This window comes from Bidens hawaiensis, unplaced genomic scaffold, assembly GCF_021521415.1.
Source record: "Bidens hawaiensis isolate Kalapana, Puna unplaced genomic scaffold, B.hawaiensis_p1.1 tig00001206_1, whole genome shotgun sequence".
NCBI lineage: Eukaryota > Viridiplantae > Streptophyta > Magnoliopsida > Asterales > Asteraceae > Bidens > Bidens hawaiensis.
This window is the reverse complement of record NW_027491069.1, coordinates 743898-815986: the sequence shown is the minus strand read 5'-3', so window position 1 is coordinate 815986 and position 72089 is coordinate 743898. Positions and strand designations below refer to the sequence as shown.

At 36.8% G+C, this 72089-nt stretch overlaps 5 protein-coding genes and 3 pseudogenes across 8 annotated transcripts in view; 3 read left to right on the top strand and 5 right to left on the bottom strand.

Moving 5' to 3' along the window:
- Positions 1-3749: 3749 nt before the first annotated feature.
- On the top strand, positions 3750-6293 carry LOC143564421 (WAT1-related protein At5g40230-like; annotated as a pseudogene). The gene is made up of 7 exons (XR_013140868.1): positions 3750-3956; positions 4040-4105; positions 5111-5224; positions 5353-5557; positions 5626-5784; positions 5868-6019; positions 6093-6293. The product of XR_013140868.1 is annotated as a WAT1-related protein At5g40230-like (transcript).
- Positions 6294-12350: 6057 nt separating this feature from the next.
- LOC143565526 (putative pentatricopeptide repeat-containing protein At5g65820 pseudogene) lies at positions 12351-14437 on the top strand (annotated as a pseudogene). Of its 2 annotated transcripts, none has more exons than XR_013141085.1 (2): positions 12351-14189; positions 14298-14437. The product of XR_013141085.1 is annotated as a putative pentatricopeptide repeat-containing protein At5g65820 pseudogene, transcript variant X1 (transcript). The 2 variants fall into 2 exon arrangements; XR_013141086.1 differs by having other exon boundaries at positions 14289-14436.
- Positions 14438-15534: 1097 nt separating this feature from the next.
- On the bottom strand, positions 15535-16232 carry LOC143563740 (adenylosuccinate synthetase, chloroplastic pseudogene; annotated as a pseudogene).
- A 7156-nt stretch (positions 16233-23388) lies between these two features.
- Positions 23389-23984, top strand: LOC143564411 (nicotinamidase 2-like). Its single transcript, XM_077051698.1, has one exon. It carries the CDS (start codon positions 23392-23394, stop codon positions 23968-23970), a length of 579 nt encoding a protein of 192 aa, XP_076907813.1. The 5' UTR covers positions 23389-23391; the 3' UTR covers positions 23971-23984.
- Positions 23985-43721: 19737 nt separating this feature from the next.
- LOC143564400 (protein GIGAS CELL1-like) lies at positions 43722-44897 on the bottom strand. The gene is made up of 2 exons (XM_077051691.1): positions 44481-44897; positions 43722-44204 (listed from the first exon to the last, which is right to left on the bottom strand). The coding sequence occupies exons 1-2, from the start codon at positions 44889-44891 to the stop codon at positions 43869-43871; spliced, it is 747 nt and encodes a 248-aa protein (XP_076907806.1). The 5' UTR covers positions 44892-44897; the 3' UTR covers positions 43722-43868.
- Positions 44898-59529: 14632 nt separating this feature from the next.
- Positions 59530-61276, bottom strand: LOC143564391 (protein cornichon homolog 1-like). Its single transcript, XM_077051686.1, has 4 exons — positions 61193-61276; positions 60076-60254; positions 59864-59986; positions 59530-59726 (listed from the first exon to the last, which is right to left on the bottom strand). Exons 1-4 carry the CDS (start codon positions 61265-61267, stop codon positions 59654-59656), a joined length of 450 nt encoding a protein of 149 aa, XP_076907801.1. The 5' UTR covers positions 61268-61276; the 3' UTR covers positions 59530-59653.
- A 4038-nt stretch (positions 61277-65314) lies between these two features.
- On the bottom strand, positions 65315-68764 carry LOC143563734 (uncharacterized). Its single transcript, XM_077051214.1, has 3 exons — positions 68761-68764; positions 66457-67685; positions 65315-66379 (listed from the first exon to the last, which is right to left on the bottom strand). The coding sequence occupies exons 1-3, from the start codon at positions 68762-68764 to the stop codon at positions 65315-65317; spliced, it is 2298 nt and encodes a 765-aa protein (XP_076907329.1).
- A 2260-nt stretch (positions 68765-71024) lies between these two features.
- LOC143565516 (FT-interacting protein 3-like) overlaps positions 71025-72089 on the bottom strand; it is a 3318-nt gene continuing 2253 nt past the window's right edge. Inside the window, exon 2 of the mRNA XM_077052474.1 lies at positions 71025-72089. This exon is cut by the window's right edge and continues 1471 nt beyond it. Coding sequence (XP_076908589.1) covers positions 71197-72089 — 893 coding nt within the window. The 3' untranslated portion in view covers positions 71025-71196.

The following is a 72089-nucleotide window of genomic DNA, read 5'->3' as shown; positions in this document are numbered from 1 at the left end:
GCATAACCGTTAGCAACAGGTTTTCGTCGAAAACTGAAAACGACCGGCCAGAAGTTAATGAAAAAAAATCAACCGTGAAATCAAGCCATTAACCAGCTTGAACGGTTTTACGGTTTTAAATCAAATAACGAACACCCATAAACTTATTACATGATTACCAAGGTATGTGTTTCCCGCTGCATCGCGCAGGCACCCGCCTAGTATTAATCAATTTATGGATTATTATCTAGTTTCCTATTTTGATACATGTTAGGAAGATAATTATCCTGGAATTGATTAGTTAGATTCCTGGTTATGGTATAGCGTGTTAAGTTAGCTATAAATATAGCATTGAGGGTATGAGACAATTTATGTCACGTTTTTTAGTCAGATTTCTTGATCAATAAAGTTTGGGTGTTAGCCAAAAACTGTTTCTTTGTTCATTTTTATAATGCACCTCTGATTACCAGAATTGGTATCATAGCGGTTAAGCTCTTTCCCGGTGATCATCGTCAGGGGCGGCCCTACAGTAATATCGAGTGAAGTTAGGGCTTGAGGCCTCCGACAAAAATAAGGCCCCGTTTAAAAAGTTTAATATTTATATATTTGTAGAAAATCATATTTAAACTATATAAATGAAATTGAAACAAAACTATATGTTGGCCTGGTGGTTATTGTATGAGGCCTCTAAGTTTGTAATGCTCTCAACCCAGGTTCGATACCCTATTATGGCATATTTCTTATTCTAGCTGCTTTCTCTTTTTATTTTTTATTCATCTAGTTGCTAAATTTTTCCCAATCTCCATTTGACTTTTTTCCACGGAAAATATAAAATGAAAGTTTGGGTGATTTAAATACAAATAAAATATTCTTTTTATTTGTATTATATAAATGGTTTATTTGATTTTAATAATTCCTGATATATGGTATCGGCCGATAATAATTCCAAGTCAGTTTATTTTTACTGGCGGTCCCAAACTAAAAAAATTAATAATAATCCCAAATGGTCCCTCCTTAAAAGGGGCTTAACGGCGCTATATTTTTTTTTTCTAATTTCAAACTAATGTTTTAGGGTTTTCGTACGGAGGGAGAATACAAATCTATTGATGTAAAGCTTAGTTCGAAACAGTGCTTCTAGACGACGAAGCAATGCTTTAATTCGAGTGTTTGAGCTTCCAATGAACAAAAATCAAGTCGTTTGGATCACCGTTTCGAGCTAAGTTTTACATCAATCGACTCGTATCCTCCTTCCAATCAAAAGCCCTAAAAGATTGGTTTGAAATTTGGAATATATATATATATATATATAGCGTTGTTAAGTCCTTTTTAGTGGGGGGTATTGGGGGCTGTCAATGCTAGCTTTTATAAATTTGGGACCACCGATGCTGATAAACTGACTTGAAATTATTATCGATCTATACCATTTAATATGGATTATTAAAATCCAATAAACCTATATAAAACTTCTTTTCTAAAACAAAATTTGAAAATTTTGTAGTTTCATATACGAACCACCACAATCACTCGATATACAAATCAAGCTTATAAATTCTGTAATTTCATCTCTCTAACTTTTGATAAAGGCCCTGATTTTTCCTACGCTTTAGGCCTCCAAAATGGTTGGGCCGCCACTTACCATCGTTCTAAAGCGCGTTTGATCAAAGTCGTGATTGACACAAAGTAATCGATGACCGGCGAATAGGCGATCTTTGCGTTAAATCAGAATTACATTCTGCAAAAAGAAGATTGGAGTTGGTTTAAAAGGAATTCTTATACTTGGACCCACCCTACGACGTTTCTATTTGCAAGTGTGATTGTTGGTTCCTTGGTGGCAAAAAAAAAAAAAAAAAAGGTCAAAGTTCATTCATTTTTGGTTTATTGGATTTTAATACTTCCCGGTATTGGCCGATAATAATCCCTATTTATTTTATCACCAATGGCAATCTCAAATTTAGAAAAGTTGGCCCCAATAGTCTCCCGTTAAAAAGGACTTCACAACGTTATACTTTTTTCCAAATTTAAAACTAATGTTTTAGGGCTTTTGATCGGAAGAAGGATACGAGTTGATTGATTTATAACTTCGTTCGAAACAGTGCTCCAAAACGATGAAACGATGCTTTCAATTCGGTTGTTTGAACTTACAATTAACACAAATCAAGACGTTTGGATCACTGTTTCGAACTAAGTTTTACATTAATCGACTCGTATCCTCCTTCCAATCAAAAGCCCTAAAACATTTGTTTGTAATTCGGAAAAAATTATAACGGCGTTAAGTTCTTTTTAACGAGGGATCATTAGTGGCCAACTTTTTTAATTTGGAACGCTGGTGGCGATAAAATGAATAGCGATTATTATCGTCCAATACCATTCAATAGGGATTGCTAAACTCCAATAAACCTTCCTTTTTTTTTCTTTTCAGAAGACGATACGAAACAAAAGGAAAGAAATAAAGACATTGGCTTAATTCTTTTTGTTTATGGTTCAACTAAGTTTTGATAAGATTGTTATAGCGGTTAGAGTTTGAAGAAGAACGATGGACGATAAGGAAGCAGTGAAGACAAGCAGTGAGTGTAGGAACGGGAACCCGAATGCGTTCCAAAGTCCCATGCTTACCTTTACCAATTACATGGTATGGGCTATTCGAATGAAGGCACTCTTGAACGTGCATAAGATCATTGTGTCTTTTTGTTTATCATTGTATTTTGTGTTTATTTTCGTCATTGATTGTGTCTTATTTCCTTGATATTGTGTCTTTTTTTCCTAATATTGTGTTATATTACTCAACATTGTGTTATATTTTGTACGGCATTGTGTTGTATTTTGCGATTTATTATGTCTTTTTTTAGTTACAATTGTGTCTTTTGTTCATTTTCGTCATTGTGTCTTTTGTCTCTGCATTGTGTCTTTTCGACCTTTTTTTTTAACGAGAATTAGGGATGAGCTCGGTACCGGTACCGAAATGTTCCGTACCGGTACCGGTATTTAAGGTAAAATTCGCGAAATACCGGTACTATACCGTACCGTACCGGTCCGAAAACTCAAAACCTTGGTACTGATTCGGTACCGACGGTACCAAATCGATACCGATTTCGGTACCGGTATCAATCGGTACCATACCGATTTTTACTCATCCCTAACGAGAATGACGAGGGAAACATTTTTGTTTTTTTTAATTTTTTCGTTTTTTATTTATATTTTGAGTTATTATTTTTTTATTAGTTGTTTAGAATTTTTTGAGGGGTTTTTTATGTGTCACAAATAATTATCACATTTTTTATTTTTATCTCCATATGTATTTTAACCTTTCCTTTACAGATGGTTGCTTACATTGAAAGGGTATATCTGGGAACTTAAGTTAAAAAAGCATGTCAAGAGATTATATTTGGAAATCATAAAAGGTTGCATCGTAGTAAAAGAAAAACGAAAGTGACTTAAAAATTCATGACCAAAATATAAACTGTGACAAATTGTGACCTAAAGATTAAAAAAAATAATAATAAATAAATAAATAATCAAGTATTCTTTATAAAATATAAATATTAAAATAATAAAAAATTTAAAAATAAAACATGGAAACTAGTGGACACCTGATAAGCATAAATATCAAACACAAATTCATGAAATAAGTGAAGAACATGGAGTGGCAAATCACTAGCAAAAAATATGACAGGCAAAAATATCCATCGGACCCACACTGAAAGTGAGTTGAACCCGGGTGGTCGTCGTCATGGGCTTTACATTACATGAGTTCAAACAAAGGTAATCCATCCATGGGTTCTACTACAGGCAGGGTCTGCTATAGAGATGTACTGCCGTTTACAGCAATGGTGATTGTGGAGAGTACAAACAACTGTAGGCGGTAACACATTGTTCAAGTCAGTCACTTCTCAAGGCATCAATAGCACCTTTGTTTTCACAGCTTACGTCTTCATCGTCGCTTTCTTCTTCATCATTCCTTGTGCATTCATCGTCCGCAGGCAACTTCTTCTTCTTCTTTTTTTTTTTGTTAACCTAATTGCTTTGCTTCATTATTCCCCTAAACTGCTTTTAATTGTTGCAGGAGACCAAACATCCCTGCGTTGAAGCTACCGGTTGTCGTCAACCTCTTCCTTCTTAGTTTCATCGGGTAATTTACCTTAAACTTAATAATAATAATAATAATAATAATAATAATAATAATAATATCTCTAGAATTTATCTTGATTGCTTTTGATTTCACTAGAAGAAATCCTAAGTGCGTGTTCGTTTCACATAATGAATGGAATTTGAATTGGAATTTGCATAGGATTTGGAATTTGAAGGAATTGGATTTGGGATCTTAACATTCCAATAAGAATTGGAATTTGAAGGAATTGAAATCCAATTCCATTCTTGGTGTGTTCGTTTGACCAATTAATTGGAATCGAGTTTTTTTTTTTTATAACGAGGATAACAGCAGAAACATTATGGTTTTTTTTTTAGATTTTTTTGTTTCTTATTTATATTTTGTGTTATTATTTTTTCTTGAATTTTTTTAGGGGTTTTCTATTAAGATCAAAAACCCCTAAAAATTCAAAAATAATAATAATAAAAAATTCATAACTCAAAATATAAATCGAAAACAAAAAAAATAAAAAAACCAAAATATTTTATTCGTTGTTCTCGTTAAAAAAAAGATTCCGATGAATTCACTTGAAATCCTCCACATTTTGGAAAGATTTAGAATCCCTTTATTTAAAGGAATTTGAAGGAATTGAATTCCAATTCCAATTCCTTGACAACCGAATGCATCAAAAGAAAATTAAGATTCTAATTCCAACAAAACGAACACGCCATTTCATGGGATTTTAATTCCAATTAATTTGAATTCCCACGAATTCTGTGAAATGAACGCGCCCTAAGTATTTTAACCATTACTATACTAGTAACAACAAATACATTTGCACTCATGCCTATAACTAAAAGCGTATATAAGTTAATTGATAAATAATAAACGAGCCGAGCTCGAGCTTTACAAACATAGCTTGAAATAGGCCGGGCTCGAGCTCTCGTAAGTCAAAACGAGCCGAACTCAAGCCTAGTTGAGCTCGGGCTTTGCTCTTTACACCCCTATCAATCATTGATGTAATGATTAACATGCTGTTAATACCAGGTACCTTTCTCAAATATCTGGATATGTTGGTATCAAATACAGTTCTCCAACACTTTCCTCTGTTATGAGCAATCTGGCACCTGCTTTCACCTTCATACTTGCATTCATCTTCAGGTACCTTGTAACAAATTTCCACTTTAGTCCATTGAATTCTTCGTAAAACAAGAAATCTGACATCATGTTAATGTCTTCGACTTCGGGTCCAATATCAAGTATTTTTGTATTTGTTATTGTTTTATTAGGATGGAAAGATTGAATTTTAGAAGCTACACTACTCAAGCAAAGGTTGTGGGAACAGTAGTGTCGATATCGGGTGCACTTGTGGCGACCCTGTATGATGGAACGTCAGCCACATTATCATCAGATTCATCAAGCTTGTATTGGATTATTGGTGGGATTTTGCTTGCAAGTCAGAACTTTCTGCTTTCATTTGTTTTGGTTTCCCAGGTACCAAAATTTGCATATTATCCGGTTCATATTTGACAAAAAATTGAGTGCTTTCAGTGACATTGCAGGCACAAATCATGATCCAGTATCCAGTGGAACTAATGGTTGTTTTTGTGTGTGGGTTAAGCGGGTTAATTATAGCTGCATTTGCAGGGTTAATTATGGTTAGGGATTTAGATGCTTGGAAACTAAAACCTGATATGATGCTAGCCTCTATAATTTACATGGTAAGAAACTTGAGAGTTTAACAAAATTTGCATGAATACATGATTACATGTAGCGTTAAGAGTTTTAAAATATCCTTAAACAGGGCATCTCTACTGGATTTCTTAACTGTTTGATTCAAATATGGGCTTTGCGGTTGAAAGGGCCAGTCTATGTAGCCATGTTCAAGCCATTTTCAATAGTGATTGCAGTTGTGATGGGTGTCATATTTCTTGGTGATTCTCTCCATCTTGGAAGGTGTTTCCTCTTACTTGAATTTGACATTATAAATTGATATCATTTGTATGTAACTAAGTATATAACTTGTTAGTGACAATGTTCATTAGTGTTATTGGGGAACCATAATATCTTTGGGATTCTATGCTGTTTTATGGGGAAAAGCAAAAGAAGACGGGAGTGTTCGGTCCATGGAAACGTCATCCACCCGAACAGAAACCAGCCCTCTGTTGCATGCCCATGCTATTGAAGATGGCGGGCCGCAGATTTGACTTCGACAACTAAAGAGAGATTCTACCCACCAAAAGAAGTTAAGTTGGGTTGTAGAGTTGTACTTGAACTGATATAATATGTAAAAGAAATTAGATATTAACACTTTTATAAGGTTGACTATTGCTACACTTTTATAAGGGGACTATTGTATTTACCATAGCTCTCAAACGTTACATTCAAAATGTTACTTCTATAGAGGCAAAAAGAAATAGGTGTTTGTTCACACTGAAGTACTAAAGGAGCATATGTGTATTGCATTGGCTGAGCTTTGAACATGCTTGTGACAATTCGCAATGATGAATTAATTTGTGCTCACGAGGACACTTTATGGTTCACAAAGTGCATGAGATTTTTGTCACACTTGTCTAATTGTCTCACACAATGACAAAACACGTATATAATGCAGCTATATTATATATAAAGATATGTGTGTATGCATACATACATCAGAGGAATGTTCAATACATAATTAATTTTTTATGGAGGGACATAGTGAATGGAATGTAATCACATTTTGTAGGAGGGAGAGGAAACATTGGTTAAAAAATCGTCCCAAAATTAAAACAATATATATAATTATCAACATATGGTTCTCGAGCTGTTATGAGTTAACTAACCCTAATAATGGGAGTTGTCAACTCGCTCACCATGGTTGGTGATTATAGATTGAATGATGAATATAAGACCATTGGTTATTCAGAAGTTTAGAATATCATATATACTATTGATTGATCAACTGCAACATGGTTAACGACACCATCATCTTCAAAGAACGCCAATATTGAAATTCTCAAATTCAAATTCATATTACCAAACTATAAAATCAACAAATCAAACCACCCTTTAAAATTCATACTATCAAACAAACAAAAATAAACAACCATCCATACCCAAAATAACGTTGTATCAAATCAAGCACATGTTAATCGATCTGCAGCTAAGGCACTACATCTTAAAGCAACTTCGCCTAAAATGCAGACCAATGCTATTACATAAAACGCTTATAGATACAAGAAATATCATAAGCAACTGCTTCATATCTAAACCAAAATAAAACTGAACCTTTAAAGAACAAAGGTCAACTTCTAGGAGCCCAATCATGATGAATCATACAATGCCCGCTGGATCAACCGTCTTTATTTTGCTCGACGAGAATGAAGCCTTCTGCTAGTCTGCCCTGAATCTAAGAAAGATTCAATCAATTACCCCACTGAAAAAACCTAACACGACTAGTATTTGATGTGAATTATAATTTCAAATAAAGATATGATCATACCCTAACCACATGAGTTATGTCTTGAAGAGGAATGCATGAATACCGAGGAAGGTTACTGGAAAGTACTACGGCGTGTTTGGGCTCCGGGTTGGGCTAATCATCATGATCAGTAAATGATGAATGTTGAACCAGCTACTTACTTACCCATCAAAATTTTTATTTTTCTCTCCCATTCAGCAGCCTTTTTGTCTTTTCTTCATCGTCTCCCAATCTTCTTCTTCTTCTTCTTCCGGCAGAAGAAGCAGTCGTCAGAGGAAGAGGAGGAATACTGTTATCTTCATGGTCATCATCGCACCAAATCCTTATTATTTCTGGCATCTTAATCTTAATCTTCTGAATGAATAAATCACTATGTCTTTTATAATACTCGGCAAATCAAATCTTTTATAGCCGTTTATAAAATCTTTTCTTTTCTCAGAACACACTTTCCAAATTTCTATTAACAAAAAATTAGAGTTTAGTATGGTTTTAGTCCTTAAGATTTGCTCATATTCCCACTTTTAGTCCAAAAGTTTATTTATTTATTTATTTTTTTCAGTACAATTAGTCTCATTTTCATATCACTTGGGTGTTTGGGATTGCTTATTTTCATCAACTTATAACTTACTAACTTTATGAAAAGTAATAAGGTGTTTGGGATTGCTTATATTGTGAGAGGAAAAGTTTTATAAGTTAAACCTTTGTAACTTATTAACTTAATGAAAAATTATAATGAGGTAAAATAAGAAATTCCAAACACCCAGTCCAACTCAATAACTTCGTTAAATAGTATTAGATACAACCAATCATTCTAAATTATAAATAAAAATAATATATATAAATTAAAAATAGAAACCACTACTTCTCTTTTCACAACTTTTAAAATTTTATTCAATTTATTACGAGTATGCTAAAGATAATTGCACATTTGGTAATTTCAAAATGTCGGATTCGGAAGCCTTTGGACTCGTCAGGTCGTTGTTGGCATGCTGTCTCTTTGTAGCTCGCTCGTTTGTATGCCTCCAAGGGGACTAGTGGTTTTTTTAAGGTTAAACAAATTTGGGGAAACAAGAAATTGACGATTTGGTAAGTTGGGTATGAACATAGGGGCGTGTTTAAATGGTTAACTTTTGAACTTATCATATGAGTAATTATTCTTCTTATACTCATGTTAAAAATGAATAAAAATAAAAATAAAAATATAAAAAGAGAGGGAGTGTTTCAAAACTAAAAATTCTACCCGTCTATAAATATAGCATTCAAACATTTTAAAGACTTCCCTTATAAAAAGAGAACATTCGACATTATAACGCTTTTATCACTTAATAATCATTACTAAATACATCAAATTAAAGACTATGAAGTTGTTATTAATAATTTTTTTTATTAGTATTAATATTTAAGTATTATTGATATATTTTTTTAATATATATATAATAATGTATTGATACTGATAATAATAAATATTATAATAATAATAATAATAATAATAATAATAAATATTATTATTATGATCAAGATAACGAACACATAAAGAAAGAAGCAAGAGAAATGGTACATGTAGGCTAACCCTGAAAAAAATTGTTTCAAATCTTCTATAAACACTTTATCTAAAAAAAAGTAAAAAAAATGTGAGTTAATTAATGGAACACTCAAATTTATGTAAAGTTTACAAATAACAGCAAGAAATACACTTGTAAGTTTGGTGAATTATATAAACTTTTTTTAACAACTTTTCTTGTGTTTTAAGCAATCGTACTCTTTTAAATTAAAAAGCCCTATTGCCTCACTTCGGCCAGACTATATTGTCTTAACCGAGTCCATGATGGCTTCAGAGTTTGGCTTGGGCGTTCCGGAAATCATACTGGCGGTTGCCACGTGACAGTTTTTTGGCGCTACAAGAGCAGAACTATCTGACGTAACACACAGAGGGACAAAAACCGAGTGGGCTCATGATTCAAACTAGGGATGAGCAAAAATCGGTATGGTACCGATTGGTACCGGTACCGGTACCGAATCAGTACCAAGGTTTTGAGTTTTCGGGACCGGTACCGGTATTTCCCGAATTTTACCTTAAATACCGGTACCGAACCGAACATTTCGGTACCGGTACCGGTACCAAAAATTTAAAATTTTCGGGATCGGGATTTTCGGTACCGGTACTTGTATGGTACCGAGCTCATCCCTAATTTAAACTGACAACCTCGCAAGACCTAGTTCAAATCCATTGTTTCCATAATTCATCAAAAGTGATTCAAATGAGAATTAAACTTGAATCTCTACTAAAGAACCCAAGCTTCATACCACTGTACTATAATTGAATTGTATAAACTAACTAAACAATCCAAATTATTTCAATTTTCTATAAAAAAAATTGCTTCCCAAACTATGTCTTTGTAAGATGCAAAAATTTGGCTTACATAGTTTTAAAGTAAACAAAGACCCTATTATAATTTCAAAAGTAAAAAAACTCAACTCAATACTCGTAAACCCCTTCATGAATGGAACACTTACACATTTTAAACACTTCCCTCTTGAAAAGTAAGCATTTAATATTACACGTAACGTGATCATGATTGTAGTTTGTTTTCATTAGGAAAAGATTTGCTATTTAAAATAGGAGTTGGTGCGCAACTTGTTGTCTGCTTACCTGACTTTCTATTATAATTTGATTCTTTTGTCAACTAAATTTGTGTAATACATATGTTCTAACTTCGTAATAATGAAGTAAAGGTAACATTCATAAAATACTCATTACTATTTGACAATTTCCACTGTCACGGAGACAAAAATAGCTGAGATCTCTAGAGTCTTGAAAGGACAATTTCTTGTGATCTTTACCATCTTAAAAATAACGCAATTGGTTATTTCCGCATATATGTGTGTGTGTGGTTAAAACTAGGCGTTACATGAAGACCGGGGAATGAAGGGGAATTCGGTAACATCCACTCAAAAATAAAACGAGTATGTTGTCATAAGTAAAAACAAAAAGTGTTGTAAACTTGTAATTAGACCTTGACGTTTTTAGGTCCTCTTGAAGAGTTCCATGGGTAGCCTTAACATATTTGTGTTATCTAAGGGGGTGTTTGTTTTCTCACAAAAGATCTTTCTGACCTCTTTTGTCTGCGCCTTGCAGAGCGCAAACATTGCCCTCTGCAGACTGTTTGTTTTTTCGAAGACGTTTCACTATAAAACGTTTGCTTGCCCTCTTCTTGGTGCAGACTTGGACTTTTCACTTCTCACTTCTTCTAACATCTTCTCAACAATCAACATATCCAACATATCAGTATTATCTCTCACCTCTACTCATATTTTCTCTTCAAACCCTAACATCTCCCACCTCCACTCTTCTTTTCTCTTCCGGATTTGATTTTTTTTCATCTTTTTTTTCAAGTGTTTTTTTCATTAGTGTGTAGTTTTCATATTTGTAATTTTCAGATTTGATGATTTTTTAAACTTACATCCAACCTTATTACTAGTTTAGGTATAATGATTAGTTTAATATTTACCATTCTTGTAATTGTTTAATTATTATTAATTTTTGTTGAAGAAAGTTTGTAGGAAAGTTAGGTATAATGAATCGGTTTATTTAAATTTCTATTTATTATAGCAGCCTGCGAACGTTAAAAAACAAACAGTCTTCTTCTTGCATATACCAGATGTTTGGTCCACCTCTTCTTCCACAGATGTGGTCCGCAGACGGCAGACATTTTACCTTTTAAAAAACAAACAGTACCTAAGGTTCAATGACCTATCTGACGCTAATTTGTTATAACATGTAAGGTATAGGTGACACTTGACCATGTATCATCATCTTCAACCACCGATTCAATGGGTCTCTCACCATTGTTTAAGAGTATCTATCGAACCGTTAACCGAACCGAAAACCAAATTAATCTGACCATTCATATTTTCATATAGTTCTAGTTTCTTAATCCTATGTTTGATTTCGATTATTAACTGAAATAAACCGAACCAGAAACCGACAACCTAACCAAATAAATCAAACCGACTACCATCCATTAGCAAACACACAATATCAGCAGGGGTTTAGACTATAAGGTGTTGATACCACTTTACTTCTCACTTTACAGTGCCATGTCAGCGCCACATCACACTTACTTCACTCTACTCTCTTTCACAATATCAAGGAAATGATTACCGATTCATCACTTCTCTCCATTTTCAATAAAATAATAATTATTATATAACTAAAATTAATTTAATATAATTCAAACTAATTTTAATTTTTAACGTTATTAATATAACAAAAATATATACATATATTTGTTACATTACATTTAATATATAAACAATTAAAATTACGTAAAATGTTAAATAAAAAAATAATATTAATAATTAAAATAATAAAAAAATAAAACATAATATTAATACATATAAAATAATATGACACCAAACTTTCCTTTTTTCCCATCTTCCCTCATCAAGTTCCTCTTTATTTCTCTGCATATTCCCTTTTTACCCATCTTCCCTCATCATCATCATCATCATCATCATCATCATCTTTTACCTCTTTTTATTTCGCTGGCCACGTGTGCTGTTGGACGGCATATCGGTGTCCACTCCGTATAGGTATTCATCATCTGAGAAGAAAATGAGGAGAATCTTTGCAGGTGGTTGTAAGATTCCCATCCCCAGATTCCAATCCAATCCGAATCACTGTTCCTTCTCATCATCATCATCATCATCATCATCATCAGGTTAGTGTTGTTCATCATCTGTAAATACCCTTCACTAATTTCTAAATTCAATGGATATATTACAAGATTATTCGTTAGGGTTCCTAATTTGGGTATTTTTTTTTGAAGCAAGAACTGTGGACAATGCATCTATGATCAAGGATACACGATGGTCCGGGCTCATTCACCTCGACACCGAGCCCGAAAACACATCCAATGACCACCCGTATGATGAGTTTTCAGGTGATGTTGAAAAAATTTATAGAATTTTAAGGAAGTTTCACTCTAGGGTTCCAAAACTAGAGCTTGCTTTACAAGAATCCGGTGTCGTGGTCCGGTCGGGGTTAACCGAACGCGTGTTGAACCGTTGCGGTGATGCGGGCAGTTTAGGATATAGGTTCTTTGCTTGGGCATGTAAACAGCCTGGTTATAGTCATAATCATGATGTATATAAAGCGATGATTAAAAGTTTAGGGAAAATGAGGCAGTTCGGTGCGGTGTGGGCTCTTATTGAAGAAATGAGGAGAGAGAACCCGCGGCTTATAACCCCACAAGTGTTTGTTGTGTTGATCAGAAGATTTGCTTCTGCGAGGATGGTGGCAAAAGCAATCCAGGTGCTCGATGAAATGCCTAAGTACGGGTGCGAGCCTGATGAGTATGTGTTTGGTTGCTTATTAGACGCGTTATGTAAAAACGGGAGTGTTAAAGAAGCTGCTTTGCTTTTTGAAGACATGAGGGTTCGGTTTCCACCAACGATTAAACATTTCACCTCGTTGTTATACGGTTGGTGCAAAGAAGGTAAACTAATGGAGGCTAAATTTGTATTGGTACAAATGAAAAACGCCGGTTTTGACCCTGATATTGTTGTTTACAACAATTTGCTTAACGGGTATGCGCAAGCCGGGAAGATGGTGGATGCTTTTGATCTTTTACAAGAAATGAGAAAAAAAGGTTGTGATCCAAATGCCACTTCTTTCACTATTTTGATTCAAGGACTTTGTGGTCAAGATAAAATGGAAACCGCATTGCAGGTTTTGTATGACATGGAGAAACAGGGGTGTGAGGCTGATGTTGTTACTTACACCACGCTAATAAGCGGGTTTTGTAAACGAGGCAAAACGCAAAAGAGTTATGAGCTTTTGGACCACATGATACAAAAAGGGCATACTCCAAATCAAACAACGTATTTGCATATTTTAAACTCTCACGAAAAGAAAGACGAGTTAGAAGAATGCTTAGAACTCGTGAATGAGATGCAAAAAGCCGGTTGTTGTCCCGATCTTAACATTTACAATGTTTTAATCCGGTTAGCGTTTAAGTTAGGAGAGGTTAAAGAAGGGGTTCGAGTATGGAACCAGATGGAAGCGAGTGGGCTTAGCCCGGGGCTTGATAATTTTGTGAATATGATTCACGGGCTTATCGATCAAGAATGTCTTGTTGAGGCTTGTGAGTATTTTAAAGAAATGGTTGAAAGAGGTCTTTTTTCAACCCCACAATATGGGCTTTTGAAAGATTTGTTGAATTCTTTAATAAGAGGTGATAAATTTGAATTAAGTAAAGATGTATGGAGTTGTATTGTTAATAAGGGCTGTGAGGTTAATGTTTACGCATGGACAATTTGGATTCATGCACTTTTTGCAAAAGGGCATGTGAAGGAGGCGTGTGGTTACTGTTTGGATATGATGGATGCGGGTGTAATGCCACAACCGGATACTTTTGCTAAGCTTATGAAGGGTTTGAGGAAACTGTATAACAGGCAGATTGCTGCTGAGATTACAGAGAAGGTGAGACAGATGGCTGCTGAGAGGAATATAACTTTTAAAATGTATAAAAGGCGCGGTGAGAGGGATTTGAAAGAGAAAGTTAAGGCAAAAAGTGATGGTAGGAAACGAAGGGCGCGTAGATGTCAATGGGGCAGTTCTAAAGCTGGTTCGATTTGATGTTAGCTTGAGCATTGTAACAGGTCCGGTACACTTCGCTTTGATGATATAATTTTAATATAAAATTTCATTTATATACGCTCTTCGTATTGTTTCTTGTTATATTTCTTCGTGGATGATAGTGATTGCAGTTATCATGGTTAAATATTGAAAACACCAAACCGACCCATATACCTATTTCTAAGGACTAAGCAATTTGGCTTTGAGTTCATCAGTCATCCATCACTTCATTCCGGTTCATCAGTTCCAGGTTTCGAGTTCGAGTTCACCATATAATTTGTGTTTGTTTCTACTGTGCATATAATTTCTGTTTGTTGCTGCTACGGTTCATAATGCATAAATATTACATGTTAACATCATCATCGAATGCATGTTAAGTTGTTAGCAATTGGTTGGTTTGTGTTTGTTTATACTTTCTAAGGTTCATAATGCATGTTAACAGTAAGTTAATAATTTGTGACTTTATGTGTATTTTTGTACATATAATTCGTGCATAAATTTGTGATTTTGCACAGATGATGCATGTTAGTCTGTTGAACACTTGAATAATAGATTAATTTCTGATTTTGTGTGTCTGAATTAATTGTGTATGTATAAACAGTAGATGAGTAGGCGTGTATATTTTTAAACTTGATTGTTTGTTATAAAAAACAGGTGAGTGCATGATATCTAGTCTGGTTAATTTTTTCTTTTGCTCGTGGACAGATGCCTTGAGTGCCCAACGCAACTCGATCTTGTTGTAGATGGAAACATCAAGTAGCATGACCCCGGAAGTTAATATTAACGATGAAAAGATCAAGGAACCGTTCATTAATGTCAATGAGGAAACTGTTGAAAAAGTTGAAAAGGCGTCAAGGAGCCGGTGATTTATATAGAGTTGTCACCTGAAAACAAAACATGCAACGACTGCTTGAATGCTTTGAATGAATTTGTAGAAGATTGGGGCTAAATAGGGACGTGCAACTACTCTTTAAATGAAGATTTCTCACACAATTTGTTGGATTAATCTTTGTTTGAATGCATTTGTTTTTTAACGTGTTAATCGGTTAGGTCTTGACAACTTGGATGAGATTATTGATTTTTATCTTTATATTGTAAGGTGTCTTTTACTCTTTTAATTCTTCTAGATCCAAAGTTGGACGATACTTGATTTAAACGTTTTGACACATTGACCCAGTTAGAGATAAGATCTAAGTCAATCAACCCATGTTTATTTTATATTTTGTGTTGCATCATTCTTCAAAACTTAGTAGCAGAGTGAATGAATCTCTAGTGTCTTGTGTTCATACTCCATGTTTTATTTCTTGCTTTAAAACACGTTAAAATTAAATACTCCATTTGAGATTGCCATCAACCAAATGACAAACTTCAAGCAATCATAATTCTAAGAACAACAAAATCAATATCTAGCATAGTTGCTTGACCGCCTTCAACTAGAATTTTCTTCTTTTGTGATATAGATTCATTCATGTAATGCACTGTGTCACAAATGAAAGGTTCTAATCTCTCCGCAAATCTTTTATACACTTCAACTTCTTTGTTAAGCATATCACGAGTATAGTTAAAACCCTTGAATCTTGAAGCTGCGTCTGATAACAGATCAAGCTTATCAGGGAAGGTATCCATATGCCTTAAATAACCTACTCGGATACCGTTCCTGATAACCTTGCTAGAGTAACATGGCCCAATTCCTCTCTTGGTGGTTCCAATGAATGACTTTGCCAGCTCAGGCTCAGCTTCTCTCAGCCCGTCTATTTCTTGATGGTAATTGAATAATAAGTGAGCTCGATCTGATACTAGAATTCTCCCCTTACAGTTAACACCATTGGATTCAAGGCCATCGATTTCGTTAAACAGTCCAGGAAGATGAACCACTACTCCATTTCCAATAACACACATGGTGTCCTCATTAAGTATCCCTGAAGGTACAAGATGAAGAGCAAACTTCTTGCCTTCTGAGTTATAGATAGTGTGTCCTCCACCCTAATTTATATTATCATATAGAACTAGTTAGTGATTTGTTGAAACTGTATAAGCAAACCTACGGCTGTAAACGAACCACTCATTTTTTGGTTTTTCTCTCCCTATGTTTATGTTTACACTCTGACCACATTAAGATAATGCATCTTCTACTAGTAACATACCAATTTAACAATGTCGTTGATATGCTTAAATGGGTGGACATGTACAATTTGACATTATTTATCAGCCGGTTATAACTTGTTTCCTTACCAAATACAAGAAATTATTACTATGACTGAGAAATCAACTTTTTATGATATGACTTATTAACACGATATGACTTGACACGATAGTGTTTAGGGCAATTTGGGGGGGGGGGGGGGCACGAATAAGTCAACACATTGACGACACGATTATAAACGTGTCTAAGAAGATTCAACCTATTTACAATATGCATAAAACGTTTAAGTTATTGTGTTAATTATATTAATAGGCCAACCCAACTTATCTATGAACCATTTATCCAAGATTATTAAATAATAAAATATATCATAAGTAAGTATTACATGTATTTATGTATAACTTTTATTTTTCTGCATGTTAATTATGTCTTATAATTTCTCAACCCTTTTTAACGAATTTTGATAAATGTGTCATATAATCTACTTACTAAACATGTTCGTGTTAATATTTTAGAAAATAACTTGTTTGGTTAAAATGTATCATGTTTGGGTTACTACTCGTGTTAAACATGTCATTTCAAACACGGCTCAATTAAAAGAAAATGACATGTTTTGTCAGCTTTACTTGTTAATGTAAGTTGCTTGAAAAGAACAAAACTGGATGATTTCCGGAACATGTTCATGAGAGTGAAAAGAATAAAGTGTGAGAATGAAAAGAATAAAGTGTTACGGGGTAGCGTAGGTATTGAAGACAACTTTTAGGTTGATAGCTTTAGACCCTCCAATTAGCATAATTTCCACACATAAGTTCAAAAATTTTGAAATTTCTTGCGTAATATATTTCTTCCATTTGTTAGCTTTCATATGAATCATGTGTTGGTAGTTCAGCTTAGGATAAAGCGGCTAACATGAATCATATATCATTTGAAAGTTGTGGTGGATAAATTCGATTCAAAATGATATCAACTTGGAAAGCTAAATCTTTTATTTTTCGATGGTGTTCTACTGTTCTTACTCTCGTTATATCGGTTTATCTAGTCTTTCTTTATATTTTTTTTATTTCTTTCTATTTAAAGCTCTGATTCATGTCATTGATTCTTTAGATTCCAAAAAGGTTCTTATGGGCCGGTTGTGATCAAACATAAAAGCCCATTGCATAGGATGGGAGAGAAATAGAGGTGCGCAAAAAACCCGAACCCGGACCTGAAAAAAAACTCGGAACCGGTTTTTTATAAACCCGGGTTTTTTATATATGAACCCGACCCTATCCGTAGGGTACAGATAGGGTATAACTTTCAATGCTGAAACCCGAACCTGAACCTGTACCCGATATAAACCCGATAATACCCGAAACTCGGTTCTAGTTATACCCGAAATCCGAAACCTGGTTCTAGTTATACCCGAAACCCAGGTTTTTTGCTTACCCGAACCGGGTTTTTTGCATACCCGAACTGGATTTTTTTGCATACCTGATATTAGTGTTTGTGCACATGTGTCTGTGTGACACTTGACAATGGTTGTGTGGCTACCCACAGATCTATAGCCATTCTTCAACGGATCTTCTTTGAAGCACATATTTGATATAAATATTTTGTTTAGAGCAACGCCTTTTGATATATCAAACAACAATTTAAAACACATAAAATATGGTTTTTATATCATTGTTTAGTTATTTACATATGTTTGAATTATGTTTGAATGAACTTTGAAGTTTGTATGCAAAAAAATGAAGTTAAAATAAAAAAACAAAGTAGGCCCGTTAACAGAAGAATGCTGCAGAAAATTGGTTTTTTTAATACCCAGAAATAGGGTATTCAAATACCCGGAAAATGGGTTTTTCAATACCCAAAAATAAGGTATTCAAATACCCGGGTATTGAAAACCCCGGTTCAATACCCGACTCGGACCCAGTAATAGGGTATGGTTTTTCATGCCAATACCCGGACCCGAACCCGACCCGGTTATTACTAATACCCGATTTTCCAATACCCGATCATACCCGTACGTACCCGGTTCCATATCCGAACCCGGTTTTTTTTAATACCCGATTTGTGCACCTCTAGAGAGAATAATGGCACAAAAATCAATAGAGATGCAAAACAAAACAGGTTTAGAACCGGTTTACTGCAAACTGGCTCGAGGTAGTTTGAAAAAAAACCTGTTTCAACCAAACCCGATCCCAAACCGTTCTAGCCTGCCGGTTCTATCACTGCTTCCCCTTCTGAAATCTGAACTATCAAACCGGTTTGAGAAAAACCAGTTTAATCCTTTTGAAACCGGTTTTAAAATGGTTAAACTAGTTCCAAACAGTTCGACCTTTCATGCTCCTAAACCAGTTTCTAAATCGAATTGGTTTGAGGCAAAACGGTTTTGACCATGGTTTGATCAAACCGGTACCAGCTTTGTACACCTCTAGTTTGGAATCGGTTATCTACGAGTGGCTAACTTAGCTTTAGTTGCTACATGGTGGTGAAAGGCAAAGACAGAGACAAATAGTCTTTGGTACAAGATCAAATCTGCTTTACATTTTAATAATTCTAGATTCCTTTTTTTTTTGTTCTCTTAAAGCCTCTTTAATGGGCACTTCGAAAAATATTTGCTTGATTGATAAGAACCTAATCACTCGGAACATTACCTTGGATGAATTGTTCATATTGAAAGTTGTTAAATGTTTGGAGGCTCTCTTTTGGTGTTTATAATCGGGCTATTGGTAAGCCCCTTTGTCGTGTATTCTCATCCCTCTTCTCGGTTGATTGTAACAAAAAATGCATGGTGAATGTGCTGGCGCCTTGGATTTTTTCCTACTTGGTTTTGTGAATGGGAATAGGAACGACTTTTGGATACCGAGATGCCCTTGTGGGGCAATCATTTAAAAGCTCTAAATAAGGTGGAGTAACCTCAGGCAAGCAAGGAAACGACAAATGGTTATTTTTTCTCTACCTCATAGGCTTCCTACGACATAATCACTTGGAAAGAGAGAAAGAGAGGAGTTATTTGCTTTTCTCTTTTATGGATTTTCTTTATCGAGTGTTTGAATCAACAGATCCTGTTAATTAGACGTGGATTAGCTCGAGGCATTTGGCTTTGGTATTCTCTTTGTGTAAAACTCCTTTATTCTTTGGACATTTGACTTTGCTTTCAATTCTTACTAGTCTTCGAGTCTACAACAAATCATGACCGGAATTTCTTTGATCGCCTTTTGAAGCATTTAGCGGGCGAGAAATAATCTAGTTTTTAACAATATATTTGCTCAGGAAGATAATATCAATCGAGAGACAAGTCTTGAGTCTCTTATGGATAAAAATAAAGCCAAATTGGAATATTTAAATTTGGTGTGTCGGTGTCAATTTGATTTCCTTCAAATTGTAATTTGCTTTTGTTTACGTTCCTACTTCCTAGCTCCTTGCTAGGGCCTAGTTATTAATACTATTCCTCTTCCGTTAAAAAAATGAAGATAAAATTATAATTTTTGTCCTTTTGAATATCCAAAATTATGGATCGGGTTCTTTCTGGAAATGACTTTCACTCTTTATCCTTTACATGCACTTTTGTCTTAGTTTTAGTCCTTTACACTAACGGTCATCCAAAAACTCAATTAAATCTTGGCTTGTGCCAAGCATATAAGGGCATAAAGGTAAATTCCACTTCTTAAATAAAATACTCTTAATTTTTAAAAACCAAATAAATTAAAGTTCAAATATCACGTTCACCAACAAAAACAGTCATCGCCACCAGACCTCAAATGTCCTAATTACAATGCTGATATTTGTAACGTAGTTAAGGTGCTAGATCCGAGTGGAAAATCAATTATTCTTTAATGGTAGTGGTGGTTGCAGTTGGTGGTAGACGAGGGTGAAAGACGCGGTGGTAGAGTTGATCTTGTAGATGGGTTTGGGGGGGGGGGGGGGTATGGAGCCAATAAATTAGGGTTTCAATTTGGGGATGATTGAGGGGTTTTGTTTTTTTTACATAAATAGCACCTATAATATTTGGGTATGAACCAAATCTTTAATTATGTTACACAAATAGGTTTTCAAGGGTAAAATGACTAAAATACCCTCATGTGCAATGCACATGAGGAGACTTAACAGAATAACTTAACACCCGTTAACGTAAAGGACTAAAACCGCGACAAAAATGTATATAAAGGATAAAGAGTGAAACTAATTTTCGAAAAGGACCCAGTTCATAATTTTGAATATTTAAAAGGATAAAAAATATAATTTTCTCAAAAACAAAAAACAAAAAAAAAATGACATGCTGCTATTCTAGTTCTAGTTATATTATGTTGCATGCTAGGGCCTTGAGAATTTGGTTGTGAAATTCTTTTATATCTTATAGAATTTAGGGTTATGCGAAATTGTTTAGAACTTCACAAAATTAATGTGATGCTGTTTTGTGGTGTACTTAGTAGTTTTGTTATGCAAAATTATATTGTAGCAAATGAGATGCTTACCTTAAAAATTTGTTTCTTAAAGACTAAACAAAACATCTCAGTCGAGGGATTTATGTAAGGGTTCATCTTTTGCCCTAGTGAAACATGAATAAGTTAGAAATCTTTTGAGTTTTTTGAAATGCTCACTGATTCCTGATTGTAGTTGATATCCATGGAGGTATAATCAAGGTAAGGAGTTTGGACCAATTTTGGCGATGTGGATGATAATGATATGTTCAATTGGGTAGACTTGTACAATTTGATAACACATATTAGATGGTATAACTTTTTTGCTTACCGAATACAAGAGCTAGTAATGACCGACAATTTATGACATGATTCATTAACATGACATGGCTCAACATAAAATTAAACAAGTTCGTTTTTTTGGGGTAAATGAGAGGGTTGTGGATAGGTCAACACGCTAATGAAATGATTGTAAACATGTTCAACCCATTCAGAATATGCATAACACATTTAATTTAGTGTTAATTAGGTTAATATGTTATTCAGACACGTCTATGATTCATTATCAAAAAGACATAGTTGTATAGTTCTACAAATAATAAAATATATTATAATTAAATATTGATTGTAATTTTTTTAACTTTTATTTTTAGCATGTTAGTTGTGTCTTATTATTTCTCAACCTTGTTTAGTGAGTCATGTTAAACATGCCAGTTTTATTATTTTAGAAAACAACATGTTTAGTTTAATGTATCGAGTTTGGGTTACTAGTTTTGTTAAACATGTTGTCTCAAAAACGACCCGTTTAATAATAAATGACATATTTTTTCAGCACTACTTGTTAGCGTAGCTTGTTTCTTTTCATTAAATAAAATTTATCAATATTAATATATTTTGTGGTTTTCTAGAATCTTATGATGCTAAGTGATATAGTTTTGGTGATAATTATAACCTTTTGAAGTGTAAACATTTTACTTATAGAATACTGATTTGAATTAGACGTTCCAAATACGTCTCACATAACATTATCACTTCAATTTTGGCTGTATGGTAGTCGCCCAAAATAATCCTATGCACATAGGAAAGATGACACTTAAGAAATAATGGCTTTAAAGATTGGTGGAAATTTGAAATTTTAAACCATGTAAGTTTTCATAGAGTACTCATAGTGCTTGTTGCAAGCATGGTGCCAACATCCATGATTCTTCTTTCCACATTTTGCTTTGTCACCGACTGTTAATTCTTACTTCAATTGTTTAATTCTGAATCTGTATTTGTACGTAGCATATAAAACATAATCAAAAGTAACGAGAGAGAAACATATGTTGTATAAAATTGTGCACATTTAAAGAATACGTGTAATATCTTTTATCTTTTAGTTAAAAAACATTTTAGTGTCATTGCATATGTAGCATGCGCATTAGAGAAAAATGTAGGCAATGTGAGACTCGATCATGCTTGTTCTCTCGGATGATCGGACAAATGCGTTTTAGATTTGTATAAGATTTTATTGTGCCTAAATGGCCGTATTTGTTCCAACCCAAATTTATAGTTTATGTATTAGACAATTAGGTGCTGTTTGTTTTTTAAGAGGTAAAATGTTTGTAGTCTGCGGACCATATCTGCAGGCATCTGCAGCAGAAGAGGTGGACCAAACCTCTGCAGTCTGCAACAAGAAGACTGTTTGTTTTTTAACGTCTGTAAACTGCTATAATAAATGAAAAATTAAATAAATCGATTTTTTAAACTTTATTCAACAACAAACTAGTAATAATTGTACAATTTTAACAATAATCAAACAACAAACATTCATAAAACTTCTACAAACTTTAATCAACAACCTAGTAATAATTGTACAATTTTAACAAAAAATCAAACAGTACATTCATAAATCTAAATCTTCTACAAACTTTATTCAACAACAAACTAGTAATAATAGAACAATTACAATAATGGTGAATAGACTATCAAATCTTAAAGAGATAAGCATGCCAAGGTAAATGGTGGTGGAGGTGGCAGCTAGGGCTGGAGGTGGCGGAGCAGGGTGCGGCGGCGGTGATGCGGGGAGAAAGGAAGGCAGCAGCGGTCGGCTGGGGTAGGTGGAGGAGCAGTGACGGTCGGCTGGGTTAGGTGGTGGAGCAGCAGCGGCGATCGACTAGGGAGGAGCAGCGGCGGCGACAAATATTGCGATGCCCGAGGTGGAGGTTGCGGTGGTGCGGCACGGTAGTGGAGGTCGCGGTGGTGAAGGGGAGGAGATGAAGGGGAGGAGAAAGTAGAACGAAATGGGGCAAGAGTTTAAAATAAGATAGAAGATGCAGAAGATCTGAAAAGAGGAAGGTTCATGTCTTCTAGGATAAGAGGGTGTGAAGATGTTTTTTAATGAAATGTCTTTCGAAAAACAACAGTTTGCAAGACTAAAGGTCTGCGCGTGATCTGCACGGCGTAGACATAAGAGGCCAGAAAGATCTTCATACAAAAAACAAACAAGACCTTAATGGAACGTTTAACAAACAAAACCTTATTAAATTGACAAACGCACATAGAGGCGCCCACCTCCTCTCTATTAAATTGATCCGAATTCCTGGGTCTTCTACACACCTCCTAATTACCTCTATTAATATAACTCCAACTTAATATCTGGTAATCAACATTTTCATTTTCAACCCGTACACCAAATCAATGGCTTCTTCCTACAAAAAGTACCAAATCAGACACCGAAACCCTAACCCTAAAACATCCGTCTTACTAGTCATCGACGTGCAAAACCACTTCTCCACAATCGCCAAACCAATCCTTCAACCCCTCACCTCCACGATCCACACCTGCCGCCGCGCATCAATCCCCGTCATCTTCACGCGCCACCGCCACAAGTCCCCTGCCGACTACGGCATGCTCGGCGAGTGGTGGCACAACGACCTCATCCTCGACGGCACGCCGGAGTCGGAGCTGATGCCGGAGCTGCCACGGCGGGAGGATGACGTGGTGGTGGAGAAGAACACGTACAGCGGGTTTAGGGGCACGGGATTGGAGGAACGGTTGAAGGCTATGGGTGTGGAGGAGGTGATTGTGACGGGGGTGATGACGAATCTGTGCTGTGAGACGACGGCGAGAGAGGCGTTTGTGAGAGGGTTTAGGGTGTTTTTCTCGACGGATGCGACGGCGACGGCGGATGAGGAGTTGCAGCAGGCGACGGTGAAGAATTTGGCGTATGGGTTTGCGTATTTGGTTGATTGTCAGAGTCTTCAACAGTGCTTGTAAATTGTTAATACTATTTTTAGAAATAATAATAATGAATTAATGGTAATAGCTTTGTTGTTATGAAATAGTAAGCTAAATGAATAGTGAATAATTCACAATGTTAAAACTTGAAATGTGACTTACATAATTTGGCACTTACATTTACAACTCGATGCAACTCGATGTGGGGTAATTTCTTGTATAATAATAGCAAAATCCAGCATAAGTAGGGTGCAAACTAGTCGAGTCGTTGGCGAGCTTACTTGAGATCAGCTCGTGAAAAAGCTCAATCGAGCCGGGCCTAAACAAGCTTGAGCCTAAAAGTAAACTCGTTTTTTTAATCTTTTCACCACAACATCACATATTTTCAGCGGAGGCATCGGTGGCCGCGCCGGATATTGTTGTGAACATCGGAGTTGGTGGTGCTCTAGATAGGGTGTAGAGAGAGAAAGCGTGGTTAGAGGGAAGAAGATGACTAAGGGGGTGTTTGTTTACAACTTAATAGAACCATACCGATGTAAGCATCTGGATTGCTCAGATGTAAGAGCGTTTGGCACCTTCAAAAATACATCTTAATGAAACTTTGAAGTCGTGATTCATTCAGATAAAATAGAAGTCAGAATGAGAAAGAGGGCCAAAATAACCACTAATGCAACTCTCCTTTCTCATTTTGTATCCTTCCTAACACTTAACCTAACAAATCGTTGCTATGGTCCTCCCTCCCAATCGTCGGTGCTGCTTCCCAATCAACAAGCCTTTCTCATCTGCGATCCCTCCCAACCCTCAACTAGGTAATTTTTTCTCCAATAGCAATGGATGTGAATTTTATTTCTGAAAAATGATGAACCGTTTGGTTCGTTCTTTGTTCTATCATCTGCTAAGGTGTTTGTGTGTTTACATTTTATAACATGGACTAAATATATTGATGGTATTGGCCATATTTGTTAGATATTAGGGCTTCAATGGTGAAATAAAGTTGGATTGTTTGAAAACACATATTGCAAGTTGTCGATAATGAGTTCTGGATGTTAAATGCATATATGTTTTATTGCATATATGTTTTTCTAGGCCTCTTGATAATTTGGGGTTTTTGGAAATTGGCTGATTTAGAGTTGGTTCCTTGCATATTGATAGTGATTACCCTCATTTGGTATGCAATAAGTGTATTACATGTTCCTAACATTTTCTATTTGTTAAATATGAGGTTTAACCATTATAGGGGGCTGCATTTTGAGGGTTTGGGTCGAAGCGGGAAGAACCTTAAAAATGATTTTCGCAGCTTTGTATTCAGATTTTGATCCGATTTTGAAAAATCATATAAAAGTAACCGTATATCCGATTGAGGTGTTTAATATATTTTCAGAAAGCTTGTTGAGTCTATTTTTACAATTTTGATCATATGAATCAACTTGGGCAGTAGGGTGGGTTAAATTCATATCGAACTGCTGTGCAGAAAGTTATAAAGTTGAACTGATTTTTTTCCTATCTTTCAAAAATCATATAAAATTAACTGTAGATCCAATTGATTCGTATTATATATTTTTGGAAAGCTTGTTGAGTCTGCTTTTACTGTTTTTGATCATATGAATCAAACTTGGGTAGTAGGGTGGATCAAAAACATCTCGAACAGCAGCTGTGCAGAAAGTTTTCAAAGTAATAGATTTCAGAATGGTTTAAATACCAAATTGAGTTAAAACTGAGTATAGTGGTTTTAAATGAATAATTGAATCTATTGAAATGTGTTTGAAGAGTTTAAAGAGAATTTAGGGATAAACACAAAAATCTATGCAAATTCTTTTAAGCGGGTTAACAGGTAAAACGAAGTGGTAAGTTGGGAATTAACCAAAAATGCCGTTGAAATGTTAGCATAGGCTCATGCTTGATGTTGATATGTTTCAAGTCAAAACAACCCCACATGTGATGAAATTAGATTGCATGCCAATGTGGTGTTATTTAACATATTATGAGTTTGACTTCAGGAGGTCAATGGTTCGGTGGAGCATTTCAAGTTCTAGTAAATTCTACGGACGAAGGTAAGTGATTCTTACACTTTATCCAGAATGCAAAGTTATTATTGACTTTTGAATACATTGTAAGTAATACGTTAGATATAGTAGTCAATGCTAAAATGATTAGTCGTTAGAATGTGATTCAAGATGTTGATAGGTGGGTGTGGGTGTTTATGAAGTTTTGACATGTTCGTGGTAAACCAAATGTGTGACACTCCGTAAATTAAGTGTTTTTTTCCATATAAGTACTAAACATTATTTCTATACGTTAATTCCCTTTAGAGTAAATTTGGTTAAGTTAATCGCAATGAGTTTAGCATAGGCTCACACATGCACGATACGTTGCATCTAAGTAATTTTTTCGAACTTTCGTATTTATTCGAAGAATACAAATGTTGGTGATAAACTATTATTACGGACAAAACATATTTAATACACGTTTAAAGTTTGAATTATATGTTATACAGTTATATTTTATAATTATTTTATTTACAAAACATCAACGACGAATACAAAATAATTCTTCGAGCAATGGAAATAACACACATAATTAACATAAGCCCAAACACACATAACCTGGTCATGGCTTCAAATCCAAACCGAAACGCCTTTCAACTTCTCCGTAAGCCCGAACACACATAACCCGTTACTGCTTTCCAAACTCAAACATGGTATAGGAAGCTTCTGAGAAGGTGTACAAGTCTAAAGTTGAAGAACAAGGCTTCAGATCTCCTTTTCTTCATCATATTCATAATCTGGTGCTAAGTGAGCTAAAACCCATTTCCAATCTATCTTTTATATATTTATATATACACATAATTTATATATACAAAGTATGTTTATGCTAAATTTTCACCTAAACAATAATCTTCACACTTAACATGTTAAAGAAAACTTGTTAAACTTGAACCTTGTTTAATAGATTTGAAAGGCTTAAAAGATATGGGTTAAAAACATGTTTAAAGGGAATTATATACAAGAAAACACAAGGATCGTGTTAACAGATATCATAAACATGTTTAAATATGAGTTTTAATGTTATATGTTACAAAAGTTGATTAAAGTGTCTAAAAATTTAGGGTCATGCTTTTAAGAAATCACCTAGCGTAGCTAAACATAAATAGTTTTAAAAGATGGACTTTTGTGCACCAACATATGATATTGTTGATTATACAAATTATATATTTTGAAAGACATATACGTGTATTTTAAGCATGAAAGTAATATTTTTTACGAGTTAAACGACACAAAATAATATATAAATCTGGTTTGGAGTTTTCGAACGAAAATATAAACATATTATGTTTTACTATAAATATTAATCTTAATTTAAAAAAATATATAATTTAGAAAAAAAATATATGAATTATTTATCACTCGACCAAATAAATCGGTTATATTTATACGAAATTGACGCTAATAAAAATTCTATTCTTAATACTTCTATAAGTAAATAAATATTGAGTTATACATTTGTGTATTGATAAGACCATTCACTATTTCTTGAAGCTCGATCTCTCCCCCGGATGAACCATATAGCCCTGTGAATTGTGTGAAAGTAGGATACTCCAAATTCGGGAGTCAAAAAGTTTTATAAAACGTTCTTGGTGGAAAAAAATAAACTTATCACCAACGAGTCATCCAAAAATTAAACGAAATGTTTTGGTTGGGGAAAGCAATCGGGCAAACATGATAAACGAAACGTTCGGTTGGAGAAAGCAACCATCGCAAGCCTAACGAACGAAACACCCGGTTGGGGAAACCAACCGACACAAATATAATAAACGAAACGTTTGGTTGGTGAAAGCGACTTACACAAACATGATAAATGAAACGGCTAGTTGGGTGAAAGGAGCTAGCATAAACTGACTTGTGAGTCGCTAACGGTATCTAACTCACCTTACACGTTTAGGACGTGTGAAGGCAGCGGACCTCAGGTCTAAACTGAACTGCTAGCAGACGACCACTGAGCTCACAAGGTGAGTTTCACGACCCCGTTTTTACTGTTTTATTAATCCGGGGGGGGGGGGGGGATACATTACTGCTTTTATGTACGATATTAGAAACAAAACACTCAATCCTTATGCGAATATGAGTTGAACTATGTAGTGCTATAAGCCCCTTACTTGCATACTATAACCATTAGCTAACGGAGTTAGTCACAGGAATATACGAATAGTACTATTCGCATTGACAATCCCCCTACTGTTAGGTTAGTCATGCTAACTTCCAATATTGCATCGAACCAGAAGTGTGTATATTCCATATGTGATATTTGAACAAGGCAAAAGGATATAAGTCGTGGTTTGGTTATAGGCTCAGGGTTCGTCATATTAATTCGTAGATTTAGCTAGTCTCGGAGGATCATCGTATTTGTTTCAACATATTAACATATATGAAAGTCCTGTGGAACGGATATTTCAACGTGATATCAAATGAATCCTTTGTTAGGCAGAATCTAACAAACAACTGATTCTAGAACAATCAAATAACACAATAAACATGATGGATCTTGCTTCAAAACACACGCATATATTATGTCAGGTGCTTAAGCCCTTTAACAAAACTAACACGGTGATACTCTACTCCGCTAGTAACTACTATGATCGACCAACAAACGAACAACCCTAACATCAACTACATACTCCATATATATAGTAATACCAACCTAAGCCAAAATACATACAAAGCCCACCGAAATCCCTTGATTTCGGTTTACATAATATAGCCCAAAACATAAAGCATAAACCATAAATTATAGCCCAACATTCTCCCCCTTGGTTTATTGCTTCATTCGTGCTCAAGTATGTCAACATCAGCTTCCTTATACGCGCCTGCCCATAAACCTGTACGGATAATCGATCCCACCATCTTAGTATACTCCTTAGCGACTGGCTTGTAAAGTGGTGATGAAATCTGAAAGCCACTAAGTATCTTGATGTCCCTCTCACCAAACTTCAATAAATCCCCTGGATCGACAAGACAGTATTGACTCTTGACTGGTCTGATGATCACCGTAGCTGTTTCGTCATCATACGTCCAAAACTTCATTCCATCAAGAGTTCCCTCAGGAAATCTCTTGGTGATCGGAATTGACGTTACTTTATCAGTTGGCGACCACATCACATTCATCATCATCTTGTTGGTGTGAGGATCACGAACACCTTTTGCTTTCTTGAGAAATGATTCTGCAGTTGGCATGTCAGGAAACCCACGCTCCACTTGAGTGCTCAAATAACTCTAGAAATTTTTGGCCTTTGGATTATCGTTCGGGTTGTGGAAAGGAGCATTAATCAAATCAGTCAAATCAACCTTCGTCCACGACCCGAAACTCTTCATTTTCTTGTAGTACTCAGTGCCACTCGACTTCCGTTTGACCCACCACATCTCCTTGTCCACATCATATCCCTATAAGACAACCCCAGAACGATCACCATACTTATCAAAGAAACTCTTTTGTAGTTCCACAACAAACTTCTCGGGGTGATCAGCGGATACAACATTCTGATTTGAATTTCTTCTTATCAACATCTTCCTCATCAACCGTTCCTTTTTCTCATCTGACTTTGGTGGAGCAGCCATATATTTTTCCATTGACACAGAAGTATCAATGTTTGAAGCAGGGCTCATGTCGTGATCTCTGTCATCACCACTTCTAAATTCGTCTCCAAACTTCTGAATAAGCTTTTGTTGGAGGTCTAAGTATATTGCAGTAAGGCCATCCATATTAGCTTGAAGCTCTTGAATCTTTGAATCTTTGTCTACATTGCTATCTTCAAGCTCTTTAATACGAACATCCTTCACAGCTGAATCTTGTTCAAGCTCAAAGACTCGGCGTTGCAATGCCTAAATATCAACAGGTTCAGCTTCTAGAGCAATACCCTTGCCCTTGTCTTGTAAAAATTTGTCTTGCATGGCCAGAATATGAGCTATCTTGTCAGCTGCACTTGAACTTTCTTGATCAATCGGGTCAGACGATCCCGATGGTTCAGTGGTGGACTGAATATATGTCTCAAAATCAAACTCTTGTGTAATATCTTCAAAGATCTGTTATGGCATGATTGATACATTTAGTAGCACATCCCTTACTTGTGCTATTTACTACTTATTTATAATATATAAGTATCATGAAACAAATGTAGTTGTGACTAATTTGGCAAATATAACAATTAGTTTGGTAAAATGCTAAGTTGTTACTCGTGGTACATGGTTGCGGGTTATATATTTTGGATATTTAAAAGTGTCGGTTCTACTTGAAATGTAGTTTCAACATTCCGACACATTTGTCTGCATCCTATAAAAGGTTTCAAGTCAAACGGGTTTAGATAAGAAGTCAAAACAGGTTGTAAAACTGAATTACGGTTGATGTCCAAACCATACCAGCCCACGCGCAGGTCTCGTTTCGAGACCTTCATCGTTTTATTTTTGTATGAATCTTTTCCAGAAGTTAGTTAATATCATATTAGTTAATATCATAATGGAATTTATGTAATTTCTATAGATTTTTCTAAAATTGTTTGATTTGGTTTTGTGAATTGTTTATTAATAAAATGAGGATTTTTAGTAACCAGGTCAGCCTGTTTGCGGGTGCTGTTTTGGGGTCTTAATCATATTACCCTGACATGATTTTTGGTAGGAAGTTAGTTACCATCATAAACTATTTTATGGTTTGTAGAATTTTCTAAAGTGTTGTGGTATGGTTTTATGCGTGTTTCGTTAATAAAATTGAGACTTTCAACAATGTGTTTAGTAATGATGTAACCGGTTAAAGTGTATACATTACTAACCAAATGATAACGGGTCAAGTGGGTGGATGGGATATATGTAGTTTTAGAAATTGTGTTATGTTTAATAAAGAAGGTATATACAAGCTTATGAGATGAAGGTAACAAAAGTTGACGATAAAGCAATCAATGATCTTGACCTGCTTATTTGGGTTTGGTTTATTGTATAGTAATGAACTTCATGTTGAGATATTATTTTATGTTGTTAATGAAGTCAACAAATCATATACACGGTATGATTTGTCCCTCATATGACCCGCATGATCTTTTTTTACCCCTACCATATAGCCTGTATGACTTTTAAAGCGATTTGCTTGTATGACTTTTAAAGCGATTTGCTTGATCACTCATGGCAACAAAAATTGGTGTGTTGGTTTTATGCTTTTGTTTAAAACACCTTTTTTATTTTGGTTTTGTGTCAACTGAACCGAGGAAAAATCCAATCTACGTAATTTACAAGAAATTAATAAATTGTGTAACCCAAAAAATTTAAGTCCAAATATGTAATAACCAATTAGTCATTAGTCGACAAAAGAAGATTAGGCCAAAATTTTCAAGTCCAAATTCATTATTTTAGGCCATTTCGTTTTCCAGCCTAAAAATTTCAAGCCCAATTGGTAAAACCCTACGAGCCATATACTCAACACACTCATTATTTACTCCCACACCTTGCGGCATACACTCATTAATCATTGCTTATGCCAAAAATAAACCCAATCGATTCCATAAATCACAAGCAAACAACCACTATAACGCTGTTGAAAAACAAAATACGTACGCTTTCTGTTCTTCATTGGATTAACATTATAACAAATTATTACGTTACCATCATTGCAAATAAATTTCCCATGCTTGTTTCACCTGCAGGAAACGATGTACGCATTCAGGACTTACATGTCAAGATACTTCTTTTGTGCACCATGGCATGCATACAAACAAAGACTATCGCAAAGTGGAAGGCGGTTTGCAAAGAGTGGCGTCAACTGCTGTCTACAACTCTCTTCAAGTCCGTTAGTTGAGACCAACCAAAAGTTGTTGTTACGCGTTAATGATTGGTATGTTTATCCGATTGACAGTCAGCCTTCGATCAATGAGTTTAGAATTCAATGATCAACAATTATTGACTTTAATTTGAGCATTTTTTTTCATCTCCTTAATAAATTTTAACTCCAACTACTCACTAATTAACGCACATTTAATATCATATGTTGATTAAACTTCATAAAATACGATGTATCCTATATTAGGAGCACCCCCCCCCCCCCCCCAACCAAAACACACCACACCAAAACTACGAACCAATACAAGGATATAACTTGTGTGAACCTGCAACAACACGCGGGCACTTTTGCTAGTAATCTATAACTTATTACATGTTCACCAGCTTGAGCATCATACATATCTAATTATTTTAGTTACCCTCGTTTATAAAAGTTATAAGTTAGTTACAGTGTGTTTAAATGATCGGTTGGTATTTACAAATAAACATGGTAATCAATGTCCTCTGAGTCTAACTACAAACTCAAATCCAATATGTTTTTGTGTTCAAATTGATAGTGTTTAATGTTAAAAAAACTTGAACACAAAAACAAATTAACACTCATTAATGTTAAAAAAAGGTAACTTGAAAAAGACCAAATCACTATCTATAATTTTCGCTACGAAATCGTTAACAATTATCTCTAATGTGCAATTGGTTGGGAACGTAATGTTAGAAATTCAATGTCATGAGTTAGAAACTTGCATCTCACCATTATTTCCTTTTCAAAATCCAGTTCAATAATGTTTCACCCACTTGGACCTTTGAGACCCGGAATCGGATCCGTATTACCCGTTTAGGACCCGAACCGTAAGCTGTATATGGTTTCGGATACGGGTATGAGAATTAAACCGAAAAGGGTCTCGGGTCGGATCAGGTAAGACACGGTTGAACAGCCCTAGACAAATGTTTGGTTTTTTCATTAGGGTATTGTGAATTGAAAAGGATAAAAGGGTAATTGCATATAAAAAGGGGGAATATTGTAACATCTCGGATTTTTCGTTTACGTTTAAACCGACCGGGAATAATTTAGATTTTCATTATTAAACAAAAATAATATATTTAAGTTTTTAGTGTTCAATTTATACCCTTCATACTTTATATAATGTCTAAATCCTTATTTAAAACATAAAAAGTTCAATAATGGACCAAATATCAAACTACAGGGACTAAAAATGCAAAAAATGAAACTTTCCCCATTATGGCCTGGGGCGCTGCGCGACGGGACCATCCTAGGTGGCCGCGCGGCGCGACGGGGTACCTGCACAAATCGTTTTAAGCCTTACTTCATTTTCTAGTTCGTTTAAGGTATAAACTCGTTTATTTTAGGCATGTTAGAGTGAATTAAGGTCCAAATAAACATCATACTACTAAAATACCATTCTTAATTCGTTTTCCCTTGTCCAAAATCAGATCTATGTGAATAAATCGAAGATTCTTTCCTTAAATCGCATATACTTGCTTAAACGGGCCAAAAAGTCCATATTTAGTTTGTTTTAGCTATTCTTATATAAACACATCATAATTTCCTGCTGTAAACCTTAACCTAACCCTACTACATCTCCTCCAGCCGTCACCTACCTCTTCTCATTCTCAAACCCTTTGGTTTTTGCATATTCGTTAAAGACACAAGCCTTGACGTTTGACTTTGCTTATACGTTGATCTTTGACTCGTTATATCTCTTGATCCTTTCACTTTCCGGGTAAGTTGTAAATTGTAAAATTGTTCATACATATTTTCTAGTCAATAAACTTCAATCAATTTTTGAGATTGAAGGGTATTGACTGGTCAATTGCTTTAAAACCCGATAAAGGGTAAAACAGTCAACAACTTTGACTTCTCGTTTTCTCATACTTCTGGTCAGATTCAATGTTCGGTCCAAAAGACTTTTCTTCTCATAACAAAACTTTAAGGGTTCTGACCAAAACCCGACTCCCGACACGAAGTTCGAATTCTGGTAAGACTCGACTCTTTTAAACGTTTAATTCAACATAACTAGAGTTCTACTCATCCATTTGGATTGATTCCAGCGGCATTAAGTTCGTTTTTATTTATAGTTTCATATCACAAAGTTTCAAGTTCTGATTAGTTATCTCGTTTGACGCGTATTGGACGACTCGAAAATCCGTTGACTCATTTATTCTCAATTATACTCACTTGCCTTTAATCTAAGGTGAGTTTGATCATTCCCCTTTTTATACACTTTTTTTCTAACGTTTTGGGGACATATGCGTACTTACTCATATTTTCTATTCTATATATACACTCAAAATCGCAAACATAATTGTTGTGTGAATATCAGTTGAATGCTATTTGCTAATTGCAACATGTTTAATTGTTTACTTGATAACGTTTTGGAGAGGTCCAACATATCCCCTTGTATAGGGTTCTCATTAGTATGATCATACGACCGTCTTAGTAACCGGAGCCCGATTCGCTTGGCAAAGGTAAACCGACAATTTAGTCATTGTAATCAATGCCCGATTCGCTTGGCAACGATTCATTGGCACACGAGTACAACTTGGTTTTGGTTTGTTAAGGTTTGATTGATTATTATCACATAGATTGGTTTGCGCATTTAACACTTATTATTTATTATATAACTATTTGTTGTGTCAAAATTGGTGATCATCTCACTCAACATGTGTTGTTGATCAAACTCCATTTTCTACGTATATGCAGGTTGATTGAAGATTGAAGTTGGACATTTAGAAAGACCTTAGGATTATAATGAAGACAAACTTGAATTTAAATGGTTGTATCTATTTATTTGAATTGTATCGTTGTATTTGATTATTGTGTGTGTTATTTGAACAAAATAATTAATTAGATATTGTCATTTATATTTATGATAGTATCTTCGAGCTGTGAGCAATCGGATCACGCCCCGGTATTTCCGCCTTAGATTGGGGTGTGACAGATTGGTATCAGAGCCGAAGGTTATAAGATAGGTAGTTAGAAAGTGTCCTATACATATGCGTAGGACCCTGTACGTGCTTATCTGAACTACCTTATGTGCTATTTAATGAATTGTTTACAGCTTGCTTAGATTAATTTTTTTATCGTATTGTGTCTTATTTATTTATTGCACACACACACGAATTCCGAGGTTACGCCTCACATTCAAAATATTTTTAAATCCTCTTATTTTTGGTAGATTGTTTTTTATTGTGGGAAATTTCTTAAGAATTCCCGTGTTTTGTTTTGTTTCTTCACCTTAAAGCATGGGGGTATGACCAATGTCATACAACCATAACTTTAAGTGGTACCCGTAATCAGTTAAACAGTTGCGTGGTAAACATAACCGGCTAAACGGTTATACTTCTAGATTGTGTTTTTAAAATTATTTTAAATGCTTAGTTGGGTGAAAAATCCATGGGAATCCATGGGCACTCAAACTATCCATTTCTTAAACCATTGTCGATGTGATTTTTGGGTTGGAACCTATCGTCCGGGGTGGTTCCCGAGGTACACCAACTACTTATATTTGATTCGTTGATTCGATATTTAGTTGGTTCGGTTAAAAGCCATGTAACGCTCATGGTCTGATCAACTCCATTGATTTGATAATTCGTTAATTAGTTGGGTCAGTTAAACGTCATGTAACGCTCATGGGCTGACCAACTCAATTGTTTATTATTTGTATTTGAATTAGGCCAACAAATTGCCATGGAACGCTCATGGGATACCAATTCACAAACTTTATGTTGCTTTATTTAGTTGGGCCATTCAAATTGCCATGGAAAGCTCATGGGAGGTCAACTCATTTGATATGCTTGGTTATTTTATTCTTGAAAAATTCTATAAACATTGTTCATTTACTTAAATGCTTCAAACTTATACATATTATTTTAAATACCAACTCGTCCTCGAGTCTTCACCAACACTAATTCATATATATACATATACATATACATACGCATCCCCACATCAACTCATTCCTACAACTTACCTATCATTTCATTAAAAATTTCATCCTTGGTCCTCGTAGAACGTCTTCCCTAGGAAATCATCGTAATCAACGTCGTTCGCCTACTTCTCATGATTTCCATTCGACTACTAGAATCGACAAGGAGTTTGCTGCTACTAGAATCGACAAAGAGTTTGCTGCTGTATTCCGTTAACCAAACGACCGCCAATGTCAACAAAACTAAATACACCGAACAAGAAATCTTATTTAAATTATATTTTCTTAATTATATCCATATCCTCAAACTATAAATTTCTAAGTACATTTAAATCCTTATCCTCAACTTTAAAATTATAAATATTTATTACCACTTGTTTTTCTCAATATCATGATGATTTTCACAACTTATTTTTCACTTTATAAATCTTTATTATTAAAATTCAATTATAGTAAATTTTATTATTATTAAACTAAATTATGTATTCTCTAAATTTAATTTCTATTTTTAAATTAAAAATTTTCCATTAATTAATTTAACTTTTATTATTAAATTGACTTTTGATTGAACCTTCATCGTAAAAATTTCAACTCCCTACTTTGATTTTTTTGAGAATCTTGAACGTTTTAAATGATAAATTCGTAGTGTAAGAATAGTCATGGTGGTTCATGCATTTCTAGTCTCGCATTTATCTTATTTTATGCTTCACTTTAATTTAAAATTTGTTATTTACTTAAATTTTCATTATCTATAATTCAATTTACATATTCCCAAATATTTATAACGATTTTGTAAAAAAGAAAAATTCACGAATTCCCAATTTAATCTAATTTGATATCTTCAATTACCTAGTTTATATTTTATCTAACTTTAAAGATTTAATTAGAATAGGACTATCTCGGTGGTTCGAGAATATCCGCTTCCCAGTTTAATCTATTAAACAACTTAATTCAAATAAGTATATTTTCGCATTATCATTAATATTTAAATTACTAACAATTTTAATATTTTAGAATATCTTAATCGAATTAATCTAAATCTTAAAAATCACCAACTTGAAAAGCTATGGCCTTATATTAACTTCTCTTTAAACTCATAAGTACTTAAATTAACTAAACTCGACTCACCAAAAATTTTCGTTAACTATATATTCTCGATCTTAAGAATTTAATTCCTAAAGAATACGTTCTTTAAGAACTCCGCATGTCGTTAGCTATTTGTTATAAAATAAACCTTTGCGTAATTCATCCCCTGAGTAAAATTTCTTTATCGAAGTTAATCTATTAGGATCTTGTATGTCCTTCTCATTTCTTTAATCTCGATTATCACAATAACATCTGTTTCACCAAATCTATTTTCTTCAATTTTCAAAATTTTACTTTTAAAAGTAAAAGAGGTTTTCGAAATCTCACGGTTTTATTAATTCAACTAGAACATTTATTAATCATCATTTGAAATTATATTTAAAATTATCAAGACAATTGTTTTCTCTTAAAAATTTTATTTCAAAACGTTTGTTTCTTACAAAGTGATGATTTTAAATGTTTTATAACCCACATGATGAAACGAATTATGCGGACCATCCGACGATAAGAGTAATTATGGTCGTGAACATAATTATCCGAGTCCTCGCATGGAAATCATAATACGTACAATTATGTGTCATGATTTAGAACCTAAGGTAGCTTGGGTAACGGTACGAATGATGAGATGATAAGGACATGGTAGATACGCCGCTGATACATCCTATAAATAAGTGCCCTTATCGGATTGCCATTTGAAGCGTTGCTTCGGTTATTAAGAAGTTCTATGTTATAATATTTTCCTTAAAAAGTTTAATTTGTTTTCAAAATGATGATGTTTTGGTTTTCCTTAATTTCGGGACGAAATTCCCTAAAGTAGGGGAGACTGTAACATCTCAGATTTTTCGTTTACGTTTAAACCGACCGGGAATAATTTAGATTTTCATTATTAAACAAAAATAACATATTTAAGTTTCTAATGTTCAATTCATACCCCTCATGCTTTATATGATGTCTAAATCCTTATTTAAAACATAAAAAGTTCAATAATGGACCAAATATCAAACTATATGGACTAAAAATGCAAAAAATGAAACTTTCCCCATTGTGGCCTGGGGAGCTGCGCGACGGGACCACCCTAGGTGGCCGCGCGGCGCGACGGGGGTACCTGCACAGATCGTTTAAGCCTTAGTTCGTTTAAGGTATAAAATCGTTTATTTTAGGCATGTTAGAGTGAATTAAGGTCCAGGTAAATATCATACAACTAAAATACCATTCCTAATTTGTTTTCCCTTGTCCAAGATCAAATCTTTGTGAATAAATCGAAGATTCTTTCCTTAAATCGCATATACTTGCTTAAACGGGCCAAAAAGCCCATATTTGGTTCGTTTTAGCTATTCTTATATAAACACATCATAATTCCCTGCTGTAAACCTTAACCTAACCCTACTACATCTCCTCCAGCCGTCACCTACCTCTTCTCATTCTCAAACCCTTCGGTTTTTGCATATTCGTTAAAGACACAAGCCTTGACGTTTGACTTTGCTTATACGCTGATCTTTGACTCGTTATATCTCTTGATCCTTTCACTTTCCGGGTAAGTTGTAAACTGTAAAATTGTTCATACATATTCCCTCGTCAATAAACTTCAATCAATTTTTGAGATTGAAGGGTATTGACTGGTCAATTGCTTTAAAACCCGATAAAGGGTAAAACAGTCAACAACTTTGACTTCTCGTTTTCTCATACTTCTGGTCGGATTCAATGTTCGGTCCAGAAGACTTTTCTTCTCGTAATTAAACTTTAAGGGTTCTGACCAAAACCCGACTCCCGACTCAAAGTTTGGATTATGGTCAGACTCGACTCGTTTAAACGTTTAATTCAACATAACTAGAGTTCTACTCATCCGTTTGGATTGATTCCAGCGGCATTAAGTTCGCTATTATTTATAGTTTCATATCACAAAGTTTCAGGTTCTGATTAGTTATCTCGTTTGACGCGTATTGGACGACTCGAAAATCCGTTGACTCGTTTATTCTCAATTATACTCACTTGCCTTTAATCTAAGGTGAGTTTGATCATTCCCCTTTTTATACACTGTTTTCTAACGTTTTGGGGACATATGCGTACTTACTCATATTTTCTATTCTATATATACACTCAAAATCGCAAACATAATTGTTGTGTGAATATCAGTTGAATGCTATTTGCTAATTGCTACATGTTTAATTGTTTACCTGATAACGTTTCGGAGAGGTCCAGCATATCCCCTTGTATAGGGTTCTCATTAGTATGATCATACGACCGTCTTAGTGACCGGAGCCCGATTCGCTTGGCAAAGGTAAACCAACAATTTAGTCACTGTAATCAATGCCCGATTCGCTTGGCAACGATTCATTGGCACACGAGTACAAATTGGTTTTGGTTTGTTAAGGTTTGATTGATTATTATCACATAGATTAGTTTGCGCATTTAACACTTGTTATTTATTATATAACTATTTGTTGTGTCAAAATTGGTGATCATCTCACTCAACATGTGTTGTTGATCAAACTCTATTTTCTACGCATATGCAGGTTGATTGAAGATTGAAGTTTGGACATTTAGAAAGACCTTAGGATTATAATGAAGACAAACTTGAATTTAAATGGTTGTATCTATTTATTTGAATTGTATCGTTGTATTTGATTATTGTGTGTTTTATTTGAACAAAATAATTAATTAGATATTGTCATTTATATTTATGATAGTATCTTCGAGCTGTGAGCAATCGGATCACGCCCCGGCATTTCCGCCTTAGGTTGGGGTGTGACAAATATGTAAATAAATTTTTAGCTTTACGGATATATGTAATAATGGAAGTTCGGAAGGTGATATACGTAAAAATCCCTTAAATTTAAATAGAAGATAATTATATATTTGTACATATATAATTACATATAAAATAAATTAAAAATATTCGAGTCGAACCGAACCGAGCGGACCTTTGCTGGTTGCTTGGCTCATTTGCAAACCGAACCTAGCAGAGCAGCTCCTTTACAATAGAGCGAAAAAACGAGCGAGCAATTTCCGAGCGAGCGGATAGCGGTTTGGACGGCCATACCTACAAGTCTATATTCATATCAAGCCCACTTTTAACTATCTAAATAAATGAATAATTACCCATTTTTATAATAAAATTTCATTTCATTATTTTCTCAAAATTTGGTTCGTTACACAACCATCATAGTCAAAGGATGCCACCATGGATTGGGAACATAGATTCAAATAATTGATGATTCATAATTTTAGAAATATATATTACTGATTACTGATAGATTAGCTCATTATCACCATCTTCATAGATGATTCAACTGTTTTCTTAATTCCTACCAAGAATGCTCGTATTTAAATTCATGTTACCAAACAAAACAAGATTCTATCAACTAGTTATTACATCCATGTCAAAAAAAGCAGTCTATCAAATCAAAAAAAAAATTGCTAATCAGTTTGCAGCTATTTCCAAAAGATTGGCTTATGCAACTAGTTATTACACAAGATTAAAGCCTGGTTATACTGTCTCCAAAATATTCAATCGCTTAGCGCATAGACATCAAAATTCTTAATTTTCTCTCCCTCTACGCCTTTTTTTGCGGCTGGAGTTCTGTTTAGTCTAGTCACCTCGGCCATCACCGCCTTCTCAACTAGATCAATTGAGTCTAGCAGCTTCTTTTGCGTTGATACCTCGGGCCCACCTTCGGTATATTTGGTGATTGAAGATAAGATTATGGGAACCTTTCCCAATGGCTTCGGTGTCACATAACACGACACATGCTCAAGCTCAGCACCGATCAGTGAACGTCCTCGACCAGTAGACAAATACACCGAGATTGGGCTCCTAATAACCGGCCCATCACCATCTCCCAAACCCCCTCTGCTCTCAATCGCCTGCATATTAAGTTTCCAATATATTAGCAACAAATCAAGAAAATTCAACTTGAAAGATAAACAATAAGCAATAATCAAGAAGCTAACTGAATCAATGCAACATTAGAACACTAGAATTAACAAATGTTTCAATATCCAACTGATAATCAAAAACTAGTTAATTAAGAGACAAACTGAACTAATGAAACATAATAAAACTGAGATTAACAAATGTTTGGATATCCAATTAATAATCTAAAACTACTTAATCAAGAGTCTAATTGAATTAACAGAAATTGTTAATAATGAAATTAACAAACCCTAACTCAATTTCAAACAATAATTGCAAAGTTAATTAAAGATAGCATAACATACCGTAACCACATGAGTAATATCTTGGTCAGGCCCAAGCTTATTCGGATATGTGGATCAGTGTTCGGATTATGGATGCTCAGGTTTCATGGATCGTGTTTGGGTCCACGTTTCAGGTTCAATGTTCGGATATGGGTTGAGGGTGTTCGCTATATTGGGCTTGTTCGCTTACGATATGTTCGCTAATTGGGCTCGTGAGGAGGCCCAGTTCGTTGTTCTCCACTAATAAAAAAGAAAGCACATGCTCGCTGCCCTCTAGACTCGAACCCAGGTACCGTTTCCAACATCAATGTCTTAACCACCCAGCTACATAATATATGATCTTGTTCCCACTTTAATCCCTCTTATCATGAAATTCGTTGTTCCTTTCTTTTCTACCTTTCTCTTTCTTTCTTCTTATTGTTATTATCGTAACTATTATCATTATCATTGTTGTTGTTGTTGTTGTTGTTGTTGTACAAAAATCTAAACTCGTTTAGCTAGATCTTAAAAACTCTAACGAACCGAACATGAACGAACAATCTTTTTTATCTAAAGTGTACCTTAAACATGACCTTGAACCGGACTAGATCTTGAACGTTTCTTACTTCTTGGATGTTTTATGACACAAGCGAGTCGAATTTGTTCTTGTAAATCTTTGATCCAAAACTAGGAGAAGAATGTGTGTGTGTTTTGAGTTTTGGAAATATGGAAAGGTGGCTAGGGTTTAAGAAGACTTATACCTTAAACCCATGGGCTTCTCAAAACCCATATTCATCCCTACAAATTCATATTCATACCAAGCCCAATTTTAACTATCTAAATAAATAAAGAATTACCCATTTTTAATAATAAAATTCCATTTTATAATTTTTTCAAAACTTGGTTCGTTACAACCATCATAGTCAAAAGATGCCACCATGGCACCATGGTTTGGGAATATAGATTGAAATGATTGGTGATTCAAAATGTTATATATCTTACTAATATTAGCTCACCATCACCACCCTCATAGTCATTGATAATTCAAATGTTTTCCTACCATGAATACTCATACCAAGCCTACTTTTAATTATCTAATAAATAAAGAATTACCCATTTTTAATAATAAAATTCCATTTTATTATTTTCCCAAAACTTAGTTTGTTACACAACCATCATAGTCAAAGGATGCCACTAGACATGTAAACGAACCGAACGTTCGGTGAACTATTCGTGAACCGTTCGGCGGGAAGTTCGTTTATGTTTGTTTATTTAATAAACAAACGAACATGAACAAAAATTTGTGTTCGTTTAATTAAGCGAACGAACATGAACACATGTTCCGTTTGCTCATTTATGTTCATGAACGTTCGTGTATGTCTGTTTATTTATGTTTGTTTATGTCTGTTTTTTTATGTTTGTTTATGCTTGTTTATTTATGTTCGTTTATGTATTAATAGAAAATAATTAAATATTATCTAGATAGGTCATTTGCTTAAAAGTTTTATATTTGTTAATTTGTGTTCATTTAAGTTCGTTTATGTATGTTCGTTTATCTTTATTCAGTTATGTTCATTTAGAATTTAAACAAACGAACACAAATGTCCCTTTTTAAATAAACGGACAAGAACATAAATATTTGTTCAATTAACTGTCCGTGTTATTTTAAAGTTAAATGAATGAACACGAACATGCCCTTGTTCGTGTTCATTCGATTCGTTTACAGGCTTTCATTATTCACGTTGATGAATACATCGGTCTCAATCTTCTAGGCTCTGCCGATTTTATTTATGTTCGTTCGTGTTTGCGAACCGTTCGTGAGCACCTTAATTTCCTTAAAAAGCGAGCACAAACATAAAATCTCGTTCGGTAAGTGTTTGTGAACCGTTCATGAACACATTATTTTCTTAACGAACAAAATGAACAAAGCCTTGTTCGTGTTCGTTCGGTTCGTTTACAGCCCTAGATGGCACCATGGTTTGGAAATATAAATTGAAATGATTGGTGATTCAGAATGTTATATCTTACATTCTTAGTGATAGATTAGCTCACCATCATCATCCTCATAGATGATTCAAATGTTTTCCTACCAAGAATACTCATTTAAATTCATATTAGAGCATTCCCAACCCATTCTCTACCCTATATTCATATATATCATATAATTACATTAAAAATCACTGTTTTTTCTCTCTCTTGTTTTATTAAATAATACATTTTATACCTTTATCATTATTTTTTTCTTTTTCCTCCACTCACAACCACTTTTAGAAAATATTAAAAAATTATACGGTATGAATGGTGAATCCCAAAATTTAATTTTACCTTATAACATTTTCTCTCTCCTCTACTCACAATCACTTATAACCATACCATATAATTTACAAATTCCCCTCACAAAAATATAAGAAAGGGGTTGAGAATGCTCTTACCAAACCATGTGCATAAGCAATACAATGAAACCATCCTTCAAACTCAAAAGTCAAAACGAACAAGAATAACCATCCATGTCCAAAAGAAAACAGTCCTGTTTTATACATTCTTTCAAATCAGAAAACACTTGCTAATCCATTTGCACCTAGTACCCTACATCTTAAAGCAACTATCTCCAAAATAGTGACTGATGCAACTAGTTATTACACAAAACGCTGTAGACATAAGAAAATATCTAAGCATATGTTTCATATCTAAACCAAAAAAAAAAATAACTAAACCTTTAAGAAAAAAGGTAAATAACTAACTAGAAGCCTAATCGTCAAGGTGCATGATCTATCAAACATGCCTACCAGATCATCCTTTCTATATTGCTCAACAAGAGTAAAGCCTTCTGCAGCTGTGTCCCCAATCTAAGAAAGATTCAATCGCTTATCAGTTAACGCATAGACATCAATGTTCTTACTTTTCTCTCCCTCTCCGCCTATTTTGCAGCTGGAGTTCTCTTTAGTCTATTCAACTCAGCCATCACCGCCTTCTCAACAATATCAATTGAGTTTAGCAACTTCTTCTGAGGTGTTAACTCAAACCCACCTTCTGCATTTTCGGTGATGGCAGACAAAATGCTTGGAACCTTTCCCAGTGGAGACGGTTTAAACATCTTTATAGCTAATTTTGGCTTTGGTGTCACATAAGAAGACTCATGCTCAAGCTGAGCACCTATCAATGAACGTCCTCGACCAGCCAACTGATATCCCGAGATTGGGCTCCTAATAACCGGCCCGTCACCATCTCCCAAGCCCCCTCTTCTCTCAATCGCCTACATAATAAGTTTCCAATATATTAGCAACAAATCAAGAAAATTCAACTTGAAAGATAAACAATAATCAAGAAGCTAACTAAATCAATGCAACCTTATAACATTAGAATTAAAAAATGTTTCGATAGCCAATTGATAAAAACTATTTAATCAAGAGCTAATTAAATTAACAGAAATTATTAGTAATGTAGTTAACAAACCCTAACTCAATTGATTCAATGTCTAATTGTGAATCAAACAATAATTGTAAAGTTAATTAAAGATAGCATAACATACTCTAACCACATGAGTAATATCTTGAAGCGGACTGTGTGGATACCAATACGGCAAAACACTCAATGAACCGGATCTACCACCTCTGCCTCGCCGGAAACTGCCACCGGCCGTCGGTGTATTCTGGATCCGGCCACCACCTCTAGAAGACGTCACCGGAGTTCCGAAGAGTCCTCTTCCAGACCCATTTCCTCTAATTGCAAGAACACGAGTCTGACCGGTCCGTTGACCAGAAGCGTCACCGGTCAACGGCGTTGACCCCAAACTAAACGGAGTCTGGGTAATACTCCGTTCACCGCCGTCAACATCCGGCAAGACTCCGATTCTACCCACTGACGTCAGCCGGCATATGTAACTCTCTGCAACTTGGGTTTCATCTATTGATCTCGAAAGTCTGTCTCTTGATTCCGCCATTTTCAATCTGATATACAAATAAATACGATTAAATCAATAATCTAGCAATTCGTGATCTTAAATAAAGTGGGTAAGCTGTGGTTACTCGATTAGGGTTGCAATTGAAGAAGAAGATGAAGCTTTTGGGAGAGGCAACAATGGCGGATTTCAGAAATGAAATGTGGGCGGTTTATATAAGAGTTTGAATTTTGATTTAATTTTCCAAAATTGGAAATTATTTTCATTTCGTGAGACAATGAATGTATAGAAGTGTTCAAATTTTGAATGTGTGCACTTAGGCGGGCTGATTTAGTTTCTGTGAAGTTACCATAATGCCCTTTTGACAAAAACACATCCCTTGCACAGTTGCACGTGCAATAGATTAGACGATACACATTTTGGGGCTGATTGGTAGCCTCTTAACAGTCATTAAGAGTTAATGGCTCATAACATTTGAATGGTTAAGAGGTAGCATCAAGTCTGAATGATTAAGAGGTAAGCATTAAGAGGTAGCCTCTTAACCATTTAGATTTAAGGCTACCCCTTAACCATTAAGAGCTTATGAGTCATTAAGAGGTAGCATCTTAATGACTGTTAAGAGGCTACAAAACAGTAGTTTGTTTGTATCTAATCTAACTTTAATAATAAAAGAAAATAATGAGGATGATGCAGCAATCTCATATTCATTTTTTTGTCTAATCTCTCTTCTCATTCATTCTACATATCTATGGGTTATAGGCAGAGGCGGACCTAGCATATAATTAGGGTAGCCTCCGCTACCCCTCAACTTTTCGCCGGTAGTACAAATTTTATATGTTTTGGTCGGTTTACGTATTTCGCTACCCCTGGAAAAAATATAACGTTACCCCTGTTTGTTTAAAGCCCAACCAAATTAAAAGACGAAACCAATTAAAGCCTAACCAAATTTAAGCACAAACTAAATAAAACCATTTGTTTTTTTCCTTTATGCTTAAACGTTTGGTTTATGTCGAACATCAACATTTAACAAACACAAAGTTTCATTCATTTGTGGCTTCCAACCCACACTGCCCCACCCCCTGCATGTTGCAGCCGAATAGCCAACGATTGGTGCTCCTTCAATCCCTCACTCCCTCGTCCACAGTTTGAATTTTACTTATTCAATTTAAGTATTCTTCTACTTCTACTTAAAATTGTAATTTTTATTTGTTAATATAAATATAAATTGTTAATTTCGAATTGTTTATTGACAATTAAATGATTTTTTTTAACAATGAACTTCTTTGAATTTTTGTTGTCTTTAGGATTTGAACCCAAGACATCCTCTCCAAACCCAAGTGATTTAAAGGCTTTGCCTTTGACAATGGAGCACCACCCCATTGGTAACAATTGAATGATTGATTAGTGTTTGCTGGATATTCGTATAATATAAATTGGAAAGTGTAATTGATTAGAGATTTAGGGTTTATGTTTAAATTGAAATTAATTATAGATTTATGATTTAAATTTTATCCCTTCTAAAATTAGGAAACTTGGAAGATGAAACAACGAAGTCTTGTTAACAATCTTGTTAAAGGAAAATTACAAGAAAATGATGATATTGGTCCAAATGCAAGTTAAAAAAAACAATTGTATAAAATATCGTAAAAAAATCGGTTACTGTATGATATACGGTAAAAAAATCATTTACATTATATGAAAATACGGTAAAAAAATTTTTTTAAACGTTACCCCTGATATTATGTTCTAGATCCGCCACTAGTTATAGGCAAAACCATTTTGACAAAATGGTTATAATTTCCTTTATAATCTTTTATCTCATTTATCCTATATATTCATGGGTCATGAGTCACAATAATTTTGGCAAATGGGTTATAATTTCCTCATCTAATTTATCTTTTATATCAATGGGTCATGAGTTAAAACAATTTTGACAAATGAGTTATAATTTCCTTTCTAATTTTCTAATCTTTCAACTCATTCATTATAGTTATAATGAGTCAACACTATTTTGACAAATGTTGTATATTGTTGTAATGAGTCATCTCATTCTAATTTGTAAATTTGAGATTATAGAATTCTTATTATTTGTAGTATATATTTTATTTTCTTCTTATCTTTAATTTTGTTCATTTATTTCAAATAACGTACAGTATTTGTTTTTGTTATTTAACAAATCTCGTGTAATACACTGGTTCAAAAACTAGTATAATATAGTCTAAGTCCCCGTACCGATAATAAAATGTGTCCCATACTCCCATATTCACCAGATACCGTATTAAACATTAGATGTGAGTCAAGACTCGGACTCAGCTTGGCTTGTTTTTTGCTTTTAATCTATCCAAGCTTGAGTAGCTTAGTGTGTTTGCACCCTTAATGAGTTAATGGTAGCGAGACACATGTTGGTAATCTTTGCCGCCGGTATTGTTATGGCCAATAATTTGTTTAAAATTTCAAGTTGAGATTTTCCAAAGTACATCTTTTTTCTATTCTTATACTTATATAACTTTATTAGCCAAGAAAACTGATATATAAATGTTAAAGAAGTTAATAGATTAGTATATTATCTCTTTACAAAAAAATAACATAAAAGTAGCATGTTTACGGTATCGCTAAGTAAACATGTACATTAGTACGTATGTTTTAGATAATCGGATAAAGTATCACCTTGTATAATTGTGTCACATACATGTGAAATTTTTTTAAAGATGATTACATACCCGGCCCCATACTTGAATAACTGAAGGTTTCGTTTTCGAATATGCGTGTTTTATTCTTATATGTTTGTCATCCCCAAGTTACACGGGATTGATAGTTCAAATTACGAACTCGTTTGAAGACCGGTGTGAATGCTAAGAGAAGTGAAAAAAACGATTTAAAAGTCACAAAATAATAGTCATGTGACCTTTTTCTCAATAACTTCTACATATTATATTGTTGGCTTTATTATTTGTTTATTTTATTTAAGTCTATGTGTTGGTTTATGTTGAATGAAATTAATATTTCCCTTTTTATTTCATTCAAGTCTCTAGTCAAGTAGTCATTATGTAGGTTATATTGATTGAAATTAATGTTTATCTATAAATAATTGCATAGAGACTCATTTGCAGAAAAACTTAGATAATAATATTTTTCCTATCCAAGTTTTCCGTAGACGACTAATGAATGCTAGAATGTATCTAGCATTTTGTCGCCCTTCCATTATTTGACGCTAAACCGAGCATGTGGTTTCCTCTTTTCTATTTTATACTGAAGAAACACTAACCGGACCCCTGGCAGATTACTGATAACCTGGGGGTTAGATAGATGTTTCCCACGAGGGGTTAGACCCTTTGAAGATGGTTCTTCTGATAACCTGCAAAACAGACACCGTGAGCTCGTCACTGAGAAAGGGGGGGGTTCCTCCTTGTGACCACCCTCCGGCGTGAGAATCAGACTAGATTGCTCCTTAAATATAAAAGTATATTAAGAGATTGCTAGAGCAGATATCAGGTATAATATGATGATAATGTGATATGATATGATCCGATGAGATGGTCATACCATTTGTGGTATTTATAGCCGAAGGTAGGTTTCCAAGGAGGTATGGCCGGCTGCAACAGTGTTCCTGTTCCACCAACAGTAGCCTACGCACGTGCCCTGCTGGTAGTTGGTGGGTAGGTAGCGGCTGATAGAGACCAGGCCTGCTGTATACTATTCCTTTTCCACCAACTGCCGGCTACGCACGTGGTATGACAAGAGTTGGTGAGTAGGCAGCGGCTAATAGTGACATACAGTGTAGGAGCATGCTGTTCGCCATACTGTTGTCCATAAGCTGTCGTATCTTTAGTCAGATCTTTTTCCCATACCTCGTAAGGTACAGTACAGAAGATCTTCCCGTATCGTACGGACTGGCTTATTTGGGCGGGAGTATTCCCCCTCCCGCCCTTATGCGGGATTGTTCCCGGCTTCGCTCATTCCTTCAGGTGACACTGAATGATTGAGAGCTAAGTGCCTTGTGCGTGTAGCCTTGCTGCGCGGGTGGCCTTCCCTAATGGCTTGTATCCGAGGCTGCGGGGACAGGCGGAGTCCTTCACCATTGGGAGGCATTTCCTGCGGGACCAGCTTGCGTACTGCGCGTAAGGACGTCACGTCTCTGAGCATGGTTGGTCCTACGGATCCAGTTGGTTTCTGCGCAGACGTCCCTGTTTAAGGTGAGTCTTGCGGGTCCAACTGGGCTCTGCTGGGACCTACCTCTTCAAGTCCCCCCAGTCCAATGTTCTTCTCATGCGTGTTTAATAAAGTGAGGTGAACTTTTGGACTTAAGCAAAGGGTTTTGAAAAGGGGTTTTTTAAGGTTTTCCATGGGGATTCTTCCCGCGGAAGTCCTTGTCACTTGCAGAAATTCCCGAGTTTCCTGCTTGGTCTTTGGGTATGATGCGGGTAGGTCTGTAACCTCCTCGCAAGTCAGGAGCGTTGAGTCCCACTTGTGTAGACTCTCCATGAGGTTTTGGTAGTTTTGAACATAGTGATCAATTATGTTAAAACCACCAATTCCATCCTGGAGCTTCAAACAACGTAGTTCTCGACGTTCCCGCTATGCGGGGATGTTATTTCCGTTTACGCAAGCATTGCCCAGAAGATCCTTCTTGGTTTCAATTCCCAGCGGAGCGCTAGGTATGTGAAGGGTTTTGCCTTAACACTATATCTGCGCTCGTCTTACGGTTACTTTACTTCCAAGGTATTCCTGGCGTCAATTCCCTGCGGGTGCTAGGTATGTGAAGGGTTTTGCCTTTACACTGTACCCGCACCCGTCTTATAGTTACTTGGTTGCCGAGGAATACTTGGCTTCAATTCCCTGCGGGTGCTAGGTATGTGAAGGGTTTTGCCTTAACACTGTACCCGCAGCCGTCTTACGGTTACTTGTTTGCCAAGGTAAGGGGTATTTTCCCGCTTACTTTTTAATATTTTCAAATTTTGAATTTTGAAATTCGAAAGGTTGGTGGAAAGATAAGAACAGTCCTAACCTCTGAAACGTCGTGCGACAGTCTCTTCTGACTGTGTCAGGACGTGCAGGAAGTTATGGTGACGTGACATTATATGGTCATTCCAGACGCTTTTTCAGGCGCGTGGGCGCGATTTTTCGGGCGCGTGGCCGCGAAATTGCTGGCACACGTCCTGTCAACAGCTGTTGCCAGCCTGCTCTTTGCCACGTGTCATAGTTTCATTGCACCTTCGATTTCTCTCTCCTTCGCATTAAATTCACCGCATTAATTGCGATCACTATATAAAGGGGAAGAGGGTCATTTGTAATCCACACTTTCACCATTCTCTTCTTCTTCTTAGCGATTTCCGGCAAATACTCCCCTTTTCAGGCAAGCATTTTCCCGAAATCGTTTTCTTCTTCCTTTGCAATATGTCTTCCCATGATGCTGAAGCTGTAGCCGACGATAGGAGTACTGCTGGCGAGTGCCAGTGTGCTCTACCTGTCGATCAGTACCAGTATGTTGTCAGGAAATTCATGCTTGAGTCTCTTGAGCCTGAGTTTCCTGAACCCCACCAGACTGTGTACGATGCCCCCAGTGGCAAGATCGGGGTATATGCTGCATTCTTTGTTTATGGGAACCTTAGGTTCCCATTGACAAAGTTTATGTACCGTGTCTTGGAGAGGCACGGTGTGCACCTGACCGAGGTGCATCCGATGGCGATTGCCAAGATCCGGCACTTCGAGTGGGTGTGCCGGATTCTGGGTATTGAGCCCTATGTGGACCGCCTGATGACCTTCTATACTTGGAGGTGCATCCAGGGGTGGTACACCCTGACAACCCGGATCAAGGGTTTGAAGATTTGCGCGACCGAGCGCAGTCTCCGATCGTGGAAGCGGGAGTTCTTCTACATTTCTGCCCGCGCCGTCCCCATTGCCATGAAGTTTAAAAATGGCCAAGCAATTCCGAGCCACCACGCCACCAACTACCAGGAGGCGGAGTGGTTTGCGAAGATATCCCGGGTCCAATCTCCGGTTTACCGGTTTGCGGAGTCCGGGATGGTGATGCTGGGGATGAGCCGGGTATGGAAGGAGGCGTCTCAGGTTCCCATCCTTCTCGAATACGGTTTGAACTCTACTCCTTATGGTATGTCTTGTCTTTCTTGCTGATATGAGTTTGTCTTCTAATTGTTTCTTTTCTTTCAGAGGGGAACAATTTGGAGTCGCTCCTGTACCCGCGGGAAGCTGACGGTCCCGTGCGGGTGGGTACTCGTGCTCTTGACGAGAACGAGTTGCCCATCCTGGAGCAAACAGCGGATCGGTTTGTGGAGGTCTATCCGCTGGGCCACGAGATCCTGAGCCACCGGCGGCCAGGTAAGGCGTTATTCTCTCCTCCACCCCTCAGTGCTGTACCCGCTGCTGGAATTCCTGACATCCTGTCTTCTTCTGAGGAATCCGCAGATGGTCCTCCGTTAGTGCGGAAGAAGAGGGCTGCCGGCGGGAAAGGGAAGGAGAAGGCGGCCTCCACAGCCGATCCAGTGCTCATATCTGACACTGAGTCAGATAGTGCAGAGGTGGCGGGGAACCCCGGTGGTGAGAAGACCACTGTTCCGGAGGCTACGACTGTTTCCTCCGGAGAACCAATGGCGACGACGGTGACCGGCATCAAGAGACCGGCTCCATCGGGTTCGTCCCCGCCCGTCCGTACGTTCAAGCTCAAGAAAACCCGTAAGTACAACTCTTGGCTTTTATCTTCGTAGTTTAATCTTCCAAGTCTTTTAACACTTTTCTTCTTTACGCAGGTGTGGATGTTGGCGCATTCCAGGGTGGAGCGCAGAGGAGTACCTCTCCGCCGATGACGGTAGGCTCGGTCAGCCTATCTGAGGCGACGACCCAGGCGCCTGCGCCTGCTTCCGCTGGATCAGTTGCTCAGTCCCTTGAGCCGACTGTTCCAGCCGAGATGACGTCACCGCCGGTGGTAAGTGCGATTTTTACAGCATCTTTCACCGAGCCGGCGGTTACGATTGCTGCGGATTCTACGGCAGCGACTGCGGCGGCTGCCACCATGCCCCCGCCACCGGCACCGACGGCCGGCCCATCAGGTACGCATGGGAGTACTCGCCAATCTTTGCCACCTTCCCATCTGCCTGACCTTTTGGATGGGTTTCCTTTAGGTTCAGGTGATGGGTTCGGCGGCTATCGGCCTGTTATAGACCCTACAGGTGCGTAGGGTTCCTTTGGCCCTTTTTTACTTATATATTTTTTTATCATCTTTTTCCTAACTGCTTTTTTGTTTTTTGCAGTGTCGGATTCCAATGAAGTGTATGTTCCGCGATGGAACATACGCCGAGGAACAACCCTTCGTACCCCTGTGGAGTGCGTGGAATGGGCTCGCCACGCTGCTCCCCATGGTGCGTTGGGGGAAGCCATGGCTAGCTACCAGGAGGGTAGGCTAACCAATGAGCTTCGGGTTCTCCAGGCCCGGATGCAGCCGCGCGTCGAGCTGCTTTGTCGTGAAAACGACAAGTTAAAAGCAGCTCGCGCCAAGGATGTATCTCAAGCGCGGGCTCTTCGGGAGGAGAACCAAAAGTTGGCCGCAGCTGCTGCGGAGAAGGAGAAGGCCTTCAAGGCCCTCGAGGTTGAGGTTCAAGCGCGACTCGAGGCCCGCTCCAAGGCTGACCAAGCTGTTAACGAACAGCTTCGGCTGGCTAAGGAGACTGCGAGGAACGCAACCGAGAGGGCTACCAAGGCTGAAGCCGTTGCTGAGCCTTTACGCGTGGAGAACTAGGAGCTCAAGGCCAAATTGGAGGCTCTCCAACGTGCTCATGATGCCTTGGCGATGGAGGATGCCAAGAAGCTTCAAGAGATCCTGGACCAGAGGGGCGTGCTTGATCACACCGAGCGGAAGCTTAAGGGCGTTGAAGAGGCTGCTGCAAAGGAAGTGCTACTTGCCAACCTTAACAAAAGCGAAGCCGAACGCGCCTGCACCCAAGCTCAAGCCGCCCTCCAAGAAGCTCTGGTTGCCAAGGAATGGCTTCTTCGAGAAGCGTTGCCTCAGGTATGTTTGGCTTTACGTCTTCACGCTTTCCTTTGTACATAGAAAAGGTGTTTGACACTTGTATTTTCTTTGTAGGTTGTGCATCGGGTCTTCTCAGAGACTACTTACGATGATGCCATGAGCGCAGCCCTCAACGCTTCTCATGAGGATGGGGAAAAGGCCGGCTTCCTGCTTGGTCTAGGGTTCGTTGAGAAAGGCGTCCCGCCTTCCAACTTCCCTTTGTTCGATGCGGACACAGAAGCTGCATATGACCAAGCGGTGAACCAATACGCCGCCTTCCCGCATCCGGTGGTGGAGAAGGTAAACGAAGTTGCTGCTGCTGATGATGGGCTAGCTATCCTCAAAGCTTTCCTTGAACTGCCACGCTCTACTGATGGGGCTGGTCCAAGTGGAAGTGGCCCTGAAGCCTAATCCTGAAGATCCCTTCCCATTGCTAGGATAGTCTTGTACAGATGTATTTATTTTCTTTTCGTAGGCGGGTAGTTACCCGGCCATTCTTGTAATAATTCGTTTGTGAAATATTAATCTTTTTGCGTATAAGATTGTTATTTCCTTCTTTGGGTTTCTTGCTTTATAAACTTATGACTTGCATACTTAGTTTAAATTAGCAATTTTCCAAGTGTAGAATAAGTTAACCTGTTGAACGTGGTTGATAATGGGTTAAAGTTTTGCTTCCTCTTTCGTGATTGTGCGGGTAGAACCGTCACTTGCACTTAGTAGGATGGCTAAACTTTAACCTTCATCTGACCTGCGTGTAGGTTTTCCTCATCTTTTGAGGATAAGTTAACCTTTGAACGTGGTTGATAATAGGTGAAGTTTTGCTTCCTCTTTCGTGATTGTGCGGGTAGAACCGTCACTTGCACTTAGTAGGATGGCGAAACTTTACCCTTATCTGACCTGCGTGTAGGTCTTCCTCATCCTTTGAGGATAAGTTAACCTTTGAACGTGGTTGATAATAGGTGAAGTTTTGCTTCCTCTTTCGTGATTGTGCGGGTAGAACCGTCACTTGCACTTAGTAGGATGGCGAAACTTTACCCTTATCTGACCTGCGTGTAGGTTTTCCTCATCCTTTTAAGAATTTTGTTTTGAACCGTTCGGCGCGCGGTTGTCAATAGGTTAGTGTTCGGTTTCCTTTCATGATTCATGCGGATAGACCGGCACTTTCATTTAATGGGATAATTGAACTCTTCCCCTTTAACTGACCTGCGTGAAGGTTTTTTCCTGTTATTGGGTTTGTGCGGGTAGGACCGCCTTCCCACGCAACGACTTCACGTAATGTGAATGCCGTTACCAGTGTTGCATAGTTTAACCGTTCGACGCGCGGTTGTTGATAGGTTATTGTTCAGTTTCCCCATTATGATTCGTGCGGATAGACCAGCACTTTCATTTTTGGGTGCTGAACCTTTCCCCTTCAACTGACCTGCGTGAAGGTTTTTTTCACATTATTGGGTTTGTGCGGGTAGAACCGCCTTCCCACGCAACGACTTCACATAATGTGAATATCGTCATATTAGTGTTCAGAAAAGTAAAATCATCAGCTTCGATGTTCTAAAGAGAATCATTTCCATTAGAAGTGGCTCTTGGCCTTTTCTTTACAAATTGGAATTGATTTACATGCAAACTGTGTAAATGAGCTCCCTTCCATGTTGTTGGGATGGGAGTGCCATCGAGCCGATACGCACCTGGTTCGGGATCTCGTTCTTTACGCAGCATGTAGTCTCGATATTGAAGCTGGAATTTTTATTCGTGTTTTCCCCAGCTGGGGTTCTACACGCACCCGCCTGCTCAGCCTTTATTGCGCCACGAGGTGCGCGAGCGTCCCATCTCTGACAAATGCTTCAACCATGTCTTTTACGTCTATGCATTCTTCAGTGTTGTGGCCTTTTGTCTTGTGAAAGTCACAGTATTTGTTCCGATCAGCATCGTGACGATGTCGGATTATTGGAGGCTTTGGCCACGGGAGCTCTTCAGTGGCGAATATCTCAGTGACGCTTTTGGTGAGTGGCGTCCATCTGGAGTTTCGGTGCAGCTGTACATTATCCTTTCCGCCCAATCGATGTTGGAAGCCGGATGAGGTGTCAAAGTTTACCCTTGACTGCCAAATGCCTAGCTTCCGCTTTTTATTTAATCGGGCGGTGAGGACGTTGTCTTCTCTCGTCTTCTGGGTGTAGAGGTTTGTGCTCTGTGGGAGATCTCTACCCAGTTGCTTCTCCGTTTCCGCATAGCGTTTTGCTGCTGTCATGATGACATCCCATGTGGATGGCATGCCATCTTTACCCGTTAGGGTGCGGATGAGCTCTGGGTCATGCGCGCCCTGGATGAAGGCAGCGCGAACAAGATCTTCACTGATATTGCCCAAGCTTAGCTTCTTTGAGTTGAAGCGAGTGATGAAGTTTGGCAGAGATTCATCTTCTTCTCGTATGCATTTGAGGATTGTCCATTGCTCCTCGGTATACTTCCGTTGCTGGCTGAAGTGTTGGCTAAACTTCTGCTGGAAGTCTGCCCAGTCGTAAATGTGGTTGACCGGTAGACGATCAAACCAAGCTCTAGCAGCCCCAACAAGCGTCATTTGGAACATGTAGCACCACGTGGGTTCCGTCCAATTGCTGACGGTTGCCCCCGCTATGAACCTGTTCAAATGATCGTCTGGATCAGATATACCGTCATATGTGCCTATGTTAGGCATTTGTTTGGCACTCTTTGGGGCGATTGCTTCCGCAATGTCCCTTGCAAACTTGGACGTTCCTGCATTTGCAACGTTTGGTCTGAACGTTTTGGAGAAGTCTCGTGGACTTCCATCTGTGGTTTTTGGTTTGAAGGCTTGTCCAAAATGCCTTTTCGGTTGGGATTCCATTTCCTTACGCTTCCCTTTTGCCCTATGGCGAGGGTTCGCGTCGGAGTCGGATTCCTCCGAGTCATCCTCCCAGTATTCGAATTCGTCGGCCTGTTGTACGGAACGCAAGCGTTCGTTCAACTCGGCCTGGAATTCCTTTTGTCGTGCTTCCGCCCATGCCTTGACTTCATCGAGAGTTTGGCGGGGGAGTCTTCGTCTCTCAACCTGGGTATCAGTGGATCCTGGTAGGCGATCATTTACTGCACTTGCCCCAGCAAGAGTAACTGGGGTAGTGTTCGTAAAATTTACTTCACTTGCCCCGGCTTGGGTAACCGGGGTAGTGTTTGTAAAAACTGTGTTACCGGTATTCCCCCCAGTAGCTGGGGTTGTGGTTACCGGAATTTCTCTAACCATCTTTGTATAAGTTTGAAAAAACTGGAGAAAAATGTAGTTCTAGCTTTATGCACGGATGGCGCCAATGAAGAAACACTAACCGGACCCCTGGCAGATTACTGATAACCTGGGGGTTAGATAGATGTTTCCCACGAGGGGTTAGACCCTTTGAAGATGGTTCTTCTGATAACCTGCAAAACAGACACCGTGAGCTCGTCACTGAGAAAGGGGGGGGTTCCTCCTTGTGACCACCCTCCGGCGTGAGAATCAGACTAGATTGCTCCTTAAATATAAAAGTATATTAAGAGATTGCCAGAGCAGATATCAGGTATAATATGATGATAATGTGATATGATATGATCCGATGAGATGGTCATACCATTTGTGGTATTTATAGCCGAAGGTAGGTTTCCAAGGAGGTATGGCCGGCTGCAACAGTGTTCCTGTTCCACCAACAGTAGCCTACGCACGTGCCCTGCTGGTAGTTGGTGGGTAGGTAGCGGCTGATAGAGACCAGGCCTGCTGTATACTATTCCTTTTCCACCAACTGCCGGCTACGCACGTGGTATGACAAGAGTTGGTGAGTAGGCAGCGGCTAATAGTGACATACAGTGTAGGAGCATGCTGCTCGCCATACTGTTGTCCATAAGCTGTCGTATCTTTAGTCAGATCTTTTTCCCATACCTCGTAAGGTACAGTACAGAAGATCTTCCCGTATCGTACGGACTGGCTTATTTGGGCGGGAGTATTCCCCCTCCCGCCCTTATGCGGGATTGTTCCCGGCTTCGCTCATTCCTTCAGGTGACACTGAATGATTGAGAGCTAAGTGCCTTGTGCGTGTAGCCTTGCTGCGCGGGTGGCCTTCCCTAATGGCTTGTATCCGAGGCTGCGGGGACAGGCGGAGTCCTTCACCATTGGGAGGCATTTCCTGCGGGACCAGCTTGCGTACTGCGCGTAAGGACGTCACGTCTCTGAGCATGGTTGGTCCTACGGATCCAGTTGGTTTCTGCGCAGACGTCCCTGTTTAAGGTGAGTCTTGCGGGTCCAACTGGGCTCTGCTGGGACCTACCTCTTCATATACCATCCCTACCTATAAGGTGTAAACGATACAAAAGAGGGCTATCCAGCTATAGTGTGTTTCTGCTACGGAAAAGGGCTATAGTGTGTTTCTGCTAAAGTCCCTACACTAAGCTTTATTTTTTTCTTCCCCTAAAGGTGCAATGGATGTCTAATTCGAAAATAAGAAAAAGGAAAATCAAATGAGTAAACTCACTTCTATTATGCACTAACCCTTAAAGTGATGTAAGATATAAGTTTCCAAGCCTAATAAACTCGTAGAATCTAGAAAGTTGAAAATATGAGGATGGAATTTCAATGCTAACAGACGCTAAACAAATGGAATAACTGAAAGACTATTAAAATTAATCTAGGTCATATGGCATTTGGATATCCAAGGTTGTATGCGGTGGAGAGGAGAGGGGGCGTCAACCCGCTCTACACCAGCATATATGTGTGTCAAAACCATTATGTAACCGCCAAGGAGGGGCACATGCTTTAATGAAAGTAATGGGTGTGAAAGTTGGGGTCTATCTTCAATTAACCAATCACACATTTTTTTTCTTTAATATTTTTCTTTATCGTAATTTTAGTAAAATCATTACAAAATTCTTAAAGGATGGGTTAGTTAAAGCCTCAAAGCCTACATGAAAGTGGCATGACATTTTAACATGCTCTTTTAACATCAACCATTACACATTATTAAAGCAATACATAGTTTCTACATGACATTTAACTAAGCTATCCACATAAGATTCCAAGCTTAACAATTTCTAAAATTATAATTTACACCTAATAAGCTATTTAATTTTAATACAATTACCATTTATATAATTACAAACAAAGTTACAAATATAACTTTAAATGTTGTATTAAATGAGGTTTTTATATATTTATGAATTATAAAATTTTATTTATCGTTATTTATATCTTAAGAATCTAGGGGTGTTATTCGGGTTCGTTTTTCAGGTTTCGGGTTTTTCTGGTCGGGTTCTTCGGGTTTCAAAGTTTTAAATCTTAACCCGAAACTCAACCTAAATCTCTCATGGATTTTTCGGGTTCGGGTAACTCGGGTTTGGGTTTTTTCGGGTTGGGTTAATTGGGTTTTGAGTATCCTAGAAAATGAAACAAAAAACAAAAAGATTTTAAAATCTTCAATGCTAAAATTAAAAGTACATATTTTTCTTTGCTCGTAAGGCAAATAATCAAATAATAAACCAATATAACTTGATAAAGTCATAAAACAATTCAAAAGAAGAGTAAAGCTGAGTAACTAACTCGAACCTTAATCGTTTTCAATCAGACGTGATTTGGTTATCCGATTGCGGTTGCTATTAGTAATAAGCGGAAAACATAAATTAACAATAAACAATCGATCCATAATAGTTGGAATGACAACAGTCGGTTATGCTCAGATTATGATAACTTTAGTGACTAAGACTAAGCAAATTATACCTAAAAATATATTTAATTTCAAAACTAAAAGTTTATTCGGGTTGACCCGAAACTTAAAAATCAAACCCGAGAACCAACCCGAATTACTTCGGTTCGGGTTAGTATTTTCTCGGGTTCAGGTTTTTCGGGTCGTGTTAGTTCAGGTTCGGGTACGGGTTTTTTCGGGTTGGGTTTCGAGTTTCAGGTAAAAGTGGCAGCCCTATATGAATCCATAAAATATGCTATTATGTCCGTATTAAATTTAATTTTTTTGTTGCATTTCTTTAAACACCCAAGCCCAAACCTAAACCTTACATATAGGGCACCATCTTGGTAGGAAAGTACTATACTACTATGGTGTTCGTTCATAAACCACATAAGTTGATCAAATTATCTAAAATCAACCGGTTTAGTTGGATTAATTCAAGTACATGGTTTACGATTTATCTAAAAACACTGCCTCAAAGCCTGCTCAACTCTCATTCACTATCTTTTTCCTACTAAAAACACTTTTACTTTCATATCATAGTCGTGTCACGAGATGCATAGCATGTCAAGGCTAACAATAATACGTGTTTACCGAATCATATCAAGCATTTTAGACAAGTCATGGGTACATGTTCGATAACAATAATGTGTACACTCGGACTCCCAACGATGCAATAATTATGTAGTTGCACCTCATAACATGTTTGATTCAAAACAATTTGTTAAAGTTTCTAAACAAACAAGTACCTACCATATTACCATCCTTGTCGACACAAGTGCAGTTGCAAGGGAGTGAAGAGCCATAATAAAGAACTAGTTTTGAGTATAAGGTCTCTATGCATCTAACTCTAATCTACATTTAAATCAACTTAAGCAACAAGAATCAAAATCACCAAAATAATATTCTAAAAACAAATATTTCCATACATATCAATACCGGGCCAAACCATCAAACACAACCTAAATAGATAATAAACAGTACAACAACTTTACAAAACCTGATAAACATAAATCCAAACTTGTGGTTTGTATGATTCATCTGCCCCCCAAAACCTACAACTAATGTTACAAACCCATAAATCAATATATTCCATACCCATGTAACACTTCATCCTTGTCGTCTATCAAATTGTTAACAATCGATATCACCAACCTGCACGATCATCATCAACAGCAAATCATACAATATCATACACTTGTTTTTAAATGACTTGTTTTGACTACAAAAGTCAAAATATCTCTTTTTTCAAATATAATACGAGACTGTAATTAAGAATTAAAGCAACTGGCCCGATAATTACTAAAACAAAAAGGAGCAAATAAAAGGCCAGCTTGACAATCCGATACTTCTTTTCAGCATCAATGGATCTAAAAACTTCAGTTACATCAATAAGATGTCTTCTTTTCGAGTATCTGAAACATAAATAAATACAAAAACAGATCATCGTAATTCATATTCATAATATAAATAAACCATGGTAGATCTGGAAAAAAGAACTTACAACATAGTGTTATATATCATAATGGGGAGTGTAAGCAGGAACAAGAACCAATGCCCTAAAAGAAAAAGACCAGACCATACACCATGGACCACCATCTCGGGAATCACCACTGCGTTAATGCGGGATGATGAATCATATGGGTTCATGTAGTCAGCTTCCAAATCTGTTAGGCACACGATCTACAAGTTCATCATTAGAAACTTGTTTACGACAAGCTAAAAGTAGTGTAAGTGAGCTCATGTAACTAAATGCAATTAGGCTGTTCACTATGGAGGGGCCCACGTCAACGCCACGTAAGAAATGGGGGCTTCGAAGCCCTTCTCCATAACATCCCGCTGTGGTTTAAAGCCCCTTGAACGCCTCTATATATATGTGTGTGTGTGTGTGTATGAGAGAGTGAAAAGCCCAAAGGCGCCGATCGTTCCAAAGCCCCCCCCCCCTCTTTCGCCACCCCCTTCTCCGCACCACGCCCCAAGGCCGCCCATAGCGGACCGTTAGTAACAAAAGGAAAAGTGTGGACATTAATTGCTAGCAACTGCATTACTAAAGCTCGGTAGCAACAAAGTTACTACCGATGGTGTTCCTGCCGAACGTTTGATAATTGTGAAGCAGTTATAACCACCAAGTGACACGTCCATATAGATGAATCATCTGGTCTAATTCCCCATTAAATTGAAACGATTTTCATACTTGGTCTTCACATTAAAAAACTTCCCGTTCTTTGTAACAACACTTTGTGATTATTGATTTCGTTTACCCACGACATACTTAAAATTTGAAAGCAATTACATAAATCATACGAGAACCAAAACCTACACTCTATGAATTACCATTAATCAAATGCTTCTCTATAACTCCATGTGCTGCATATGAGAACAATCTCCGATTCGATTTAAAGCTTAAAACTTTAGCCAAGTTTGTAACTTTAAACACTAACCCCTAAACTTATACCCAATCTCTAATCATGCTTACATAAAACCACCTTAAAAATATCAGCATTATGCGGCCTTATTGCAATAAGCAGATTAAAATTGAAGCACTAAAAGGGGGAAAATAGTAAATTAAAAATTAAAAATCAAGTACGGAGGATCTTAAAATCAAGATGATGATGTGATACCTGATAGAGATTAGAGGCGACGAGGGCCACATTCATTGTAAAGAAGATGACCCACAGAACCACTTCCCACGCCATTAATGCAGAAAGAACGAACGAACACAAAACCCAGACAAGAAAGATTATTATTATGTGTTTGGTTGTATTGTAGGGTTTCCGATTGAAAGTAAAGACTAGAGAAAAGTAGAAAAGAAAACCCAGTGTTTGTGACTTTGTCTGCAAAATTACATTTTACTCCTTAGACTCATTTTTTTAACGGGGTGTAGGGATGAGCTCTAGGGGTGTTCACGGTCCGATTTTGATGGTTTTTAGATCAAACCGTGAGCCAAACCATTAGTAACGGTTTTTTATTATCAAAAACCAAAGTCGAACCAAACCGAACCGTTACTAACGGTTTGGTTCCCGTTTGGTTTAGGCTTTCCAAGCCTCTATAAAATATAAAATTAAAAGCTTATTCAAAATGGAATTAAGGTGTTGAAGTGGAAGAACAATTTGTAAATGCATATGCATATGTTAACATGTAGATGGAGTTTTGAAATTAATAAGCATTAATGTGTAGATGTTACATTATTGTGAAGTGTGAAACAAGTGAAAGTATATACATCAAATATTTACAGCAAATGATATTATTTTTGTATGAACCTGGAAGACGGAAGTAGTTGATTAAAAAAAGTTCACATGATATTGAATTAGATAAGATTGGAAACCCATAAAAATTTCTATTAAAATCTTCAATGCATATACTAAAATATTGTTATATAAAAAATATATAAAAAAGACTAAAAATATGCAGTGTTAAATCTAACGGTCCGGTTCGGTTTTATACGATCGGTTTCCGGTAAAAACCGTAAACCAAGTTGTTCGCTACGGTTTGGAATTTTTGAAACCGACCGACTGGAAGTTAAAGAAAAAAACCGACCATGAAACCAAACCAATGACCGGTTTGGGCGGTTTCACGGTTTGAAACCGAACCATGAACACCCCTAATGAGCTCAGTACCGGTACCGAAAATCCCGATCCCGAAAATCGCAAATTTTTTATACCGGTACCGAAATGTTCGGTTCGGTACCGGTATTTAAGGTAAAATTCGGAAAATACCGGTACCGTACCTGTACCGGTCCCGAAAACTCAAAACATTGGTACCGATTCGGTACCGAACCGAACATTTCGGTACCGGTACCAATCGGTACCATACTGATTATTGCTCATCCCTAACGGGGTGTTTGGGATTTGCTTATTTTCATCAACTTATAACTTATTAACTTTTTGAAAAACAATAAAGTGTTTGAGATTGCTTTATCTCCCGTATTACGGGGGTTGTTTTATATTATTCGTTTTTAATATATATATATATTATATATATATATATATATATATATATATATATACCGGTCCCGAAAACTCAAAACCTTGGTACCGATTCGGTACCGAACCGAACATTTCGGTACCGGTACCAATCGGTACCATACTGATTATTGCTCATCCCTAACGGGGTGTTTGGGATTTGCTTATTTTTATCAACTTATAACTTATTAACTTTTTGAAAAACAATAAAGTGTTTGAGATTGCTTTATCTCCCGTATTACGGGGGTTGTTTTACATTATTCGTTTTTAATATATATATATATATATATTTGGATTTTTATTTTATTTATTGTAAGAAAGTTAATAATTAATATACTTGAGGTTTGATGATAAAATGGTTTCACAAATAAATGATATGTTATAATCCGGTTTAAAAGCTATCTGGGTTTGGTGATACCCATTACCCGTTTATTTTCTTTATTATAAAATTGTTTCTTAATTATAAATAATATCTTTTTTAAATAAAACAGGATATACCCTATTTTATAGGATTTTCATATCAAATATTTGATGAGATTAATTTTTAATATAATGAGATGTTATAACCCGTTTAAAAACTATCTGGATTTAGTGACCCTTGACCCGCTTATGTTTTTTACTATAAAATTGTTTATTAATTATAAATAATATCTTTTTCTTTTTAAACTGGATATTAAATTTTAGTATATTCCTATTTTATAGGATTTTCATATCAAATAATTGGTAAGATTAATGGGTTTATTGGATTTTAATAATCCAAACTTTGCATCGTTGGCCGGCGCTGAGCCGAACTTTGAAAATATACTACAACAGTCCCAACTTTCAAACTATTGGACGACAATAAGCTTTTCACTAACAGGGTTAGATCTCGTTAGTTTTTGCTGACGTGGACCCGCTTACATGGATTTTTTTTATTTCTTATTTTTTATTTAGCATTACGTGGATTAACCAGGCACAAAGAACAATTTATAAACTGAGCCCTAATTTCAGTTTAGCAAACACAACACATTTGATCGATTAGTAAACAATTTCTTTTAATGCATCCAATTGAAACCCTAAAATCATTGAATCACTATGAGTTCATCTTTATCTTCTGCACGTAGCTCACACAAGAACCCTAGAATCTTTCAAGTCGATTCAGATGGAAATGTATACTACAATCACGACAAGCTTGCAATCCTTCGAGTTGTTGGAACTAGAAGTTCTCGAGCTGGGAAGGAATTTTATGGGTGCTCTCTTTTGCCGGTAAGTCCCTTTTCATTCTACTACTCAGATGTCAATTGCTAATGTGATATCCCTAATGTTTATTCTTAGTAGAGAGTGGATTGTAAATTCTTTATATGGAAAGAAGATGTTGACAAGGTGCTAGGAGAGAAAGGCAATTGCAAGTACAATGATATGGGAGAAAATTTGGAGTTGATGAACAAATTGCTGATGGAGGAGAAGAAAAAATTGAAGGAGCAACTCTCGTTGTTAAAGTCCAATTGGAACCAACAATATGTTTTAGGTTTACTAATTGTTGTCTTGGCTATATGGTGGTTTTTAGTTGTTTGAGTTCTAGTGTTTAGTTGTAAAACTGTGGTTTTTAATGTAATGTCAAGTTATTGTTGTTAATGCCAAACAACCCATTATTGTTATTTTTGTTTGCATGTATTGATATTTAAGCTGTAGTAACAATGATGAAGTTGGGTGAGGTTGCTTCGTTTGTCTTGAAGTTGATACTTTCTAATCTTGCATCTTTTTATGCAAACTATTTAAAGAGAATAAAAAGTATGCATCTATAAACGGTATTCGAAATTCAAAAGTTTGTTAGATAAATCAATTTGCTTAGCATAAGAAAAACCACACTATTTTAACAGCAAATAAATCGCATAAATATGCACTTATTTGACAACTCGATGTGAAGAAAAACTGCACTTTTTAACAGCAAATAAACCACATAAATCTGCACTTATTTAACAACTCGATGTGAAGAAAAATTACACTTTTTAACAGCAAATAAACCACATAAATCTGCACTTATTTGACAACTCGATGTGAAGAAAAACTGCATTTTTTAATAGCTAATAAACCACATAAACTGCATTTATTTGAGCTAATTTGACAATTCGATATACATAAAAACTGCAATATTTTGACAGCAATAAATCGCACAATTCTGCACTATTTTGACAGCTCGATATGAAGATAAACTGCGCTATTTTAACAGCATTAAACCGCATAATTCAGCACTATTTGACAGCTCTTAACAGCAAATAAACCTCTAAATCTGCTCTTGTTTGCGCTATTTTGACAATTCGATATACATAAAAACTGCAATATTTTGACAGCAACAAATCGCACAATTCTCCACTATTTTGACAGCTCGGTATGAAGAAAAACTGCGCTATTTTAACAGTAGTAAACCGCATAATTCTGCACACACTATTTTGACAATTCAATATGCATAAAACTGCAATATTTTGATAGCAATACACCACACAATTTCTGCACTATTTTGACCACTTGATATGCATAAAAACTACAGTAATACAACAGCAGATACCTATATATAAAAACTATGCATTCATTGTTGCATTAATTGTTGCAAAATACACCGGTCTCCCATGACCATTACATAATGAAAATCAAAAAGCCAAAGTCTGCAACATAATTAAGTTTAGCAGCACACATTAACCAAAATACATGAAAAGATGCATAGTTTTACTGACATGTCTTAGAATTAGACAAACTAACATACTTAAACCAAAACATCCATAAAGCGATACTGAATCACGTAGCCTACCCTTTGTCTTTCACTTTTGACTTTGCCCTTTTCTTTTGAGTTCCTGTTTGAGTTTGTTGACTGCCCTCCAGGGTTAGTTGACTAGATTGCACTCTTGCTTTCTTTGTCTTTCCCTTTGCATTTTTTGCATCTTTCTGGAGTGTTTGTTTCCCTTTCTTTGAGCAAATTCTAATGTTATGGCCTTTTTCCTCACATCGACTGCAACCCATTTGAACCCCATGCCTTGTCAGTTTACCAGGTCTTTTAGGATCTTCATGTGGATCCCTCTTTCTATTCTTCTTTGGTCTACCGGGAGCTTTCTTGATTGGAGGTGGGTCAATAGGGTAATCAACAGATGGCCAATATCTTTCACCAGCCAAAAGAGGAATGTTGAACTCATAGGACTTCATGTATTGTTCCTTGTGGTAACACTTATCAACAAATTCCTCTGCATTTTTTTTTAAAAAATCAGTAACTGCCCAAACATGCTTACAAGGAATACCTGTTAAATCCCATTTTTTGCAGGTGCATGTTTTCTTGATCAAATCCACATAGACATCATGATAACCACTAACTTGAAACACATTATGAGATGATGGAAAAACTTCACATTTATAGGCCCTGTTTTTTTCTTTATTAAGCTTCAACTGTATCCTAGGGCACACACTCACATCTTGAATAGACATTTGTGTCTGCTTCGTAGTGAGCCTAGTCATGATTGCTTTCCTGATGTCCTCTAACATGTTGATAATGTGTTTAGATCTGGCCTGAATTATATAACCATTAAAGGTCTCTGCCATGTTGTTTACAACTACATCAAATTTTGTGTGATTATTGAGAAAGCATCTTGAAAAGCACTTTGGATTTTGTTTCAAGAATGCTTCCACTGTATCAGGTGATATTTCCATCATATCATTGATTGCATCTTTGCAGTCAGGCTCATTGTAGGCCCAAACAGCCTTCCAGAACAGCTCCTTCAACTCCTCGCCCTTATGGGTTTTATGCCAGTTTGCATATATATGTCTTGCACAATTCCTATGTTCAGCTTGTGGCCACACCAAGCATACAATGTTTATCAATCCCTGATATATTCATATAAAACATATATTTTAGTATCAAATTAAAGATGTAACTGAGATAACTAAAGTTAATATCATACCTTCTGTTGATCACAAATTAGAGTCCATCCCTTGCCACCATCATTTATATGTAAACACTTTCTTAACTCTTCCATGAACCACTCCCAACTGTCATTGTTTTCTCCTTCAACTACAGCCCATGTTAGGGGATACATTTGATTATTTGCATCCCTTCCTATGGCACACAACAGCATACCCCCAAGGAATGTTTTGAGAAAACATCTGTCTAAGTATAACACCTTCCTGCATCCTGCCAAAAAACCTTTCTTCACCCCATCAAAACACACAAAGAGTCTAAAAAAACTTTCAATAGCTGAACTTGGATCTGCATTGGTGAAGCCTAGAAGGGCCGTTAAGAGCTCAAAGATCGAGCATAGATTTTCTACTCTTAAAGGTGCCAGATATGAACCAAGTTTGCTGTAGTGTTCCTTCATTGAACCATATAGCTTATTGTGTGCACAACTTTTGGCCTTGTAAGCAAACCAATTTGTGACGATGACCTTATACTTCTTCTTAATTGCTTGCTGGATATCTTTAGCTAACCAGTGTGGTTTATCTTTAAAAACTTGTAAGAAATTAGTAGCTACAAATTCAGCGGTTAACTGTCTATTCTTGGTCATGTTCCTTTGGCAAGTGTGTTTGTTTATTGCTTTCTTAACCATATAACAACCCTTGCCTGAATGGAAAGAACAATAAATATGGAAAGGACAACCTTCCACACAATTCACACCTACAAGCCCTTGTTTATTCTGGTCACTTATAGAAACATAAACATTTCTACCATTTGTAACACCATATTTTCTTACTGCCTCTTTAAAAGCTTCCCTTGTTGCGAACTTTGTTTCAACAACCCAAGTAAACTTCTTCCAATTTGTGTGCTCATTTACAACTGGAACATCTTCTTTGTACTTCTTCCCTAGTATGTCATCATCCTCACTCTCCCCTGGTGTCTTAACATCACCATCAGAATCCTCATAAGCTTCTATGTGAGAACCTCCTTCAACATCATAACCTCCTTCACCATGGGAACCTCCTTCACCAGCACATCTTTTTAAGCACTCTTCAATCAAATTCTTTTTTATTTCATCATCATGCTGTTTAACTTTTTGAATAGCAGCAATTGAGTCTATCCACTCATCATCCGTGTCTGAATCACAACTAATTACCTCATCATCAAGTTGGTGAGCATATCCCTCCTCATCAGATCCACAACTAAAAGATTCATCTTCAAAATCTATATCATCACCCTCTGAACCAAAACAATCCTTATCAACATGATCATTGTGTGTTTCAAGTTACAATATTTTCACTGCAACCTTACCAATTCCTTTAACAACTGAACTAGGGCTTTCAAGTGGAAGTCTTCTAGCAGTAGGTTTAGTGTACCCTGGTGTAGAGGTGTACAAAAAAACCGGTTTGGGACCGGTTTTAGGCAAACCGAATCGAACCGGTTTGGGTTTAAAACCGGTTTCATCCAAACCGGTTCCCAAACCGACTCAAACCGCCAGTTTCAGGACCGGTTCCCCTTAAGATCGACCAAACTGGTTTATAAACCGAACCGGTTTGAGGAAAACCGGTTTAAAACCGGTTTATAAACCGAACCGACGTGATCAGGCCGACCTATCTTGTGTCTAAAGCGGTTTATAAACCGAACCGGTTTGAGTCAAACCGGTTTTGACCAGCCGTTGACCAAACCGATTCGGTTTGGATTTAAAACCGGTTTTGTGTTGGGCTTGAGGTATAGTAGGCTGGCCTTGAGGTTGGGCTGGTGAGTTGGTTGGCATGCTTCTTAGTGGGCTGGGCTGGGATATATTGGGTTTGGCTTGAGGTATAGTGGGCTGGCCTTGAGGTATGTACAAAGTACTAATCTTTGTGAGCCCTAGTTCCTTGTGAGTAGAGGTGTACAAAAAACCGGTTTGGGACCGGTTTTAGGCAAACCGTACCGAACCGGTTTGGGTTTAAAACCGGTTTCACCCAAACCGATTTCCAAACCGACCCAAACCGCCAGTTTCATGACTGGTTCCCCTTAAGATCGACCAAACCGGTTTTAAAACCGAACTGGTTTGAGAAAACCCGGTTTAAAACCGGCTAAACCGGTTTATAAACCGAACCGAACCGAACTGACGTGACCAGGTCGACCTATCTTGTGTCTAAACCAGTTTATAAACTGAACCGGTTTGAGTCAAACCGGTTTTGACCAGCCGTTGACCAAACCGGTTCGGTTTGGGTTTAAAACCGGTTTTGTACACCTCTTCTTGTGAGCATGGTCACAAGGTATATACAAAGTACTAAAAATTTTTGGTGCTTATGATTTATTTATTCACCCATTTTGAAATCTGTGATATGGTTCTGATCTGGCTATGGTGGTAGTGACGGTGGTGGTGATGAGGTGGGGCCGACGGCGTCGGTGATGGTGGTGGTTCAAGGTGGTGGTGGTGGTGGTGGTTCAAGGGTATAATCGTAAAAAATATATTTTTTCACGAATTTGAAAATCTGGACGGGAAAGGTAGGAAACATAAAAAAACAGTCTCTCAAGACGGTTTTTTTGAGTAAAAAAGTTTTTGAAAATTTTGAATTTTTGCTCCAAGATTACAAATAATTTGGACTTTACCGACATTATTTCCCCAAATCTCGTCTTTTACCTGACGTTTTTTCAAATCTCGTATTTATTTTTATCTTTTCCCAATTCGTCTTGGCAGTCCAAATTATAAAAGATTTTGAAAAAAAAGGGCTATTTTGAGACTTCTCTCTCTAAAAGAGGCTATTTTAAGAATTTTCCCTAGTTTTAATAGCATGGGTGAATGTTGGGTCAAATCCAAACCGGTCAAGTCAGAACCATTCCCATTCCCATTCTCGGAGTTAAACAACTCTTAATTCTGAAATATGAATAAACACACTAAACGTGAATATGAAAATCATAGATCTAGTATGAATTTATGGTTGGAGAGTTTTCACATGACAGATGGTGGGAGGTAGGTGAACATCTTTTGAACACTTATAATAACTTTTAAGTACATATCCTTTTAAAGCTTGTACTAATATGTTTTCCTCTTTAACAGGTGACTTGAATTATATTAAGACGCATGTAACACTTTATTTTATACGTTTTTTATTGTATCTAAAATATCCAGACAACATGCATGGAAAATTCTTTTACTGAAAGTTACATTGGAGTAGTCCCCGATTGACCAAATTGGAATGAAAACATGTGGGCAGGGCCAAGATTCTCATACTACCATGGCATCCAACACAACACTGTCTTATTATTTGACTTAAAATAAAGCAATACATCATAACCACCGAGGCTTTGTGCCTATGTGGGCAAACCGGCACACTCCAAACCGCGCCAAACCATACTGCCGTGGCCACTCTTGCCATCCCCGGCCATCCACAATCCCACCTTTTGCTATATGAATTAATTGTGTGGAGCAATCAATAAAATCCACACCTCACTAAATCACTTTTTTTTTGTTTTAATGTTTGTATAGTTTAATTATAATTTTAAAGTGGTAATGGCTAGTTAACCCCTAACGCTTACATTAATGGGTGACTAGTTATCCTATGTTGTAGTGATGTGGCACATAACCTTACCATAAACAAAATACACATTAATATGAAAGGCATTTTGTTTTGAGAGTGACTATGTGATGTGTTGTGAAAATGTTAACAATTGGATGGATTCCAGTAAATATTAGATAGTGCCACTGCTATAGATGCCTATTAAAGTTGACAACTAGCATGCCAATTTTTTAATAATGATAACCAATTTCAGTATTTCACTACACTACAGTGAAAGCAGGCTACATTTAGAGGTTATTTCAAATTCAAATAATCAAAACTTTTCTAATTTTTTTTCTTCTAAAAACTACCGTTGATAATCAACTTTACAAACCAATACGGCTCTACCTACCGGCTAGTCTAGCTTGTTGGAGGTAAGTGGCCACATGCTTGGTTTTAAATGGAGCGTGTGATGAGTAAAACACGTCAATGGCGATGTAAAAGGACGTGCATAGAGGCTGATAGAGCAACGCCTCGCATAGTGACGTTACACCTCGGCTTTCAGGACCCTAAACTGCTCTTTTAAAAGCAAGGTTATATGGTTACTGTAATTTAAAGTCATCTATAGCTTCACATATAATTAAAGCAGGTTTTGTTGCAACTACTCTGAAACAAAATAATCAGAATCAATTTCAATCTATGTAAAACATGAGAAATTAATAAAAAAAAATGCATGTGGGCAATATAATCCCTAGACCAACATACCCTTTCAGAATAAAAACATGTTCATTTGCACATGGGTGCAGAAGCTTTATAATTCCAGGAGTGTTGTATATTTTTGTCTGCTTCCCACATTCATCATTTCACTACTGAAACTAAAACAAAAGTCACCACCCATTTAACAGAAAATATAATGTCTCATTTTCTCTCATTAAAGATTCCACTCTCATTGTCACATTAGCATTGGACTAAACTAAAATAGAAATACCAAATAACTTTGTTTCATCAACAAAAAACCAACATAACAGAAACTGGAATTCTCCACTAATTAAAGAAACATCAGGTAGATTCATAATTCATTAACAAGAAATCATTACTACTAATAAATCATAACTATTGATAAGATTCAAATCAAAATCATAACCTAACAACTACAAACCAAAAGATCACACATTCAAGTTTCAAGTTGAGAACCACAAGATGTACAAAATACTATTCCAAGAAAATTGTATCCATCTTACCAGAATTTGCTGATCATTTTCTCAAAGCATGCAGTCGGTCCTCGCAGGCAATCGCCTAAAGAAGTTGAGCGGGACAGAAGGCAGCTTGTGGCGAAATCTCGGGTGTCTCAGCACATAAAAACCCGTCAACAAAGCCACGACTTGGAAAGGCGTGACATACAAAACAATAGCAGCAATCAAACAGAAGATAACAAACAGTGCGGTCGCTCGTGGGTCCCTCCAGCTCAGCAAAGACTGAAGCCTTTCACCTTGTGTCGCCAAATCACCAACCACAGTTTGAATCCTACCAGAAATACTCCTCAACCGGTCATACCTCATCCTGACGATATCAGGAGGGCGAGAAGTCGGAAAGGTGTCAAATTCTTCATCAAGTTCATCAGGGTGAGCGTTATCCGCACATGAGAGGCGTGTGTCCATATGAGGAGGGTTCTTTGGCCTCCATCGGTAATACCAAACTCCAATCAAAAACAGATAGAGAAAGATAGTGGGCAGTATTAGCTCGGGATACAAAACAAGTATCAGAAACAGAATGTGAATCAAAACAGTAGTGATCGGATTCTTCCAATTACATATCTGATCAAACCACTTTCCAACTGCAATCAAACCGCCAAAAACCCCCATGATTCTAAAGAAGTTAGCCTTACTTCTTCTCATACTCCACATATGTGACCCCACATCAAGCATGTACTCAACTATCTCTTTTCTTAAAGGAGGCTCGGCTCGGCTCAGCCGCATTGACACAATCTGAGTGGCTTGGTGTCTCAAGCTGTCAAGTTGGGTAACGGTTAACGGATGAATATAGTGCATTTTGGGCAATAACGGTTGTGAGTACATATGCATCATGTTTAACAAAGACGAGCACGTAAACCGCACGGCTAAATGAATCTCGCCCATCCTTTTCACACCAGTCGGAT

Bases quoted from the DNA above. Each gene is read 5' to 3' on its own strand.
- LOC143564411 (XM_077051698.1), top strand. From the start codon at position 23,392: ATGGCTTCTTCCTACAAAAAGTACCAAATCAGACACCGAAACCCTAAC.
- LOC143564391 (XM_077051686.1), bottom strand. From the start codon at position 61,267: ATGGCGTGGGAAGTGGTTCTGTGGGTCATCTTCTTTACAATGAATGTG. The intron at 60,255-61,192 runs GTATCACATCAT...ATGAACTTGTAG, and splicing joins TCGCCTCTAATCTCTATCAG to ATCGTGTGCCTAACAGATTT. The intron at 59,987-60,075 runs GTAAGTTCTTTT...TTTATGTTTCAG, and splicing joins ATGATATATAACACTATGTT to ATACTCGAAAAGAAGACATC.
- LOC143564400 (XM_077051691.1), bottom strand. From the start codon at position 44,891: ATGGCGGAATCAAGAGACAGACTTTCGAGATCAATAGATGAAACCCAA. The intron at 44,205-44,480 runs GTATGTTATGCT...CTTATTATGTAG, and splicing joins ATATTACTCATGTGGTTAGA to GCGATTGAGAGAAGAGGGGG.
- LOC143563734 (XM_077051214.1), bottom strand. The intron at 66,380-66,456 runs GTATGATATTAA...TGAATATATCAG, and splicing joins TAATTTGTGATCAACAGAAG to GGATTGATAAACATTGTATG.